This window comes from Lathyrus oleraceus, chromosome 4 (assembly GCF_024323335.1).
Source record: "Lathyrus oleraceus cultivar Zhongwan6 chromosome 4, CAAS_Psat_ZW6_1.0, whole genome shotgun sequence".
Lineage (NCBI taxonomy): Eukaryota > Viridiplantae > Streptophyta > Magnoliopsida > Fabales > Fabaceae > Lathyrus > Lathyrus oleraceus.
This window is the reverse complement of record NC_066582.1, coordinates 218,782,208-218,854,296: the sequence shown is the minus strand read 5'-3', so window position 1 is coordinate 218,854,296 and position 72,089 is coordinate 218,782,208. Positions and strand designations below refer to the sequence as shown.

At 37.7% G+C, this 72,089-nt stretch overlaps 1 protein-coding gene and 1 pseudogene across 1 annotated transcript; one reads left to right on the top strand and one right to left on the bottom strand.

The window, feature by feature from the left end:
* Nucleotides 1-22,633: 22,633 nt before the first annotated feature.
* Nucleotides 22,634-23,155, top strand: LOC127136749 (uncharacterized). Its single transcript, XM_051063273.1, has one exon. The coding sequence runs from the start codon at nucleotides 22,634-22,636 to the stop codon at nucleotides 23,153-23,155; it is 522 nt and encodes a 173-aa protein (XP_050919230.1).
* A 9,854-nt stretch (nucleotides 23,156-33,009) lies between these two features.
* On the bottom strand, nucleotides 33,010-33,813 carry LOC127136748 (3-hydroxyisobutyryl-CoA hydrolase-like protein 2, mitochondrial; annotated as a pseudogene).
* Nucleotides 33,814-72,089: the final 38,276 nt, after the last annotated feature.

Here is a 72,089-nt window from a genome sequence, read left to right as displayed (position 1 = left end):
ATATATTTGTTTTGCATGAGTTTATTAATAGCTTTATTTTTATCAAATATAAATTAACTTAATAATATTATACAAAAGATTATTGAACACTAATTTCTTAATTAAAAATATTTTTTTTTTTGCATTTAAGAAATTTTAATATAAATTGAAAAATATATCCGTTGCAATTATTTGTATTTACTACATACACCAATTTTTTGATTTTTTTTAAATGCGTTCCTTTTTTGCCACAGATCACCCCTCGCTAACCTCAACGATCCAATTTTGTTGAGGGTAGCTGTAACACCCCGATAATAATAAAATAATTATTTAAATTGAGTTAATAATTTATTTATTAATTTAATTAAATAATTGGAAATTTTATTATTATTATTTTTGGATTATTATTATTATTCGGAAAATATATATATGTTGGAAATAAGAGAAAGAATCCCATTTGGTAAAAAGAAAGTTTCACGTGAAAACAGAGAAACGATCGTGAAAGAGGAAAAGGGCAAAGAGACAGAGCAAGGGCTGAAGGTTGAAGAGAGAAAAGCTTGGAGCTCAAAGATTTGCCGGATAAATCAAGTAAGGGGGGTTTATCGTCGATTGATGGGTATTATGGGATAATATGTGATTGGTAGTGATAAGCCGTTAATTTGACCCTAATTGGGATTGTTGATGCTGAAGAATTATGTTGGATAAATTGTATTTAGACTGAAATTGAATCTGTGTTTGGGTTAGTTGTGAAATTCCGAACGTATAGCTTTTTACGGAATCGGAATCGGAGGTCCGGAAGTCCTCCAACGGCGGAAAATGCGGAGAATTCTGCATTCTGCCTTGTGTTAGCGCAGGAACTGCTGTTTTGTCTGCGTTAACCGGTTAACCCAGGGCGTTAACCGGTTAACACTGTTATAATTGGTGAAAATGTGCTGTTTTGCCTGCGTTAACCGGTTAACCCAGGGCGTTAACCGGTTAACGCTGTTGCGTTTTGCCAGAAAATGTGTTTTGCCTGCGTTAACCGGTTAACCCAGGGCGTTAACCGGTTAACACTGTTGCAGAGTGGAAAAATTGGCTTTTTAATGTTGTGTACATAATTGAGAGTTGGCCTATGTTGGCGTATGATGTAATAGGGATTATATCCCGCTGTTTTGAGCAGTATAGGTATTAGTAGAGTGTGTTAATACTGTGTTTAATTGATTTACATGATAATGATGTGTTGATACATGTGTTGATGATGTATGATGATATGCATAATGCTATGAATGTATATATTATGCATGTATTTGTGAATGGACTGTTGTATGGCTTAGAGTGTGAGCTTATGTCCGTTGTGAATTGTTGTTGATGCTGCATTGCTAGATGATTAGCGTGCATAGCATAGCCTTTGGGGCTGTAGCTAATTCCCATGGTGAGGAATTAGTGAGTGAATCATTATGGATTTGTTGTTGATGTTTGCATGCTAGATGATTAGTGTGCATAGCATAGCCTTTGGGGCTGTAGCTAATTCCCATGGTGAGGAATTAGTGAGTGAATCATTATGGATTTGTTGTTGATGTTTGCATGCTAGATGATTAGTGTGCATAGCATAGCCTTTGGGGCTGTAGCTAATTCCCATGGTGAGGAATTAGTGAGTGAGTCATTAGATCTCAAATGAGTGGGACTAGTGAGCTTAGTAGCCGTATCTGGATTTGATCGGTGAGCTTGAACTATATGTTCAAGAATAGTCGGTACCGCATGTGTGGAGTCTCATTGCATAATGTATGTATGGCGTATAATATGAATGGATGTATTCCAATATTATACGTGTGTTTGTGTTGTTGTGGAGTATGATTTGAGATTATACTTGTGTTTTATGTTGGTGTTGAGTATGATGTTGAGCTGATGTGCTGTTACTGATTGTATGTTGTGATTAGGGTGATTAATGTGTTAAATTACTTAACATGACATTATATTCTATAATGCTTATTATATCGATTGAGGAACTCACCCTTACAACTATTTTTCAGGTAACGAGAAATGAGTTGAGTAGAAGCGAATGCTTGGAGTCTAGTGTAGTCTCCTTAGTGGGTCATGCTCTGATAGATGTAACATCGGGAGGGAACCTTTTTAATTATATTGTTAAAGATTGTTGAACCAGTTTACATGTAGTATGTTACATGTTTTGATTAATTTGAATTATATCCGCTGCGATTTATGCAAATGTTTAATTGATTAAATAAAGAGCATGACAGTTATTTTGGAACATGGTGTGAATGATTGTGTGACACCCTTAACTGCATAATTACTCTGATATGTGTTTAGTATTTTAATTAAATATTTGGGGTATTTTAGAAGGGTGTTACATTAGTGGTATCAGAGCATAGTCGGTCGAGTCGAGTCGTAATTATTCTGTTTCCCTGTACGGGATAGGTGTTGTGTAACCCTATCAGTACTCATTGTTTTAGTTTTTTTGGGTTTTCAGAATAGAGATGGCTGGAAGAGGTAGAGATGATGCTGCGATTGCTGAGGCTCTGGGTATGCTAGCTTGAGTACTTGGAGGAAATCCGAATGTTGTGGGAATGGGAGCTGCTCGTCAACTGAGTGAGTTCCAGAAGAACAATCCTCCAATGTTCAAAGGAGCATACGATCCAGATGGCGCTCAGAAGTGGTTGAAGGAGATCGAGAGAATCTTCCGAGTAACTGAGTGTGCCGATAACCAGAAGGTCAGGTTCGGTACGCATATGCTGTCAGAAGAAGCAGATGATTGGTGGGTTGCTACCCGCACTGAGTTGGAAAATGCTGGGAATGCTGAGATCACTTGGGCTGTATTCAGAGAGAGATTTCTGAGGAAGTACTTTCCAGAGGATGTCAGAGGAAAGAAAGAGATAGAGTTCTTGGAATTGAAGCAGGGTAACAAGTCTGTTACTGAGTATGCTGCTAAGTTCACAGAGCTGTCGAAGTATTACACTCCCTATAATGAGGCTGCTGGAGAATTTTCGAAATGTGTGAAGTTTGAGAACGGGTTACGTCCCGAGATCAAGCAGGCTATTGGGTATCAGCGGATTAGAGTGTTTTCTGATTTGGTTGACTGTTGCAGGATTTTTGAACAGGATTCCAAAGCCAGAGCAGAGAGCTATCAGCAAAGGGTTGATAGGAAAGGCAAGAATCAGAATGATCGTGGAAAACCGTATGCAGCTGGCAAAGGTTTCCAGAAGCAGAGTGGGATGAAGAGGCCTAGTGGGGGAGACTCTAGTGCCCCTGCTAAGTGTTATAGATGTGGTCGGGCTGGACATCGTGTCCATGAGTGTACCAGTGCTGAGATGAAGTGTTTCAAGTGTGGCAAAGGTGGTCATTTGGCTGCAGAGTGTCGGTTGAAGACTGTAACTTGTTTCAACTGTGGAGAGTTGGGTCATATCAGTCCACAGTGTCCTAAGCCAAAGAGAGAGAACCAGTCGGGAGGCAAGGTCTTTGCTTTATCGGGTTCTGAGACTTCTGCAGATGATCGGTTGATCCGAGGTACGTGTTATATTAATGGCTTTCCTCTTGTAGCTATTATTGACACCGGTGCTACTCATTCCTTTATATCTTTGGATTGTGCTGTGAAACTTAAGTTAGAGATATCTGAGATGTATGGTAGTATGGTGATTGATACTCCTGCGAAGGGTTCAGTGACTACTACTTCAGTTTGCTTGAGTTGTCCTTTGAGTATTTTTGGTAGAGATTTTGGGATAGACCTTGTGTGTCTTCCACTAGTGCAGATTGATGTTATCTTGGGTATGAACTGGTTGGTGTTTAACCGAGTTTATATCAACTGTTTTGATAAGACTGTGATTTTTCCTGAGATTGAGGAAGGAAAGAGTTTGTTTCTATCAGCGAGGCAGGTGAATGAGGCAGTAGTAGATGGGGCAGAGTTGTTTATGCTGTTAGCGACTTTGGAGGCTAAAGATAAACTGGCGATTTGTGATCTAGCCGTGGTGTGTGATTTTCCTGACGTGTTTCCGGAAGAAGTGAATGAATTACCGCCAGAGCGGGAAGTTGAGTTCTCGATTGATTTGGTGCCTGGTACTAGGCCGATATCGATGGCTCCGTACCGTATGTCTGCTGTTGAGTTAACTGAATTGAAGAGTCAGTTGGAAGATTTGTTGGATAAGAAATTTATTCGTCCGAGTGTGTCACCGTGGGGTGCACCAGTGTTATTAGTTAAAAAGAAAGAAGGTACTATGAGGTTGTGTGTGGACTACAGGCAACTGAATAAAGTGACGATCAAGAATCGGTATCCTTTGCCGAGGATTGATGATTTGATGGATCAGTTGGTTGGTGCGAGTGTGTTCAGCAAAATAGATTTGAGATCTGGGTATCATCAGATACGTGTGAAAACTGAGGATATTCAGAAGACTGCTTTCAGAACAAGGTATGGACATTATGAGTATTCTGTAATGCCTTTTGGTGTGACTAATGCGCCTGGAGTGTTTATGGAGTATATGAATAGGATTTTCCATCCGTACCTAGACAAGTTTGTCGTGGTGTTTATTGATGATATTTTGGTGTATTCGAAATCTGAAGAAGAGCATGCTGAGCATTTGAGAGTGGTTTTAGGAGTTCTACGAGAAAAGAAGTTGTTTGCTAAACTGTCTAAGTGTGAATTTTGGTTAGAAGAGGTTAGTTTTCTTGGTCATGTGATTTCAAGAGGTGGTGTTGCTGTTGATCCTTCTAAGATAGAAGCGGTGTCTAAGTGGGAAGCTCCGAAGTCTGTTGCTGAGATTCGAAGTTTCCTTGGTTTGGCTGGTTATTATAGGAAGTTCATTGAGGGATTTTCTAAGTTGGCGTTACCGTTGACGATGTTGACTAGAAAGGGGCAAGCGTTGTTTGGGACTCGAAATGTGAAGAAGGTTTCCAAGAGTTAAAGAGAAGGTTGACTACTGCTCCTATTCTGATATTACCGAGTCCGTCGGAACCATTTGAGGTTTACTGTGATGCTTCATTGTTGGGTTTGGGTGGTGTGTTGATGCAGAATAAGCAGGTTATAGCTTATGCTTCGAGACAACTGAGGGTTCATGAGAGGAACTATCCGACACATGATTTAGAGTTGGCAGCTGTGGTATTTGTTCTGAAATTATGGAGGCATTACTTGTATGGGTCAAGATTTGAGGTTTTCAGTGACCATAAAAGTTTAAAGTATTTGTTTGATCAGAAAGAGCTGAATATGAGACAGAGGAGATGGTTAGAATTTCTGAAGGATTATGACTTTGGTTTGAATTACCATCCGGGTAAAGCAAACGTAGTGGCTGATGCATTGAGTCGGAAATCATTACATATGTCTATGTTAATGGTTAGAGAATTGGATTTAATTGAGCAGTTTAGAGACTTGAGTTTGGTGTGTGAGAGTACTCACAATAGTGTTAAATTGAGAATGTTGAAGTTAACCAGTGGTATTCTGGATGAGATCAGAGAGGGTCAGAAATCCGATGTGTTTTTGGTTGATAAGTTGACCTTAGTGAATCAAGGCCAAGGTGGTGAATTCAGAGTTGATGAGAATGATGTTTTGAAATTTGGTAATCGGGTGTGTATTCCGGATGTTATCGAACTTAAGAAGAGTATTCTTGAGGAAGGACATCGTAGTGGCCTGAGTATTCATCCTGGGGCTACGAAGATGTACCATGATTTGAAAAAGTTATTTTGGTGGCCGGGAATGAAAAGAGAGATTGCGAGTTTTGTTTATTCCTGTTTGACTTGTCAGAAGTCAAAAATTGAGCATCAGAAGCCGTCTGGGCTAATGCAACCGTTGACTATTCCAGAGTGGAAGTGGGATAGTATCAGTATGGATTTTGTTTCTGGTTTGCCGAGGACAAATAAGAATTTTGAAGCCATTTGGGTGATTGTTGACAGGTTGACAAAATCGGCTCATTTCATTCCGATCAGAATGGATTATCCGTTAGAGAGATTAGCCGAGTTGTATATTGAGAAGGTTGTAAGTTTGCATGGTATTCCGTCGAGTATTGTTTCGGACAGAGATCCTAGATTTACATCGAAGTTCTGGGAAGGTTTGCAGAGGGCTTTGGGAACTAAGCTGAGATTGAGTTCTGCATATCATCCGCAGACTGATGGTCAGACTGAGAGGACGATTCAGTCACTAGAGGATCTTTTGAGGGCTTGTGTCTTGGAAAAAGGAGGTGCTTGGGATGGTTATTTGCCTTTGATTGAGTTTACCTACAACAATAGTTTTCATTCGAGCATTGGTATGGCACCGTTTGAAGCTTTGTATGGTAGGAGATGTCGGACACCTTTATGTTGGTATGAGTCCGGTGAGAGTGTTGTGGTTGGACCGGAGATTGTTCAACAGACTACAGAAAAGATTAAGATGATTCAGGAGAAGATGAGAATTGCTCAGAGTCGTCAGAAGAGTTATCATGATAAGAGGAGGAAGTCACTTGAGTTCCAAGAGGGAGATCATGTGTTTCTTCGTGTTACTCCGATAACTGGTGTTGGTCGAGCTTTGAAGTCGAAAAAGTTGACACCTCGATTTATTGGTCCTTATCAGATTTTGGAGAGGATAGGGGAGGTAGCCTATCGTATCGCTTTACCGCCGTCACTTGCGAATTTGCATGAAGTTTTTCATGTGTCTCAGCTGAGGAGGTACATTCATGATCCGTCGCATGTAGTCCAAGTAGATGATGTACAGGTGAGAGATAACCTGACTGTTGAAACATCACCTATGAGGATCGAGGATCGAGAGTTGAAGCAGTTGCGGGGTAAAGAGATTGCCTTGGTGAAGGTAGCTTGGGGAGGACCAGCAGGTGGCAACGTGACTTGGGAACTGGAGAGTAAGATGAAGGAGTCTTACCCAGAGTTGTTCGCTTGAGGTATGTTTTCGAGGACGAAAACTCTTTTAGTGGGGGAGAGTTGTAACACCCCGATAATAATAAAATAATTATTTAAATTGAGTTAATAATTTATTTATTAATTTAATTAAATAATTGGAAATTTTATTATTATTATTTTTGGATTATTATTATTATTCGGAAAATATATATATGTTGGAAATAAGAGAAAGAATCCCATTTGGTAAAAAGAAAGTTTCACGTGAAAACAGAGAAACGATCGTGAAAGAGGAAAAGGGCAAAGAGACAGAGCAAGGGCTGAAGGTTGAAGAGAGAAAAGCTTGGAGCTCAAAGATTTGCCGGATAAATCAAGTAAGGGGGGTTTATCGTCGATTGATGGGTATTATGGGATAATATGTGATGGGTAGTGATAAGCCGTTAATTTGACCCTAATTGGGATTGTTGATGCTGAAGAATTATGTTGGATAAATTGTATTTAGACTGAAATTGAATCTGTGTTTGGGTTAGTTGTGAAATTCCGAACGTATAGCTTTTTACGGAATCGGAATCGGAGGTCCGGAAGTCCTCCAACGGCGGAAAATACGGAGAATTCTGCATTCTGCCTTGTGTTAGCGCAGGAACTGCTGTTTTGTCTGCGTTAACCGGTTAACCCAGGGCGTTAACCGGTTAACACTGTTATAATTGGTGAAAATGTGCTGTTTTGCCTGCGTTAACCGGTTAACCTAGGGCGTTAACCGGTTAACGCTGTTGCGTTTTGCCAGAAAATGTGTTTTGCCTGCGTTAACCGGCTAACCCAGGGCGTTAACCGGTTAACACTGTTGCAGAGTGGAAAAATTGGCTTTTTAATGTTGTGTACATAATTGAGAGTTGGCCTATGTTGGCGTATGATGTAATAGGGATTATATCCCGCTGTTTTGAGCAGTATAGGTATTAGTAGAGTGTGCTAATACTGTGTTTAATTGATTTACATGATAATGATGTGTTGATACATGTGTTGATGATGTATGATGATATGCATAATGCTATGAATGTATATATTATGCATGTATTTGTGAATGGACTGTTGTATGGCTTAGAGTGTGAGCTTATGTCCGTTGTGAATTGTTGTTGATGCTGCATTGCTAGATGATTAGCGTGCATAGCATAGCCTTTGGGGCTGTAGCTAATTCCCATGGTGAGGAATTAGTGAGTGAATCATTATGGATTTGTTGTTGATGTTTGCATGCTAGATGATTAGTGTGCATAGCATAGCCTTTGGGGCTGTAGCTAATTCCCATGGTGAGGAATTAGTGAGTGAATCATTATGGATTTGTTGTTGATGTTTGCATGCTAGATGATTAGTGTGCATAGCATAGCCTTTGGGGCTGTAGCTAATTCCCATGGTGAGGAATTAGTGAGTGAGTCATTAGATCTCAAATGAGTGGGACTAGTGAGCTTAGTAGCCGTATCTGGATTTGATCGGTGAGCTTGAACTATATGTTCAAGAATAGTCGGTACCGCATGTGTGGAGTCTCATTGCATAATGTATGTATGGCGTATAATATGAATGGATGTATTCCAATATTATACGTGTGTTTGTGTTGTTGTGGAGTATGATTTGAGATTATACTTGTGTTTTATGTTGGTGTTGAGTATGATGTTGAGCTGATGTGCTGTTACTGATTGTATGTTGTGATTAGGGTGATTAATGTGTTAAATTACTTAACATGACATTATATTCTATAATGCTTATTATATCGATTGAGGAACTCACCCTTACAACTATTTTTCAGGTAACGAGAAATGAGTTGAGTAGAAGCGAATGCTTGGAGTCTAGTGTAGTCTCCTTAGTGGGTCATGCTCTGATAGATGTAACATCGGGAGGGAACCTTTTTAATTATATTGTTAAAGATTGTTGAACCAGTTTACATGTAGTATGTTACATGTTTTGATTAATTTGAATTATATCCGCTGCGATTTATGCAAATGTTTAATTGATTAAATAAAGAGCATGACAGTTATTTTGGAACATGGTGTGAATGATTGTGTGACACCCTTAACTGCATAATTACTCTGATATGTGTTTAGTATTTTAATTAAATATTTGGGGTATTTTAGAAGGGTGTTACAGTAGCCATTCACAAAATGTTAAGCGGGTTCTGACCAGATTGCTATTTATTGCACACACACCCTTGCTATTTATTGACAAGGGCCATCGCTCGCTACCCCACTGTCAATTTTTGCTGAGGATATTTTCTCATAAAATGCAAAACGAGTTCTTACCTTCAATATCTTTAACCACTCTAAAAATTTAAATGAGTTTTTTGCTTCCCTCCTAAATATACTTTTTCTCTATTGAGAGGGCAACCCCTTATATATATATATATATATATATATATATATATAATATATATATATATATATATATATATATATATATATTATATATATATATATATATATATATATATATATATATTATATTTTGCATGTGTTTATTAATATCTTTATTTTTATCAAATACAAATTAACTTAATAATATTATATCAAAGATTATTGAACTCTAATTTCTTAACTAATATATATATATATATATATATATATATATATATATATATATATATATATATATATATATATATATATATATATATATATATATTTTGCATTTAAGAAATTTTAATAAAAATTGTAAAATATATCCATTGCAATAATTCACATTTACTACATGCTCGTAAATACGCATTTATCCGCATGCTCGTAAATACGGTTCTATCAAAGGATCGTGTGATACATATTCATGTACACGAAATCGAAATCTCTTTGGGTCCTAACAAAAGATAATTAATAATTAAGTAAGAATAAGTAATAAACAATAATATTAGGGAAGTTAAATAACAACTTTCAAATGTCACAATATTGTCGATTGTTCCTCGATGTTCATCATCCATTGTCTGTAGAGACATTTTGTTGAATGCGTTTGAGTATCTGTTGTTGACAAAATAGATAGGTTGAGTGTTGTAGACAATGTAGATTGGTTAAGTGTTTCAGACAATGTAGATAGGTTGACTATTGTAGACAATGTAGATAGGTTGATTGTTGCAGACAATGTAGATAGGTAGAGTGTGTTTGATGGAAAGGCTGATAAACATCAATATTTATAGAAGGAGACAAGCTTGAGTTATCGACTAGTCATTACCAACTAGTCATGTATATTGTCCACCTACACATGACAAGCTTGAATTTGGGTGCAGATAAACCTTTGTCAGATATATTTCACAATCCTTATATGTAAATTCAAGGATCACTGAAAGAAGGAGACAAATTTCGCACTAAAGAAGATTGTGTCAAAGTCATTAAAAAGTATCACATGGAATTATCAGTTGATTATGGGGTCGATCGAACTAATATAATGAGGTATAAGATATATTTTTGTAATGAGCTATCCTGTTCCGGTTGTCAGCATCTTACTAGAAGAGGAGTGATTCTTGGGAGATAGGTTCTATGGGTCTAGTTCACACTTGCTTAATCACGAATCAGATGCAGGACCATCACAAACTCAGCTCTTAATTAATATGCAATGAAATTTTGTCTCTCATTAGTGACAATCCTTCATTAAAGGCGAGTACAATAATGTCGCATATTGTTACACAATACAATTTTACTCCATCATACAAAAAGCCATGGATAGCTAGGACTAAGGCAGTTGAAAAAGTGTTTGGAAATTGGGAGGAGTCATACAAAGAACTTCAAAAATACTTGGTGGCACTTAAGCATTATGCTCCAGGGATTATTGTCAATTTGAAAATGTTGTCGATGTATACCCCAGATGTAACAACCCGTATAATATATATCTAGAATAATATCATACAAGTGTTAAATTTTGGTACTGTCACAACATAAGTGCCTAATGGCATTAAGATATACACATGTCCAAACTAAAAACATCAATGGAACATGTTATACAATAATGCCTAAACAATAAAAAAGAAATCTAAGAACTATGTACAATATCTTCATTGCACATAACTCCACAGCGGAAGATCATAATGAACAGCAATCCTTGAAACATCCATAATAGTTTCTCTTAGATCCAACCTGTAAAGAATACCTGAAAAATAACAACAATGATGGGATGAGATAATAATCCCGGTGAGTTCTCCTATCCTATGGGTCCACTCGGCTCTACAGGGTTTCTAATCAATATTCAACTCATATCCAACTCAAGTCAACAAGGGAACGAAGACTTGAACGATGGGGAACTAACTCGCAATTGTATGGCAACATGCATCTGAGTTCTCATAACTCAACCACGATCATTATTCAGATTCACGCAACATCGATCCCCAACCGGACCTACGTCTAGGCCAAGGCTTGGTTCACGCATGTCCGTATGATTCGACTTTCGCGGTGGATATCAGGTTCCCCTATGGGACTCTAACCCACTTTTAAGAACCATCACTCGTATGGGACTCTAACCCACTTTGAGTATCTTTCACCGTATGGGACTCTAACCCACTTAGGTGTCCACCTTTCCCCCATGTCCGCCATGGTTGGGGCTCAAACCCATTTGAGGCTCGAATCATTGGTCCCACATCCCAATGCTTACTCATCTAAGCATACCACAAGAGATGTGTACCACCACAGAAAAACACACATTCTGAATACATGATCGGTTCCATAAAACATTGGTTCCACGAACCATAACAAATTCATCAATCATAGGTGACTTCATTCACCATAATACACAAATAATAACATGGCATGTTCCATACAATGCGTCTCATTCTCAATCATGGCAACAATTCGTCCACGACCTCACATAAGCGTCGTACGAATGAATACCGTATTCTCATACATGTATCTCACATGTTCCATAACCTAGATTATCTTTCTAAGTTATTAATCAAATTATTCTTCTAGGTTTCCTCACTCATCTTTGTAAGGTTTTTAATCATGTTATTTCACCTTCCACATAACAACAATATGTAATTTTCATCATGATAAAATTCATGGCATTTATAAATCACATAATATTTTATAACATGGAACAATAATAATAGCCCTTTTACGTTATCTTTCTAACGCATCCGGCCGTGTCCAAAACGGAGGTATAATACTCAATTAATTCATCAATCTATCTTAATCAAGATTTAGGTTAATATTTATTCATTGCATAAGCATTCAACAACAACCTCTCTAGCCTAGTGGTAAGGCATGTACAGTTTCAAGGAGGTCCTAGGTTTGAATCCCCTTGGTGACATATTCTGTACAAACAGGAAATTAAATTTTGTTTCAGTGTTAGCTGCGCATTAACCGGTTACCTCATACCGTTAACCGGTTAACACGGTAAAAAGAGGAAAAATTCCAATTTCAAATTAATTCTCTCAGTAACTTCTTTCCTTAAATAACTCCTCTTTTATTTTCCTTTCCATATACCATTTTTACCTACTATTTCAACATAACATGATTTTTCAACACATATCATGGATAGGGAGTATGCACACAACAACTTTATCCCAATTTACACAAACCCTAACCCCACAAATATAGATTATTTTCCCCCAATGCTAAAACTATCTAAGAACTCACCTAGTAGAAGAAGATGAAGTTGTTGATGATGAAGATGAGATGATGGTGGTTCCATGGCTTCATCTTCTTCTTCTCCCATGAGTCTTCTTCCTCTTTCTCTTTTCCTCTTTTCCTCTTTTTCTCCTCTTCCCTTTCTTTCTTTTCTTTCCTTTCTTTTCTTCTTTCTGATATATCTTCTTTCCTCTTACCTACCACCTCTCTTCTTATCCACTTCTTCTTTTTTCCTTTTCCACCACACGTACCATATAATATATATAATGTATAATATTAAGTAGTAACCAAAATATCCCAATTGATATTTTATCTTCCAGCACCAATTGACCAATTATTAATGTTACCAAAAATGCCCTTTCTTGTACTTATTAATATTGGTATGTCTCTTTATTAATAATCAATCCCTTCAGAGTTCACCATTTACTCTATTGGTCCCAATTGACAACATTTAGAGCACATAGGAGCTTCAATTGTTACAACTAACCAAAGATATAATACATAGGAATTCAATAGGTCTCAACTGACAACTAATTGAGCATTTAAGGGAATATGGGATATTACACCAGACGAGACTTGTGTTAGTGGTAATGGCATATCCATCGACTCTTTTGGGCATATCAACCATGCATCAAAGATTTTTTTTTTATGTAAACCTATTATACAAATTGATAGTACATGGTTGTATGAGAAATATAAAGGAACACTACTCATGGTAGTGGTATAAGAAGGCAGCAACAACATTTTCTAATCTCCGTTGCACTAGTTGAAGGGGAGACTGGTGGGGATGGAGTTTTTAACTAAAAAATCTCCGATTGCACGTTGCTCATAAGCCTAACTTATGTTTGATCTGAGACAGACACCCATCAATTATGAGTGCCTATAAAAACATTGATAATGGCGGGAGATCAAAGACAAAACGCTACGGAAGAAGGTTGTCAACGTATGGTATGCATTAACAGAATCTTCCTTCAAACACTATCGCGGATACATCAGATTGTCAAACGCAGATGCAGTAAGGTGGATTGACAATATTCCATTTGAGAAGTGGACTAGGGCATACGAAAACGGTCAACGATGGGGCCACATGATGACAAATCTTGTGGAATCAATGAACCCTGTCTTCAAAGGCATATGAAACCTACCAATAACTTCTTTATTGCAAGCAACTTACTTTAGGATAGGGGAACTGTTTGAGATCATACATTCCAAATGGAGTTTAGTATTACAATCTGGGCAGATGTTCAATGATGCTTCAATGAAATTCATTAAAGAAGAAGCTGCCAAAGCTAACGCACACGTGGTCACAGTGTTTGACCGTACTAAAGGTTGTTATAGTGTTGCTGAGTCAATGGATCACAATGAAGGTATACCGAGGGGACACTATCGAGTGGAACTAGATAGAGGTTGGTGCGACTATGGAAAGTTCCAAGCCTTTCGCCCGCTCTGCTCCCATGTCATAGAGGCATGTTCAAAGGTTCCACAATATCCTCCCAACTTATTATCCACCATTTACAAAGTCATAAAGCTATGCAATGTTTATAAAATTAGTTTTTTCGGTGGTAGAAAAAGAGGATTATTGGCCTTCATATCAAGGGGACATGCTCTGGCACAATGAAATAATGCAAAGAAAGAAAAAGGGCCGCCCAAACAGTATCCGTATTCGAACCGAAATGGATATGGCGAACAAAATGGATAGATTATGTAGTTCATGTTGCCAAACCGGTCATAATCATACAAACTGTCCCATTGTTGGACCAAGCACAACAACATAATTTTAACTGTAACCCTTTACTTTATATTAAAAACAACATTCATTTCATAAATATCATAAGATTCAGTTACAATAACTTGAAAACAACAATTAAACAACAATTAAACAACAACACAAACAATTAAAACAATAAAATAACATCACAAGCAAATACAATAAATAAACAACATAACTATGCGATTACAACCATTATTTTTTTTTGTGAGAAGTATACATCACCATGTGAACGTCTCTGTCAGTTTTAACATTCACCCAAAAATGAACTTCTCCATTTTGGTTGAACGTGGTATCAAGCCATTGAATTCTTCTAATATTTTCACCCCCTATAATTTCTCCATCTAACCAACAGTTCAAGGTCATGTTAAGATGTTCGAACGTATCTACATTCCAAAGTCGGATCTTCATCGGAGACTGCACTGCTGAAAACAAATTAAATCGACATTTCTCTTGTGAATAAGGACACATATATAAAGACATTTTAAATAAAAATGGAAGGAGATAGTAAGAATATGTGTGAAAAAGTATGGGAGGGTGATGTTGTATTTATAGATGGGTTGTAGGAGCAATAGCCACATGCATTGGCGCCTCCACTGAGTGGACTATGCATGTGCCATTGCATGTGGCGCATAGGACATGCATGCGCCACTCCTAGTGGCGCCATGAACATGCATGCGCCAATGCCAATGACTTATATGTACAAAAGTTTCATTGCATGTGCCAATACAAATGACGTCTGTGTTACTTTTTCTTTGGAAAAGTGGTTATATTGGTAAATATTTAGAAACAATGGTTATTTTGAAAATATATTTGAAAAAACATGGTTATTTCAAAAAAAATTCAAATAAATTAGTTGAAAGTTTATATTTGATGACTGATAGTTGATAATTTATAGTTGATGAATGATAACTGATAGCTGATGACTAATAACTGATAAGTTATTAAAATCTTTGATAAAATAACGATTTCACTCGCTATTACATGTAAAATGACATAAAAGATATTCTTTAATTAATAATTATATTTAGCTTATGTTTTATACATTATTGTTATAATAATAATAATAATAATAATAATAATAATAATAATAATAATAATAATTAAAATTACACATAATAATAATAATAATGTTTTATGCATTATTATTATTATTATTATTAAATTTTATTTAAAATTATACATAATAATAATAATAATAATTAGTATTAACTTTGTTATTAATAGTAATAACTTATCATTATTATTATTATTATTATTAAATTTTTCTTATATAATTTTTATTTAATCTTCCTCCATTCACATTTTCTTTTTCTTTTGTTCTTATCTTTGTTCTCAATTTAAGTTCAATGCAACTTTTTAAATGTAAATTGAAAAATATATTTGTTGCAATAATTCACATTTACTGCTATACACAAACTTTTTTGCTAACCTCAACGGTCAAATTTTGCTGAGGGTATTTTCTCACAATATGCAAAACGTGTTATGACCACCAATACTTTTGATCATTCCACAAATTTAAATGAGATTTTTGCTTCCCTCCTAAATATATTTTTTCTCTATTAAGAGGGCCCTTATATATATATATATATATATATATATATATATATATATATATATATATATATATATATATATATATATATATATATATATATATATATATATATATATATATATATATATATATTATATATATATGTTTTGCATGTGTTTATTAATATCTTTATTTTTATCAAATACAAATTAACTTAATAATATTATATAAAAGATTATTGAACACTAATTTCTTAATTAAAAATCTTTTTTTATATTATTTTGAATTTAAGAAAACTTAATATAAGTTGAAAAATATATCCGTTGCAATAATTCACATTTACTGCATACACCAATTTTTTGATTTTTTTTTAAATGCGTTCCTTTTTTGCCAGAGGTCACCTCTCGCTAACCTCAATGCTCGAATTTTGCTGAGGGTAGCCATTCACAAAATGTTAAGTGTGTTCAGTTTGCTATTTATTGCACACACACCAACTTGCTTCTTTTTTTTTGGAGATAAACATTAATAAGGGTCATCCCTCGCTACACCACTGTTATTTAATGGACACACACCAACTTTCTGCTTTTTTTGAAAATAAATCTTGCCAAGGGTTATCCCTCGCTACCCCACTGTCAATTTTTACTAAGGATATTTTCTCAAAAATGCAAAACGTGTTCTGACCACCCATATCTTTTAACCGCTCCAAAAATTTAAATGAGTTTTTTAATTCTCTCCTAAATATATTTTTTCTCTATTGAGAGGGCAACCCTTTATATATATATATATATATATATATATATATATATATATATATATATATATGTATATATATATGCTTTGTATGTGTTTATTAATATCTTTATTTTTATCAAATACAGATTATCTTAATAATATTATATAAAAGATTATTGAACACTAATTTCTTAATTAAAAATATTTTTTTATATTATTTTGTATTTAAGAAATTTTTATATAAATTGAAAAATATACCTGTTGAAATAATTTGCATTTACTGCATACACCAATTTTTTGATTTTTTTAAAATGTGTTCCTTTTTTGCCACAGATCACCCCTCGCTAACCCCAACGCTCGAATTTTGCTGAGGGTTGCCATTCACAAAATGTTAAGCGTGTCAAGACCAGATTTCTATTTAATGCACATACACCAACTTTCTGCTTTTCTTAGAAATAGACGTTTTGACAAGGGTCATCCCTCGCTACCCCACTGTCATTTTTTGCTGAGGATATTTTCTTACAAAATGCAAAACGTGTTATGACCACCAATACTTTTGACCGTTCCAAAAATTTAAATGAGTTTTTTGCTTCCCTCCTATATAATATGTTTTGCATGTGTTTATAAATATCTTTTTTTTATCAAATACAAATTAACTTAATAATATAATATAAAAGATTATTTGAACACTAATTTATTAATTAAAAATATATAAAATGAAAAATATATCAGTTGAAATAATTTGCATATACATCACCCCTCGCTAACCTCAACGATCCAATTTTGCTGAGGGTAGCCATTCGCAAAATATTAAGCGTGTTCTGACCAGATTGCTATTTATTTCACACACTCCAAGTTTCTGCTTTTTTTGGAAATAAACGTATTTACAAGGGTCATCCCTCGCTACCCCGCTGTCAATTTTTACTGAGGATATTTTTCACAAAATGCAAAACGTGTTATGACCACCAATATCTTTTAACCGCTCCAAAAATTTAAATGTGTTTTTTGCTTCTCTCTATATAAATAATATGTTGTGGATGTCTTTATTAATATCTTTATTTATATCAAATACAAATTGACTTAATAATATTATATAAAAGATTATTGAACACTAATTTCTTAATTAAAAATACTTTTTTATATTATTTTGCATTTAAGAAATTTTAATATAAGTTGAAAAATATATCCGTTGCTATAATTCGCATTTACTGCATACACCAACTTTTTGATTTTTTTGAAATGTGTTCATTTTTTGCCACAGATCATGTAATACCCCGTATTTTCTTAAATACCCAAATTCCTATTAATTGAGATCAATTGAGTTCTTATGTGCTCTAAAAGTTGTCAATTGGGATAAATAGAGTAAATAGTGAGTTCAAGTTGACTTAATTAATATTAATTGGGACTGACATTTTATTAATTGGGACATTTTGGTAACACTAATAATTGGTCAATTGCTCTGGTAGAACATATGTTATGGTTAGTACCACTTAAGATATTTGTTTCTACCACTTATTAACCACACAAATGTTCATGGCCACTTGCTAGTAACCTTTGACTCACTCATCACCACATGTTTGTATCTCATACCACCTACCACATGCCAAATGTTTTCTCAATGTATCAGACAAGTGAGTAGAGAGAAAGAAGAAGCTCAAGAGAAGAAGAAAAACACAAGGCTAGTGGAGAAGAAGAAGAAGAAATCTTGGACTCAAAACCATCATCTTCATCCTCATCTCATCTCCAACAACTTCTCCTCTTCTATTTCTTGAGGTGGGTTCTAGTTAGAAACTCTAGATTTCTAGAGGATTAGGGTTGTAGAGTCGTAGATAAATCATGAAAGTCCATGCTAAATGATATCTCTCTCTCTTTCTCTTGTTGATTTCCATGAACATGTGCTTTGATGTGTTCTTATGATTGTTGTGATAATATGATTATTGTGGTTGTGGGTAAATGATTGGTTGTGGTTATGACCTTGAAATCCTTGTGGTTATGAACTTGTTATATATGTGTATATAAGCTTGTAGTGTGATGGGTTGGTTGGAAGAAGGAGTGGGTGTTTTGTTGGAAATGGTTTAACAGAGGAAATGGTGTTCAGTGAAATGGAAAAGTGAAAATGTGTGACGACCAATCGATTGGTCCCTGCAATCAATAGATTGCACAACCATTTTGTTTTGCAGAAAATGGATTTTTAGCAGGACCACGATTGACATTGCATTACAATCAATTGCACAAACTTTCTATTTTGGAACAATGGAAAATTTTAGTGAGCCAATCGATTGACACTGAGGATCAATCGTTTGATCTTGTGCAAACTTTAAAAAACAGAAATGTGAGAGGATCCAATCGATTGGGCCTCCCCAACCAATCGATTGATTTATGTTAAAAACTTCAAAATCCATTTCTTAATTGTTTCTAAGAGAATTCTTCCAACCATTAATCATTTGTGATGCTATGCTTGTGTTGAATACATGCTAATGGTGAAAATTACTTGATCAATCTAGTAAGTTAACCTAGGATTGGTATTGGGCCATGAGTTAGGTTTATAACTTACATAACGTTGGATGACGATATTCATTCATACGACGCTTATGTGGAGGTCGTGGATGAATGGTTGTTATGATTGAGAGTGAGACACATTGTATGGAACATGCCATTTTATTGGTTATGTATGGTGGTGAATGAAGTCACCTGTGAATGATGGATCTTATTATGATTTGTAGAACTGATGGTTTGTGGAACCGATCATGTATTCATATGTGTGTTTTCTATGATGGTGCACATCTCTATTTGGTATGCTTAGATGAGTAAGCATTGGGATGTGAGACCGATGATCCGAGCCTCAATTGGGTTTGAGTCCCAACCACGACGGACGTGGGGGAAAGGTGGACGCCTAAGTGGGTTAGATTCCCATACGGTGAACGAGACCCTAAGTGGGTTAGATTCCCATACTGGTGACGATCGCTTGAACTAGGGATTAAGCCTCATAGAGGACCCGATATCCACCGCGAAAGTCGAATCATACGAGCATGCAAGAACCGGGTCTGGCTTAGACGTAAGTCCGTTCGAGAATTGATGTTTCATGATCTGAATAATGATTGTGGTTGAGTTGTGAGAACTCAGGTACATGTTGCCATACATTGCGAGTTAGTTTCCCCATCGCTTAAGTCTTCATTCCCTTGTTGACTTGGGTTGATTATTGATTAGAAAAGCCCGTAGAGCCGAGTGGACCCATAAGATAGGGAACCCACTGAGATTATTATCTTACCCCATGTTATTGATTATTTTTCAGGTGGTTCTGAGCAGGCGAAGGGTAAGGGCAAGATAGAATGATGTCTTGCTTACCGGATGACTGGATGGCTTTTCCGTTGTGCAGATATTTTTGGGATCATTGTTTAATGAGCTAGCTCCTAGTAGTTTTCTTTTGGACATTTTTGTGTACATTTTGTGCCATGTTATGTTTATTTTGGACATGTATGTATATGTACACTATGCTGCTAAGCGCTTATATATTTTAGTACCAGTTTTACACTATGTATAATATATATTCTAGACATATATTATATGTGGGTGTTACAGTTGGTATCAGAGAAGGTCGTGTCCTCGACCTAGCCATGAAATATTATAAGTATTTCTTTCTGCCTCATATGTGGGTTGTCATCATTGTCCTTGGTGTTATATTCATAATATTGAGCCTGATCAACTTAATCCCATTTGTATGACATTCAGGATCATGGCTGACCGACACAGAGGTCGTGGTAGACCCAGAACCCAAAATTCAGACTCTGAACCGCCAAGTGGCAGTGAAGGTTTTGAATGGCCTCAGTTTGTGCAACAGATGCAACAGCAATAGAACCAATTCATGCAACAGATGATGCAACAGTGGAATGGTAGTTTGCATCCTCAAGGGTTTCCACAAGAAGCTGCAGGTGGTAGTTCCGAAAATTCTTCCGCATGAATCCTTCTGAATTCCATGGTGGGTTGAATCATGTGAAGGCTCAGGAGTGGATAACCAGCATGGAAAGGATTTTTCAAATAGTGCATTGTAGTGAAGAGAACAATGTTTTGTTTGCTTCTCACATGACGAAGGGTCTGACTGTGAGATGGTGGGAGAGTGCTTCGACTCTTATGACCAATCTGTTGGTGTAAGCCCTAGATGCCAATACTTTTGGTACTTGTATCAAATTATTTATTAATAATAAAAGGCTTTTTCTTTATTATGTTTGTTTAATAAAGTCTCTAGAATAGCTAGTCCGTTTAATGTATCAAGTATGACTTAATCATGAGATCACATTAAACATAAGGACACTATTCTTAAAGTATCCGTAGTCAAGCTTTATTATGAAGTGGGATAACATTAAAGCATGAAGACTATTATGTTTATAGACTAATGATCACATCTCATGGATCATGGATAAAGAGTTATCAAGTCTTAAACATAGGTATGAATATTAAGAGTAATATTTATACTGGATTGACCCGCTATGAGAATACTATATAGAATGTTATGCAAAGTGTCATAAGTTATTCTCATGGTGATAATGGTGTATACCACCCTTCGACCTGAAACCACTATGGACCCTAGATGTAGAGTCGAGTGCCTTATTGCTGATCAAACGTTGTCTGTAATTGGATGACCATAAAGACAGTTAATGGGTACTCCACGAAGCATGCTAACGGACATGAGTGACCTAGATGGAATTTGCCCATCCTGTGTAACAGGATAAATGTCTATGGGCCCAATATTGAACTGGACAAGGATGACACGGTCTATGCCTTGTGTTCAATATAGACATAAGGGCAAAAGGGTAATTATACACATAATTATTATCACAGAAGGATTTGTCAGATCACATGACATTTTCGTGTCTTGGGTAGCAGTGATGTGTTGCTAGATACCGCTCACTGTTTATTATGTTAAATATGTGATTTAATATAATTGCAAATGCCGCGAAAACCTATAAGGTCACACACAAAGGACGGATTGATGAGAGATAGAGTAATTAAGGAATACTGTAATGTACGGTGCCCTTAAGTGAATTATAGAACATCGTAAGGTAAGGTGTACTTAAGTAGAATACGAAATATGGTAAGGTACCACGCGCTTAAGTGATTTTGGCATATTATAAGATATGGGCCATATACACTTGAGTGGGCTTTTTAGCTTGCAGCCCACACAAGTGGTTCTATAAATAGAACCCTTGTGTAGAAGCATTGTTACACTTGCAATTTCGTTTCTCTCTCTCTCACTCAAAGCCTTCATTCGTAGCAGCTAGCACTGAGATTGAAGGAATCCGTTCGTGTGGACTGAGTAGAGGCGTTGTTATCGTTCAACGTTCGTGATCGCCACAAGAGGTAACGATTCTATCACTGATCATGCCCATTCGTAAGGATCATTAAAGGAGAAATTTTAAATTCCGCTGCATTTTGGATCGCCCTTCTCCTTCACAATCAAGGAGTACCTAGGGATTGAGAGCATTTTAAGACTGTTTTCCTGGATAAGTATTTTCCTAGTTCTCTGAGGACTCAGAAAGAGTTTGAGTTTCAACATCTTAGACATGGTACTATGACAGTAGCTGCATATACTGAGAATTCGAATATATGGCTGCTTATTCTAGACAAGCCGCGTACGCACCGGATGAGAGGTGGATGATTGATCAGTTTCTGTTTGGTCTAAGGGGTGAAATTTCTCATAGTGTTTCTCAAAGGGAATTCACTACTTAAGCTGAATTGTTAAGGCAATGTTATGTGGTTGAGAATAATTTGAAGAAAGTTCAAGAAGAAAGGGGTCAATATAGGAGTGGACAGAGAGACCAAGGGAGGCCAGGTAGCCAGTTTAGGCCCAAATCTCAGGCTTTCAAAGGAAAACAGGTGCAACATGCAAGACCTAACCATCCACTTCAATGTCAAGTGTGTAAGAAGTCTCATTTTGGAAGATGTGCTAGAAGTGGAGTTAGGTGTTTTACTTGTCAAAGGGAGGGGCACATGTCTAGGGAATGTCCTCAGAATAAGAATCAGATACAGGGGAGGAGCACTTGTCGAGTTTATACTTTGGATGCAAGGAAGGCTAAGAGAAACAATGCCTTAATTACTGGTACGTGTCTCGTCAATAATCATCCTTGTTTTGTATTGTTTGATTGTGGGGAGACACACTTTTTTGTATCAATTCAGTGCATGAATCGTGTTGGCTTGTAAGCAATCCCTTTGTCTCCTCCTATGGTGGTTACTACCGCCATGGATGATGTGGTTGAGACACCGTTGATTTGTGAAAATTGTTCGCTCTCGGTGAATGGTAGAATTTTCCAGATTGATCTTATTTGTTTACCACTTAAGAAGATTGACGTGGTTTTGGGGATGGATTGGCTTTCTACCAATTCGGTGTTTATTGGATGCGAAAAGAAGTTGATTATCATTCCATATAGTGAAGCTACTCCAAAGGATGTATTAACTACTATCTTGGAAGGTACGGTTGGCATGGTTAATTTCTTATTTGAGAATGAAAAGTCAGTTCTCTTGGTTCTTACCAAGAAATCTAGAGATAATCTGAGTGTTACACAAATACCTGTGATTTGTGAATTTCCGGAAGTTTTCCCTGAGGATGTCACCTCTCTTCCTCCTGAAAGGGAAGTGAAATCATCTATTGATTTGATACTTGGGACGTCTCCAATATCCGTTTCTCCTTATCGCATGGCGCCACTCGAGTTGAGAGAGTTGAAGAATCAATTGGAAAAGTTATTAACGAAGCATTTCACCTGACCTAGTGTCTCACCATGGGGAGCTCCAGTGTTATTAGTAAAGAAGAAGGATGGTAGTATGAGGTTGTGTATTGATTATCTCCAGTTGAATAAAGTTACCATTAAGAACAAGTACCCTCTGCCAAGGATAAACGATTTGCTAGATCAGTTGAAAGGATCCTGTGTGTTCTCGAAGATTGATTTGCGACTGGGCTATCATCAAATAAGAGTTAAGAGTTCGGATGTACCAAAGACTGCATTTAGGACCCGATATGGCCATTATGAGTTCCTTGTAATTCTATTTGGTGTGACGAATGCCCCTGTTGTTTTCATGGACTATATGAATCAGATATTTCAACCTTACTTGGACCAGTTCGTGGTCATCTTTATTGATGACATTCTGATTTATTCTCGTACCCCCAGGAGCACGGAGAACACCTAAGGATTGTTCTATCTGTATTGCAAGAGAAGCAACTTTTTGCCAAGTTAAGCAAGTGTGAATTTTGGATGAACGAAGTGAGGTTTCTTGGTCATGTAATATCACAAGGAGGAGTATCAGTGGATCCATCTAAAGTTGAAGCAGTTATTAATTGGGAAAGACCGAAGAATGCTTCCGAAGTCAGAAGTTTCCTAGGTTTGACAGGTTACTATCGAAGGTTTATAAAGGGGTTTTAGTAGATGGAATTACCAATGACTAGACTTACCCAGAAGGAAATTTCTTTTAAATGGGATTCGAAGTGTGAGCAGAGTTTCATGAGTTTGAAGGAGAAGCTAATGATTGCTCCTGTTTTAGTCATCCCCGACCCTAGTAAGTCTTATGAAGTATTTTGTGATGCCTCTAAGAAAGGATTAGGATGGATGTTAATGCAGAGTGGTCAGGTTGTAGCTTATGCCTCTCGTCAGCCGAAGCTTCATGAAGAGAACTATGCAACTCATGATCTAGAACTAGCTGCTGTTGTTTTTGCCTTGAAGGTGTGGCGACATTACTTGTATGGAGTGCGTTTTGAGATGTTCAACGATCACAAGAGTTTGAAATACTTATTCGACTAGAAAGAGTTAAACATGAGACAGAGGAGATGGATGGAGTATTTGAAGGACCTTGATTTTGAGCTTAAGTATCACCCGAGGAAAGAGAATAAGGTTGCGGATGCCCTAAGTCAGAAAGAGATGCATAAAGCTGAGTTGATGATGTTAGAATACACATTGTTGGAAAAGTTCCAAGATCTTAATCTTCAGTTTGGTTGGACGCAAGATGGTGTGATAATGGGAAATTTGAATGTTATTTCTAGCCTAAGGGAAGATATCCGACAAGGACAAATGATAGATGAGAAGTTGCAAGAGATGTCGACTCAACTAGGTTTCGCTCAGTCACCGGATGGAGTTATTCTGTTTAATAAAAGGATTTGTGTTCCGAATGATGCTGAGCTGAAAAGAAAAGTTTTAGAGAAAGGCCACAAGGGGACGTTTACTATACATCCATGTTCATCGAAGATGTATCAAGACTTGAAGAAGGACTATTGGTGGCCTGGAATGAAGAGGGATATTGCAGAGTATGTGTCGAAATGCATTGTTTTCCAGCAGGTAAAGATCGAGCATCAGAAGCCAGTTGGTTTATTGCGACCTTTAGAGATTCCAGTTTGGAAATGGGATAGTATTTCAATGGATTTTGCAATGGGTTTACCTCGGACACAAGGTGGTTATGATTCAATTTGGGTGATTGTGGATCGGTTAATTAAGTCTGCACACTTCTTGGCCGTGAAGACTACTTACAAGGCAAGTTATCTTGCAGGTTGTTTCTTTCGGAAATTGTTAGGTTGCATGGTGTTCCAACCAGCATTGTGTCCGATAGAGACCCAAAGTTTACTTCATGATTTTGGAAGGCATTCCAACAAGCTATAGGATCGAGATTATGTTTGAGTACTTCTAATCATCCTCAAACGGATGGTCAGACTGAATGAACGATACAGACACTGGAAGATATGTTAAGAGCTTGTGTATTTGAAAGTGGAGGGAATTGGAAGGAGCTTTTACCATTGATTGAGTTTGCATATAACAATAGTTACCATGCAAGTATTGGGATGACTCCTTATGAAGCCTTGTATGGACGGAAATGTAGAACACCTCTATGTTGGACGGAAGTTGGTGATGAAAGGATCATAGGACCGGAGATTATTCAAGAGACTACCGAGAAGATAAGGATGGTCTGTGATAAGATGAAGAAAGCGCAAGATCGCCAAAAGAGCTATGCGGATCACAGGAGAAGACCATTGGAATTTGATGAAGGTGATCATGTATTTTTGAAGGTGACTCTGAGGTTGAGACTGAAAGGGCCGTTTAAGTCACGGAAGCTAAATCCGAGATACATAGGGCCATACCAGATTATAGAGAGGATTGGAGAAGTAGCCTACAAATTAGCTTTACCACCTTTTCTATCAGAAATGCATGATGTTTTTCACGTGTCTCAACTCCAGAAGTTCATTCCAAATTCTCTTCAGCTTATTCTTCCAAATTCAATAGAAATGGAAGCAGATATGACTTTCGAACCTCTACCAAGTCGCATTGCAGGACGAGAAGTTAAGGTATTATGGAATAAGGATATTCCTCTTGTTAAGGTTCAGTGGGATGAATCACATCCGGGCGATGCTACCTAGGAACTAGAGTCAGAAATGCAAAAAGCTTACCCTCATCTCTTCCAGGTAATATTTAAATTCGAGGACAAATTTTTATTTAAGGGGGGGAGGATGTAATACCCCGTATTTCCTTAAATACCCAAATTCCTATTAATTGAGATCATTTGAGTTCCTATGTGCTCTAAACATTGTCAATTGGGATAAATAGAGTAAATAGTGAGTTCAGGTTGACTTAATTAATATTAATTGGGACTGACCTTTTATTAATTGGGACATTTTGGTAACACTAATAATGGGTCAATTTCTCTAGTAGAACAAATATTATGGTTAGTACCACTTAAGATATTTGTTTCTACCACTTATTAACCACACAAATGTTCATGGCCACTTGCTAGTAACCTTTGACTCACTCACCACCACATGTTTGTATCTTATACCACCTACCACATGCCAAATGTTTTCTCAATGTATCGGACAAGTGAATAGAGAGAAAGAAGAAGCTCAAGAGAAGAAGAGAAAGCAAGGCTAGTGGAGAAGAAGAAGAAGAAATCTTGGAACCAACACCATCATCTTCATCCTCATCTCATCTCCAACAACTTCTCCTCTTCTATTTCTTGAGGTGGGTTGTAGTTAGAAACCCTAGATTTCTAGAGGATTAGGGTTGTAGAATCATAGATAAATCATGAAAATTCATGCTATATGATATCTCTCTCTCTTGCTCTTGTTGATTTCCATGAACATGTGCTTTGATGTGTTCTTATGATTGTTGTGATAATATGATTGTTGTGGTTGTGGGTAAATGATTGGTTGTGGTTATGACCTTGAAATCCTTGTGGTTATGAACTTGTTATATATGTGTATATAAGCTTGTAGTGTGATGGGTTGGTTGGAAGAAGGAGTGGGTGTTTTGTTGGAAATGGTTTAATAGAGGAAATGGTGTTCTGCACAATGGAAAAGTGAAAATGTGTGAGGACCAATCCATTGGTCCCTGCAATCAATCGATTGTATAACCATTTTGTTTTGTAGAAAATGGAATTTTAGTAGGACCAATCGATTGACTGTGCATTACAATCGATTGCACAAACTTTCTATTTTGGAACAGTGGAAAATTTCAGTGAGCCAATCGATTGACACTGAGGATCAATCGATTGATCTTGTGCAAACTTTGAAAAATAGAAATGTGAGAGGAACCAATTGATTGGGCCTCCCCAACCAATCGATTGACTTATGTCAAAAACTTCAAAATCCATTTCTTAAGTGATTATAAGAGCATTCTTCCAACCATTAATCATTTGTGATGCTATGCTTGTGTTGAATACATGCTAATGGTGAAAACTACTTAATGAATCTAGGTTAACCTAGGATTGATATTAGGTCATGAGTTAGGTTTATAACTTAGATAATGTTGGATGACGGTATTCATTCGTACGACGCTTATGTGGAGGTCGTGGACGAACGGTTGTTATGATTGAGAATGAGACGCATTGTATGGAACATGCCATGTTATTGGTTATGTATTATGGTGAATGAAGTCACCTATGATCGATGGATCTTGTTATGATTTGTAGAACTGATAGTTTGTGGAACTGATCATGTATTCAGGTGTGTGTTTTCTGTGATGGTGCACATCTCTATTTGGTATGCTTAGATGAGTAAGCATTGGGATGTGAGACCGATGATTCGAGCCTCAATTGGGTTTGAGTCCCAACCACGACGGACATGGGGGAAAGGTGGACGCCTAAGTGGGTTAGATTCCCATACGGTGAAAGATACCCTAAGTGGGTTAGATTCCCATACGGGTGACAGTCACTTGAACTTGGGATTAAGCCTCATAGAGGACCCGATATCCACCACGAAAGTCGAATCATACAAGCATTCAAGAACCAGGCCTGGTTTAGACGTAAGTCCGTTCGAGAATTGATGTTTCGTGATCTGAATAATGATCATGGTTGAGTTGTGAGAATTCAGGTGCATGTTGCCATACATTGCGAGTTAGTTTCCCCATCGCTTAAGTCTTCGTTCCCTTGTTGACTTGAGTTGATTATTGATTAGAAAACCCTGTAGAGCTGAGTGGACCCATAAGATAGGGAACCCACTGAGATTATTATCTCACCCCATGTTGTTGATTATTTTTCAGGTGGTTCTGAGCAGGCGAAGGATAAGGGTAAGATAGAGTGATATCTAGCTTACCTGATGACTCGATGGCTTTTCTGTTGTGTAGATATTTTGGGGATCATTATTTAATGATCTAGATCCTAGTAGTTTTATTTTGGGTACTTTTATGTGCATTTTGTGCCATGTTATCTATCTTTTGGGCATGTATGTATATGTACACTGTGCTTCTAAGAACTTATGTATTTCAGTACCAGTTTTACACTATGTATAATATGTATTCTAGACGTACATTATATGTGGGTGTTACAGATCACCACTCGCTATTTATTGCACACACACCAACTTTCTGCATTTTTTTGAAATAAACGTTAAGACCAGGGTCGTCCCTCGCTACCCCACTGTCAGTTTTTTGCTGAGGATATTTTCTCACAAAATGCAAAACGAGTTCTTACCTTCAATATCTTTTAAACACTCCAAAAATTAAAATGAGTTTTTTGCTTCCCTCTCTCTCTCTCTCTCTCTCTCTCTCTCTCTCTATATATATATATATATATATATATATATATATATATATATATATATATATATATATATATATATATATATATATATATATATATATATACACACACACACACACACACACACACACACATATACAAATCTATATAAATCTATATAAATCTATATCTATCTATCTATATCTATCTATCTATCTATCAATCTATCAATATATATATATATATATATATATATATATATATGTTGTCGCACCTCGAAAAATGAGAACACGACCTAAGCGAAGCGCAATCGCATGCTCGCATGATGGACTGAACAAAGTCGCCACCGAACTTTATTTATTCCTAAAAAGGAAAGGGGAAATATTGATAAAACCCAAGAAAGAACGACAATGGTTATCGTTGTCGCAACCAAATCAGGGTTCGGGAGTCGATTACGCAAGGGGAAGGTATTAGCACCCCTCACGTCCGTTGTACTCAACGGGAACCATTAGGTTAGTTGTGTGCGTTAGTGTTAGTTTAAAATGTTAGGCTTTAAGTTATTAGGTGGGAAAGAAAGAAAGGAAGCGAGGAAAATGTTTTTGGATTTTTGACGAATGACTAAACCTAAGTTTTTCATTAGTGGGCCTGACAATATTTACAAATCCTGCTCCTACGTATCTCAACAGAGAAATCAAGGCTTACGTAGTTTTAGGTAGAAAAATGTTTGTTTGTTGGTCGATTTTAGCGAAAGCTATATTGTATTAATCGACGAAAACATTGTTTTACCCAAAACAGATGAGGAGCGGATGTATACCACACATAGAATGGATTTACAAATCAACATTCGAAAAAACGTCACTTATCTCGACTCAACAATTATGGCCGAAACATTGTTTTGCATCACGTTAAGACAATATATCTTTCGTTTATGAAAAAGGTTTTTCTGATTAATCGCACGGCGACGAGAAAGAGTTTGATTGGTTGGATTTATTTTGAGTAATGGCGAGAACTTGGATGAGCGAGATATCCATCTCGAATCCTAGTTTCAGGAGTGCGCAGTATCCACCACGTTCCATTTCCATCTTATTTGAAAAAAATGTTTAATAAGAATTAAGCATTTTGAGGTTTGATTGAGAAAGGGTTTGAAGAAACCGCATTGATAATTTTAGACGATGGCGAGAGCTAAGATAGGCAAGGCATCCACCTTGAATCTTAATCTCAGGAGTGCACGGTATACACCATGTTCCATTTCCATTTTTATTGAAAAAGTGTTAAGGTAAGAATTAAGTATTTTTTGAGTTTGAAAGACGAGTACTTATGACCGGCAAGCTCTTATAACTTGTGTCTAATACTCGAGACTACATCTGGATATTCCACCCAGGTAATCCTTTTCTTTCAAATTTATTGAGAAAAGACGTTTGAATATTTACAAATATTTTGGAGGGAAGACGAATATTTATGGCTTGCAAGCTCTTACAGCTTGAGCCTAATATTCGGGATTATAACTAGATATTCCATCCAGGTAATCTTTTTCTTCATACTTTCTTATGAAAATAATTAAATCTCAAAATGATTAGTGTACAAAGGTTTGAAATTATTGAGAATTAAGTTGGTATTGCTTAAGAGCTCATTGTGAGAAATCCCAAGAGTAAGCCATGTGACTAGAAACAAACTGAAATCGAAAGCGATTGAATTTCTCCCCAAACTAACTTAGAGTGGATTCACGTAAGAGTCACTCTACAAGAAGCCGGGCAACAAAACTTGTGCGTCTACATAATGTTCGAAAGTCAACTTGAATTTCAACTTCCAAATCGAAACACAATAATAACTGAGAACAACCAAGATCATTTTACGTCCACATATGAATGTGGACACACATGAAAATCCAATAATCAAGTAATCAACATAAACAATAATTAATTGACTAATTGAATTACTAATTTAAACAATAATACATATAAACAAGTAAAAAACAAGGGGGTGTAAACATTTGAAAAAAATAGAGTATAAATGGGCCAAGCCCAAAATACCAATTCCACTTAAAATAATAAATAATGTAAAACATAAAAAAAAAAGATGCAAATCCCGAAAATGGGGCGATGCAATTCTAAAATGGACTAAATCTTTGCTCTCAAAATTTGAGAATAACCTGTGCCAAGACGACATGTGTTACAACCATTAAGAAAAGTAAAGAAATAATAAAAAACAGTGCCATGAAATAATAAAGGAAACGGTGGAATGCATCTTCTCTCTCCTTGTATTACAGTAAGCGAAATAAAGCAAAACAAGTAGTCTCCTTCATTCTCGATTTCTCTCTTTTAAAAAACATTTTTCAATAATACTTTCATGAGCAGTAATCAAACAAGATCAACTTTTCAACCATGGATCAAGGAAAAGAATGAGGTTACCGTAACGCTTCCGGATCTACGAAGATGATGGAAGATTGGATATTCGGCGGTGGTTTGACGGCGTATTGGATCGGTTCTCCGGTGTTTTCGTGGTCGCGATCTAGTGGAGGAGGCGGCTCCCTCTTTTCGGTGGAAGAATGTTAGGGTTTTTTCACTACCCTCTGAACAGTGGCCGCTCAATTTTCTAGGGTTTTTCGCTCTCAGTCGCCGTCCAATCCTCTAGGGTTTTTCTCCTTCACCTCTATCTCACCTTTTTTCTCTCCCCTCAACAGTATCCCCCCCCCCTTTTATACTCACCCTGTTAGGGTTTTTGATTTGGCTATGGAGATCAAAAGGGTATCCCTTTGGAAGTCCTTTAGGGTGCTCATAGTTTGTCTGTCTCATTTGGTGTTTGATCTGGAACAGGTAATACGAACCATGTACTTTCCTCTCTTAACTTTGTCTCAATTCTGTTTTGGGTTGTTTGTTAACATTTACCGCCGGTAAAGGGATATTTACCGCTATGAATTTACCGGAATATTGGTTTGATGTCTGCAGGAGAAAATGTCGAACTTGCGAGCATGGCTTTGGTATAGCTTTATGGAATTTAAATATGGTACCAATTGGTCTTTCTGCAGAACCAACATCACATGAGCTGCTCTCCGCTTCCCACATGAAAAGACTGGAATTAAGAGAAGGAGCAGAAAAGCTGAAAGAAAAGGAGCGTAAGGACTTGGTTGTCGAAATTGAACTAAGCCCCAAATTGTTACTGTTTACTCCTAAACCTGGTACACAACAAGACCGAGGACTAAAGCACTGTTTCGGGATACTTTCAGTCTCCAAAGTTCAGGTACATCTCCATTGCTCGATTTCAATGTGTTTCGCTTGATTGGTCTTTTGTTGCCACTGCCATGTTGTTTTCTTCCTTCTCATATTCTAGGATTTAACGTGTTTGGTGGTTTGAAAATGAACTGTTATTGCAGGATGATATTGCGCCACATTGAGTTTTTTTGGATGATGCCGGCAAGTACAATGTCTCCTTGGCAGCAAGAGCATTGCCTAAAGCAGAATTACAATGAAACGCCGTCTTTCTTTCATTGTATGCCCTCATTCAAAGTTATTCCATAAAGATAGTTTTGATACCTTGTCACTAGCAACTTTTGCATAGTCTTCTGCGCTAGATTTCCCGTAATCACGAAAAGAAAGCCACTGCCCTCCGACAGTAGTTTCAAAACCACAGTGAAGTAGAAGCAATATGGAATGGTTAAAGTATCTGACTTGAAGGAACCTGTGGGAATTCAACTCGTTGGCAGCCATCATATCTGCCACAACACCACCAGCTCGTGTTTCGAGATAAAACTTAAAGAGAACAAGTGTTTGTGTGAGCAGACCTTGAGAAACCCTTCCTTCATAAAGCCTTCTTGAACATCTTGACTTTTGAATCCTCCTTCTTCACCAAAAGAATATTGATCAGTATTAGTGGTAACGTTCATGAAACCATAGTTTCCAATGGGTCTATCGACTTAAAACCAATCGGAGTTTGTGATAAGTGTGGCATTGGCTTTAAATTTGAGTATTCGAAAATTGAAAGTGTGTGATGATGAGAACAAGAGTGTGGGAAGAGGAATAACAACAACAACAACAACCATGCTTTGCTGTTTTTTTTAATCTCCAATTGGCAAATTTCCATGTACTATTGCAAAATGTGCATTGACATCGGTGTTATCTTCATTCTTTTTTTCAGGTACTAGAGCCGGACAAAACTGTTGTTACTGCACCTCATCAGGTATGGCGACCAATGGATGAAGGTGGAGGTCGCCTCAGAGAATGAAATGGATTACGTAGGTCCTAAAACTTAAGGCCTTCATGTCCGAAACAAAGCAGAGGCCTTGTATCATCACATTTAGACGAAGAATTTGTAGAGAATTTCCATAGGGCAACCGTTCCGTCATGGCATCCAGCAAGTAAATAATCATGAGGGGGCGTAGCCAACTACTCCACTGTCAAAGGAATGCTTTTTAAGCTACCACGCTTCAACATTGAACATTTGAAGACAGGCTCCAATCTTAGAAAACAAGGATCGATGCCATCGATATGCATATAAATTGCTCTTTCCGCACATAGCTGTCATGTGATTGATGGATTTCCTCTATGTTTCTGAACTGTTAGTAAAAGAAATTACCGTCGTGGATTTGGCCTAACTTACTAATGCCATATTTTTTGAAATTTCTTGTAGGATTGGCACTACTGGTATGAATCAGCTAGGTGAACCATAACGCAAGCATTAGCGAAGACCACTAGCCACTGGAAACGTGAGATTCCGAATCTGGTTAACAGATTTCCTGGTGTATTACCGCCAATTGCAGCATATCTGGTACATACAACACAGAGGTAAAAGAATTTATCTACAATTTCAAACCTTTGTAGTACATTACTGTTGTCTGGATATGCAAGACCACCATACTGTTCTAAAGTGGTTTCTATGACAGATGGGTCATCAGTAACCAATTTCCCCCACTGTTCTTCAATTAGTGGAAGCCTTACAATTAGTGAATAATACGTAGCAAGCCCACAGGAAACCATCTCTACTCCGTTGAGCTTCTCCCCTGTCAGAGCCAAGTACTCTCCTAAGTGGCCAGGTAGACGTGAAAGGTAACAAAGATGTTGCAGCATCGGGATGGAAACCAATAAGAACTTCAGGGGTAGCAAAAACAGTTTTGTCTGTTGCAACTCGGAATGTTCCAGGGATTGAAATTCCTGCCCACCACCCATGGTAATGCCATTCAGAAGAGCTACACGTGGCCTTAATTATGTACCTAGAAGGTACATAAAACCATATATTATTCTAAAAAATTCTTTGCAGGCTTCCATGTTCCCTTCTTTTAATAAGCGATAAAGCACAACAATATCTCCACCAGCTGCAAATGCCCGGCCACTGCCCTTTACCATGACAAAACCGAAATCAGGGTTATCTTCCCAACTTCTAAGAAGTCTACGCAATCTACTAGCCATGGAGGTGTTGATAGCATTGAGAGCGGAGTTGGCAATTTACTCTTTGTAATTAAAACTTAAGTGCCACCTTTGTAAATCATGTATGTTTTGGACAACTATTGATTTGTAATGAATATGACATTGATATAAATGAAAAATTGGTGTTTCTTGTAGCAAGTCAAAAAAAATCTTTCTTTGCATTTTAGAGACCTTATGTATGATGAATTAGTCATATGTTATGTAAATGGTGGACCATGATTGAATAAATGAATGAAATAAACAAAATATGAATGAGGATATGGAAATTCTTGGATATGAATGAAAAATTTCCAATGTAATGAAGAAATATGAATGAAAATTATGAATATGAAATGTAGAATCTCGAATGTGAAAATGGAGAATATAAATGTGAATGAAGAAATATGTATGGAATTTCTTTGAATTATGAATGAATGAGAAAATGAATATGGATGATGACCTAATGTAATGTTTTGTACTTTACATAGGAATTCATTAAAAGAGTGGGTGAGAACTAAAAAATATGCCAATGAAAAATGAATGGTCACATGGATGAATAATTGTAATAAAAGATGAATAATGTTTTATGAGGGAGACAAAATATGGATTGAAATTGGACATGAGAATGAAAGTCATGACATTCCAACTGATTCTATCAAAATATAACAAACATCTAAAGCCCAAATAGAGAGGTAAAAATCTAATAGTCATGGAATGGCAAGTAGCGGCATTGTCTAAACAATCAGTGTAGGTGGATAGATTCGTGACCAGATGAAATGGTCATGAGGAGGAAAGAAAATGAATGATTGATGGAAAATTTTTCAGGACCAAAATCAGGGTATGACATATATATATATATATATATATATATATATATATATATATATATATATATATATATAGATATAGATATATATATACACACATATACAAATCTATATAAATCTCTCTCTCTCTCTCTCTCTCTCTCTATATATATATATATATATATATATATATATATTTATATATGTGTGTGCAAGCATGTGACCGTTGGAGGGAAAAATGGGGAAAGCTCCTTGAGAGGTTGTCCACTGTTGGATGAGAAGGAATGATACCACATACGTCCTTTCGCCCACATATTCAGTGACAGGTGTGATGAATAGTATAGTCCTTACCCACAAAATGAGGTAGTGGAAAGGTTTATCGATTTGTACTATGTACTATTTATCACGTTCCCATTTGATCTTATCTTCAGATTCATTGGCTTCTGACAAAAGATGATTGAAGCATGAAGTGAAGAAATAGAGAGCTGGATTCAAAAACTTCAGAACCTTGGGTCAAAACCTTGACATCGTCAGTAGTCTGGCTTGAGTTCTTCAGTGTCTTCAGAATCTTCAGAGTCTTCAGAAATCTCAGTCAGAACCTTGATAACTTCAATCGTATGTCTTGAGATCTTCAGAATCTTCAGCTACATAATACAACTTAAGAAGCTTGTTGATCAGAGTCACGTCTAGAAGCAAAACAACTGAGAGAACATTGCAATATCAACCTAATGTCTCCTCAGAAGCTTCTGATGGGTGAGATAACTCCGAATCAGAAAGAACATTTCAGCAACAATATTGACGTCTTTCAGAACTTCTAATTGCAACGCAAAAGCGGATTTAAAACGCAAAGTTCAGAAACTGATGATGTTACACGTCATATGATCAGAATCAGGACTGTTTGTTAAAGCTACACAATAACAAACCATTAGGGTACCAAAATTGTTCTCACATAAATACAACATTGTTATAATCAAAACTCGAGGTATAGATGCATAACCAAATCTTGTTCTAATAAGATCTTGCTTACCCCTTCAATTGCAAGAAGTGCACACATTCATTATAGAGCCAAATTCCCTCTCGAAAAGAAACTTGCCACCAGTTATTAGCATTTGATTCAAATAAATTGAAAATTGCACCTCCATATAATTGGTATTCCATATCGTTAGAATACCCTAGTCTGAAGGGTGAAAAGAAAAAAACCCACCTACTTTAAAACCAACATGACTTCACTTATAACTTGATTTTCTAGATACAAACACTATTATAGAGTTTTTCCTTGATCAATTTCTTAAATTTTGAATGTAAAATGAGATATATTACAAAAACAAAAAAGTTCATACATGATAAATTGAACAAAAAAGCTAATAAAAAATGAAGGCCACCAAACCACGCAACCAAACCCAGACACACTGAACAAAAGAGGAGCAAACCACCTAGAATCACAACTATCAAACCACCACTAAAGCCTCTAAACTAAACCACCCAGAAGACTAAAGAAGAAAAAAAAACAAGGATATCTCCTGAAAACACCAAATTGAAAGAAGAGTAGGAATACATCCAATAGTTTAAGAGAGGTCAGTTGACCATCCTGCACACCCCTATTCACCTAAGTATAATAAATGATCTTTCTCCTAGGCCAAGCGAGAAAGCGGAGGGGGGAGGGGATTTGGAATGTGAGACTGAACCTATTTCTAAAAAAAGACTCATAACGAAAGTAACCTCATGATAAATAGTTAAAATTTTCTTACAAAAGATAACATTATTAAAAGAACTTCAAATGATAGAAATTACCACATGCCAAATCGTAAATAGCTCGTGGGGATGTCAATTTGCATCTATTAACGGGGATCCCTATGGGGATTATCTGTGAGGAGCTCCGAAATCGGGGATTTTTTCCCCGTGGGGATAGGGATGGAGGAAAAAATTCCCCCAATGACACTTTAGTGCGAGGATCGGGGAAGTACCTTCTGCCCCGCAGATTCCCCGACTCTGACCTTATTATTTAACTTTTATATATAATATATTATATAATATATAATTCTATAATTTTTTATGTTTTTATTTATTAAAAAAATAATTAATATATTAGAAAATTAAGAGTTATTAGTGGATCATTTTTTTCATTGTATAATGTATTATTTCTCTACCCAAATACGCAACCCTTAAAAAGTGTGCCCATTACATACACTGTACACACCGTCTCCTCTTCTTATTTTCTCAATTCTTTTTGTCTCCTTCATTTCTCATTTCATCTTCTCGCATCATTATCACAATAACCACACTCATTTGTTAATTGTGTTTATGGTATTTACTCTTCAACTTCACTATACTTCAATTAGTAACTTATTTTTCATTCAATTAGTAAATTAATGATTATGTTTTTGTTACTGCAAGTATTTTTGCATTTTTTATTGTTGATAAAGATGTGTTTTTATTTATAAAAAAATAAAGATGGAAAATATATTTTTTTAAGTAAAAAAATGAAATACTAGTATCATAGTTTTGATAAAAAAAATGAAATACTAGTATCATAGTATCATTGTTAAAATTCAATCTCCGTAGATCTTCGATTCTCCATGGGGATATGTGAGGATGGGGGAAATATTCCTCCATGGCGTGGGTTAGGGACATGGATGAGGTCAATTTCAGACCATACTATTTTTAAATAGAAAAGATCTATACTTTTTTATAAGCATATTTAGTTAAATAGGTTAGACCATAAATCATAAAAATACTCTTTAAGCCTATTAGAGTAGCCTATTTTAATAAATGTGAATAAAATCATTATTATTATATTGTATTTTTTATTTTATATTAAAATAAAAAGTAAAACTTAGTTATCTAGAAGAATTTGTGAAAAAAAGTTGAAAAAACCTTATGAGCAATGTCATAAGTTGTTTTCATAAGTTATCCCAAACAAATAGTCTCACAAAACTTATGCTACTAGATAAGGTTAGATAAATCAATGCAAACAAACATTTAATCTCATTGTTCTTTTGATTTTCTTGTCTATTTAAACATTATTTGAATTGTTTATTTACATATGTTAAAAGGATACATGCTTTGTAAGTAGGCTAATAGATCATTAACATCTTCAAAAAAGTCAAACTCAAGTTTTAAAATAAGCTTATGATAGACTACACATAAGTCTTAGACTTTGATTTTTTTTATTAGATCAATACTTAGACTTGACAAAGCCTTCAATCTACACTACTAGAAAATATAACTTTGGTAACACCACCTTACTACGACTGTTTAAACAACCGTAGTAATATCTCATTTTCGTGCGACTGAATGTTTTATTATTTTATTGAAAGATATTTCACCACGACCCTTAAAAATAACCATTGTGATAGATGAAATGTTACTTGCTTCGATTCCCAACACCAACATTTTTATTTTATTTTATAGTTACAAAAATGGTTTGTCCTTATAGTCTTATAAATATGTTAATATTAAAATACTTATTACCACAGTTATTACCAAAAACTGTGGTAAATAGTGCTTACATTTTATTACGAATTTTGTTAACAGACGTGGTGATAAGTTATATATATATATATATATATATATATATATATATATATATATATATATATATATATATATATATATATATATATATATATATATATATATATATATATATATATATATATATATATATATATATATATATATATAAGCAAAGTTATCAAGTTTTTGCACAGAATAACCGTCACTCTCAAAACAAAACCCTAGCATCTCTCTCTTCCACATCCAATGAACTCGTCCTCATAAGCTTCTTCCTCTCAACATGAATCAAAATTCTGAAGATTTGTCTAACCAATCTAGTGGAAGCGTACCTATCAAAGACATTGAGGTTCCTAAGGATGTTGGTGATATGATGGAGTCTTGGTTAAATAAGGACAATAAAGCAGGAGATGTTAGGAATAACATCACCATTGTTGAACCTTCTAGTGGGACACCTGACACTAAGAAGATAATAATCACCAATTTGAATCCTGAGAAGATAAGAAAGATATAAGTTGTTGTTGAAGAGATAATGGATTCAAGTGACTCCGAGTCAGATGAAGACTGAGATAACTTCTTGGATTCAATAAGGCATGAAGACTGAAGGCTTCAATGTTAAAGGGAGCTTCTGATCCTGAAGATTTAAGTTTTTCTTTCAGTTTGATGACCCTTGTATCTAGGCATATTTTATTTATGTTTGTAAAGGCTTCATAGCCTAATTAAACTTATGTACAATAACATATCTAATGCTTGTGCATTTTCAGATGTTGTTCAAGTTGTTCTTCTCATATTTTGGTTGTGTATGTGCTAACATACTAAGGGCTTAATAACAACCGCCTGAATTTTTTATTATTTTATTGAAAGATATTTCACCGCGGTCCTTAATAACAACCATTGTGATAGGTTCTTATAGTCTAATAAATATATTAATATTAAAGTACTTATTATCATGGTTATTATCAGAAACCGTGGTAATAGTACTTACATTTTATTACGGTCTTTTTAACAGCTGTGGATTTTTACACACACACACACACACACACACACACACACACACACACACATATATATATATATATATATATATATATATATATATATATATATATACAAGTGAAGTTATCAAGCTTTCGCATAGAATAACCGTCACTCTCAAAACAAAACCCTAACATCTCTCTCTTCCATATGCATCAAACTCATCCTCATAAACTTCTTCATACTAAAAGGTGATCAAGTTTATATGCTTTATCATTCTTCTTCTTCATATGTTTTCTTCCATGTTATTCATATGCTTTCTTCCATTTTTCTATGTATAGGTTCTTCCAATTTTTTTTTATTTTTCATACGCTTTCATTTGACATATTTTTCGTGTTTTCATTTGGAGGAAAGCTTAGGGTTTTCATTTGGCATGATTTTCGTGTTTTTTGGGTTATCTCTACTTGAATCTCTGTTTCTGAAATGGATCTCAGTTACCATGTATGTTCCATGTATGACACTGATTCTTCTTAAAAATCTAAAAATATCTGTTCAATAGAGACATCAGTGTATTAGACATTACTTGGGTTTCTGTTTATGTTAAATGCTATTAATGTCATGCCAGTTTATATTTCTAAATCATGTTAACATGTTGTTTGTAGGATTACAATGTCATGCTAGTTTATGTTTCCAAATCAGGTTAACATGATAATATACATTTTGACTTGTAGGTGTGGCTCACAAATGGTTTGTGTTGCAATAAATAAAAAATACAAGGAGGATGAAGCTAATGTGAAAGCTGCATACTTATATGAAAGACCCGGATCAAGAGGCATAAGTTTGCCACTCTCACTTTAGTTTCATCCTTCTTTCATTATGGATTCCATTCTGAGACAAGTAGATTATTTCTTCACCTTCATTCTCCACAAATCTTTTCAATAAAAGGTACGTTTGTGAAACATTTTATGAGTTGATATGTTTTTGTTGTTCAAAATGTTTGCCTCATTTTTTAATTCAAGTTAAGTTTATTGTATTGTATGTAGATTGCTTGTTTCACTACCCCCCTCACAAAATATGCATTCATTTAAATTGATTTAGAAAATGATAATCTGAAAATTAGGTTATATTTGAAAACCAACTTAGATCAATCAATGTTTTTTGAATTGCATGCATCTTGTAATCCATCTCTCGTTCTTTAACATATAGAATTTGATTCAATGCCCCAAGTTCTTCAAAGTAACAATTCACTTTCTTCTATTTTATATTGCAAAACATCAAATTTCTTGAGAAATTTTGAATCATCTTCATCAATGTCATCATAATAATCATCATCGATTAAAATTATGATGATGATTCAAAATTAGTCAACAAATTGATGCATTGCAAAATAAACTATAAGAGAATGAATCGTTGCTTTGAAGACCTTGGGGCATTGAACCAAATTTTATATGTTAAAAAACGTGAGATAAATTACAAGATGCATGCAATTTGACAGTTAAACGTCTAAGTTGTTTTTCAAGAATAATTTGATTTTTCACATTATTATCTTCTAAATTATTTTGAATGGTTATATATATTTATTGAGGGGAAAAGAAAAATAAGCAATCAACATATTTTATAATAAACTCATATATACCACCACTATTGGAATATATAACCGTAGTTAAATGTTAATTTTATTCGCGCTTTAATTAAATTGATGCTGCTGAGTTTCGAACCCATGACTTATATATATCACAATGATTATTTGATTATTTGAGACATCCATGATAAAAAAAAACATATTTATCACCACACCATATCTTACAACGATTAATCAATCGTAACAGTATCTATTTTTCGTGAAAGAAATTTTCCTCAGTAATGTTATTTTCACCCATATCCATATTTCAAAATATCTCAATCACTAATTATATTCCTTATTTAAGCCCATTAATATAAGATTTGAATTAAGAAAACCATTTTTTTGGGGGATTTTCTAAAGGTTGTTTCCATCAAAGGTAATAATCATATTGATGGGAGGAGGAACAGGAAAGACGCCGGTGTCATGATCCCCTCATTCTAGAGTTAGATAATCAATTAATTTATGCTCCACGGGTAATTAATTTCTAATTATTTTTTCCATAAAATAATACTACTCTAAACTCAGTTATAAGTATAACAAAATACATATTTATTATTCTTATTTAAAAAATATCTTTATATATTTTTTTAATCTTGTAAGAAAATGATCATTATTATTTGCTTCTAATCGAACAAAATAGTCTCACCGAAACTAAAAATAGTTTATCTATAACATTTATATACTTTAATTAGAGTTCTTACACTCAAAATAAACAACACTTTATGACATAATATTGACACGTATATAAGAATTTGAAGTTTCTATTATATATATATCTTCAAGTCAATACGACCATTATTAAAAGCAGGCTTGTAAATTTTCTATTTTATATGATAAATTTTCTTAGAAGCAATTAACTAATATCAGAGGTATAGGCATGCGTTATTCAGCATTGTCCGTTATAAATGGCTTTTAAACCTATGGTTTGATAAAATAAGCTAGTTCTTGTTCCCTAATTCAAAACAAATTAATGCATTTTGGAAATTAAAATTAAGTTCATATTATCCCCACATGGAGGACCAGTCTAAGCAAAGAAATCAAGTGAATTAAATCAGCTATACCATTATTAGGCAAAATTGTGGTCCTACTTTGTTTATTTAGTTTGACTTAATAATTTGCAACTTGCCATTTAATCAAAAGAGATGAATACTTGTTGAATATATATATTTTATTTGAAACATGCACAACTTTCTCACTTTTATTTGATTTTTTTAATTCCTCCATTTTGTTAATATTGTAACTAATAATACACATTTTAGAAAAAATATTATTCTATTGTTTCTTTGTTTATTTTTTGACTTGATTCTCCACCAAGTTTGTAGCTAAAACATCTTTAACTTGTGATAATACACATGAGGGATTTTGTTGGTGATATTTGGTAATACTACTTTCTCATGAGCGTCTTCAATTTATGGATTATTACTAATATGATGTCTAGGTGATTCTGGTTGAGTATCATCCTCCATAATCTCTAGGGATTTGGGAATAAATTTCTTAAGGATATATTTGCAATAAATTTATGCCCAATATATTTTGGTGTTGTGTTTTCTCCCATACAAAACAATTTTCCAAAAAATGATAAATTATTTAACAACATTTGTAAAACAATAAGAATTTTTCATAGTCTATATCAATATTAAATGTGTATCTTTCTCTTTTTAACAAAAGAAAATTAGGAAATTCAAAAGGTGAATCCATATATATTATAGTAAAATACCGAAGTATTTTGCTACTAGTGGTTTCACCTAAATCTAGAGTAATTCTAACAACTCTTACGATAGCAAAAATAATTTTAGACTTCCAATATTTAAGAGAAAGATCATGAATACTAACTTAATATTGAGTTTTAGTGTTTTGAAACATGTATAGGTTAAAAGTTGGTGTCTGTATCAATATAATTTTATTGGATCCTAAGAAGAAATAGTCCATTGAAATAAGGCAAGAAACACGGACAGGGAGCGAGTTGCCCTACGAAGCCATAGGTTGGCCGAATAGGCCATGGGTCCGTCTGGATTTTAGTAGCCGGTTTGGGCTTAGTCCACCTGAATTCACTCCAATTGCCACTTTCTTAATGAACGTGGGAGATGACGTGTCCCATCATAACATTGTAGAAAATAATGTTAAAGAGGATAAATGTCTTCTCCATGATCTAAGGAAGTATACCTCCCTCCCTATCCACGTTTCTGATAGAGGACCAAAGATAACCACTCTCTAACCCAGGCCCAAGGATCCTCTATAAATACCCCAACCTTAGGGTTGAGAAGAAATAAAATCATTCACCCTGAAAATACATATACAAAGCTTCATATCATTATGAGAAGAAATAACACCATCAACAAACTTAAACATCATAGACAACCCTTCGAATGCATGGCTACCCTCATTGTACTTCTTTAGCAAGTACAAATAGAGCCCAAAGTGGGGCCCTTGCAAAACTGATATCGACCACCCTATCGTTTAATGATTAACTCATGACCTCCTCATTGATCTTTTTCATTATGGTGAACATGAGATCAACTACTTCAGATGGAAACAACTCTGACGGTGACCATGAGGCTATAGCGGAGATGCATGCTGCTATGGAAGACATGCGTCATCACAACCAGAATTTAGAGGACAACATCCTTAACCTTCGCCAGCGCCAACAGAAGGCAGAACCGATTGAGGATACAAAAGTTTTGGAACCCTAACCTCTTTTTGACGATATTTGGGCCCATAGTGTCAAAAAGTTTCAAGTCACATTCGCTCGCAAAATTAGATGGTATAAGTGATCCCCGGAAGCATGTCGCCTCCATTAAGATGCATATGGCGATTATCAAAGCTTTAAAGTCTTTAAAATGCAAGCTCCTCTCCAACACCTTCAGGGACACCAAACTAAGGTGGTATATGACCCGATATGACTCTCAATCACTAGCTACTAAGACCTAGTAAATAAGTCGGTCCACCAATTCTTAGCAAGTTGTCACATGAGGATGTAAACTACCAGTTTGTTCAATATTCACCAAGGCCCATCATAATCCTTAAGAGAGTATCTCGCCAGACTTAATGAGGCGACCATCAAATTCATCCTCATTAACCAAGAGATGCCCGTGAGAGCCTTCTAGATTGGACTGAGGGCCATAAATTTTAATGAATCTCTCACCCAAAGACTTTCCGTTTTCATGGAGGAATTGTTGATACGGGTCGAATGTTACATAAAAGTTGAGGAGAGAAATTCAGAAAAGAAGGCTAGGGATGCCAAGGAATGGACATCTGAAAATCCTGAGTCTTTGCAGCAACAGTTTATAAGCCATTGTACCTTGCACATCAGGGACAAGGCAACCTTCAAGAGAAGATGGAGGCATGCATAGAACTTCACACCTCTGAATACTTGTTGTGAACAAATATGGCGAAAAAGTTTCCATACACATGATATTCCTCTTCCGCCAACCCTCAAATCAGATACCATGGGGCCTGAACCAAGAAGATGGTTTAAATTTCATAGGGTCAAGGGCCACCATACAAAATACTGCTACCATCTCAAAAGTAAGTTTCAGCGCCTCATCCAAAAAGGTCAATTGAAGAAATACGTATGAGGTGGCTCTAGATCTCAAGGGTGGGATGCCTCTGGAAGCTCCAGATCAAAAAAGGGCAAGGATCTAAGCAGAGGAGATAAACACATGCCTGTACCTCATACCTTCAACACCATAGTATATGGGTTCGTCGGGGGAGGAGAGACTAGCTATTCCCGTAGAATATATGTGCATAAAGTTTTTATCGTAAAAGGATCACCTATCAGCTCTGATTTGAGCGAGAATAAAGATTTAAAGTGTGAGACCACCTTCTCTGAGAAAGATGCCACTGGTATCGATACCTGTGAAAACAATCACATGGTCATAACTGTGAAGTGTGATGATTGGGAAATTAAGCAGGTGCTAATTGATTAAGGGAGTTTTACATATATCCTTAACTAGGACACCTTCAGGAGACTCTGCCTGGATCTAGACGACCAAAAAGCCTCCTAAGGCTTGATAGTGGGATTCTTCGATGAGCAAGTGTAAGTAAAGGGTTACATCATCCTGAAGACCATATTTTGGACTCGGGAAAGTGCAAGTACGATTAAGGTGATATTCTTCATCATAGACACCCCTTCCTCATATAACACGATTATAGGGTGGCCTACTTTCAACCTATTGGGAGCCGCCTTGTCTAAACTATACCTGTGTATGTAGAAACTGCTACCCAATGGGCAGGTCAAGCTTATCCTAAGTGATATGGAGATGCCAATAGATGTTGTGTAGATAGTTTAAAACCAAGGAGGGAAACTATGGTTTTAGCCCACGCCCAATAGCTAGATGCGCAAAAAATGTTGTGGATCTAAAGTCAAGAGTAGAGCCATGTGGAGAAAATATGACACCTCTAGAATATAAGAGTTTGACTGCACTATTCTATAGGAGCGTGAGAGTATCAAGTAAAGAAGTTAGGAAGAGTTGAGATACTTCATTAGGCTTAATATCATGTTTGGTTTGGTTATCAGTTGGATTAGTTAAGGCGAGGAATCACCTTTTCCAATTGTATAATTAATTTCAAAAACATTATTTAATGGGGAGACACTCTTTTCCCCTATAAGAGCAGGGTTTTTAATGAGGCGCATCACATTTATTTATAAGTGTTGGTAGACCTTTGTTCTAATTTTGCAGGATGCGATGATTGAAGATGGGACTCTTAATAAACCTGCCCTGTCACGATGCGAAAAATACCCACGAGCGCTTTCATGCTCGAGAGGATAACAGAGTTGTCACCGAACTTTATTTATTCCAAAAGGAAAGGAAAATATCGATCAAACCCTTGAAGAAAAATAAAATGGTCGTTGCAACCAAATTCGGGTTCAGGAGTAGATTATGCAAGGGGAGAGTATTATTATCCCTCACATCCATTATACTCAATGGGAACCATTTAGTTAGCTTCTAATAGAATGTTAGATTTTGTTTGTTTCTTCTTTATTATTAAAAGTTTGAAAAGAGAAAAGGACTAAAATAAGTTTTTTGTTAGGGTGCCTAACAAGACGTTGAATTTTACTCCTACATATCCCCAGGTGTGATGGGGAACTCAAGGCTACATATTTTTAGGTAGAAAATGTTTGTGGATTGGTATATTTTAACGAAAGGTACTTAGTCGCATTCGAGCGTGAAACATTGCTTGCTACCCAAAACATGGAGAAGTGAACATTATCATAGTGTCATAATAGACAACATAACTTGGAATATCAAGAGTTATATTCTTATTGGATTAGAGCAGAAAGCATTCTAACTTCTTGCGCATGGTAGGAACGAAGTGTTGTTTGCATTGTCTCAGAATGGACGAAGCATCTTTTGTTTGTAAAAAGGTTTTGACACCGCACTAAGGCGGAAAAGATTTGATTGGTTGAGTTTATTTTAGGAGGATGTCGAACGTTCGGTAATACCAAGACATGTGCCTCGGGCTAATTATTCGAGGTTCAAGGAGTGTGTATGCTAATGTACCTTTTTCATCCAAAGTGATAATGAAACTTATTTGCAGAAGATGAACTTTTGGTAAGACCAAAATGTGTGCCTCGGGGACGATTGTTCAGGGTTTCAAGGAGTGTAAACACCTATGTCCTTTTTCATCCATGTTGGATTAGGTGTTTTACAACGAAAGAAGAATGCTCCGTAAGACTGAGACATGTGCCTCGGGGTCGATTATTCAAGGTTTCATGGAGTGTATACTGTGAGGGCAAAGATTCCTAGTCCTTATTTTAATGATGTCAAACCTTTTTAGTTGCTCTTAATGTGTGCTTTGAACGGTGTTATCATATCATAGAATGCATTCATCCTCTAACATGTTCAAAGTATAAGTGAAATGTATCCATGCATATAGGAGCATCTCATTGACTTGAATAATGGACTTGAATAATGGACTTGATCATCGTTGGTACCTTAGGTTCATAAAATAATGGTTTCAAGTGATCAAAATACGTCTCAAAAACAATTTTTTAACAGTCTAAGAACTTTGAGTCGACTCACACCTTGGAGCGGTCGACTCATTCATACATACACCTTGCAAAATTATTCTGTTATGTTTATTACTTTTTCCATGCATCATATATATATATATATATATATATATATATATATATATATATATATATATATATATATATATATATATATATATTCTAGAGTCTCTTCATAAAAAAAATAAGAAAAGTGAAAGATATACACTAAAGTTCCTCTTCATCTTCATTCTTCATTGCATTTCTCAACAACTACACATAACAAGTTTTGTTGATTATTGTGCATTGCTGTGGTGATAACGTCCAAATAGGATTGTGTAATCGTAGTTTGGATAGAGGCTTTGAGTGGGTTTTTCTTGAATAAAATCATTGGGGTTTTGTCCTCCAAGAATTGGGGTTTTTTGCACTAATCTTTGCTTCATAGATATAGCGGAGTTAAAGGTTTGAATAACGGTGGGTTCGTTCAAACAAGTAACGGTAACCGGAGGATTGTGAAGAAAGATTAGGGTCCAAGCATCTTGCGATTGAAGTCAGCCGAGCTAGAATTTTGGACAACATGGAGTTCTTACAATGAGGTAGCTACAACTGGAGGCTTCATGCAGATTCGATCGAAATCAACCGAGCTAGAGTTTTGGAGAACATGGAGTTCTTGCAATAAGGTAGCTACAACCGGAGGTTTATTCAGAACGCTTGAAGGACTTGGTTCGACTCGAATCAATGGGAGAGAAGTGAATAGGATCTGCAACAACACTTAGGGTTGGTTGGTGGTGATCATTTATTCTCTTGTATAAACTTTGCAACTTGTTAATAAATATCTCAATTCTAGATTTAGAATTGGGGGAAGATGTATCCTAAGCGAGGACGAAAGGGGAACTGCCTAAACCAATCTAGTGTTGTTCTCTCTTTCTCTTAACTCTTTAAATTTTGCAGAAATTGAGTCTTGTGTGAAATTAGTAGTAAAATTAATCTCGCTTAATTGTTGTTGTTGCATCCGCGAAAAACAACCGGCGGGCAAAACAAAACAAAACAGAGCCGCCACCGTGCGTTATTTATCCCAAAGAGGGAAAGGAAACGCTCGAAGTAAACTTGGAAAAGACATGGTCTCGCGACCAAAGAGAGATGGGATCGGGAGTCGGTTACGCAAGGGGAAGGTATTAGCACCCCTCACGTCCATCGTACTCGATGGGATCCACGCTCAAAAGAAATAGAATAAGGATGCTTAACATTGCTCAAAAGAATGCACACACACACTGGAATAAGACACGGGTGGGAGAAGAGGGGAACGGGCTCGCTAGGACATCGCATCCTATGCCTACGTATCTCATCTGGAATGAGAATCAGAGCTACCGTAGTTCGGCTAACGCACGCCGAAACAAAACACACGCAAGAAACCGACTGCCAATCGCTGGGCTTACGTCAGACTCCACACAAACAGGCAAACGTGGAAACCGAATGCCAATCACTGGGCTTACATCAGACTCCGAACCAACAAACACACACAGGAAACCAACTGCCAATCGCTGGACTTACGTCAAACTCCACGCAAACAAACACCAATAGGATACGGAAGGCCAATCGCTGGTCTTACATCCATATCCTAACACACACAAGAAGATTAACAAACCAACAAGTTAATAGGGAGTCTGGCACTCGAACCTAATAACTGTCAAGCAAACACACAAAAAAAAGAAAGAAAAAGGATGCCCGGAGAGATCTCGTACGATCTCCTGCCTACGTACCTCATCTGGTATGAGGATCAGGGCAACGTAGTTCCCCTTAACAGGGGAGAAACTTTCTCCTAACCAGAGACTGGGTAATGACAAACTAGAAGGGAGACTGACTCGAGCCTAATAGTTATCATGCAAATCCACCATGGTCCTAGGTTGAGGTTTCTATCTAACTTGCATAGGAAGCAAGCTATCCTAAACAGCACAAGCAAAGTCATACAAGCACAAAAAGCAAGCACACACACTATATGCAAACAATTGGGCTCATACAAGGTTAGGCTATGAAACACAAGCCAACTGGAATCGGGTGTAGTTAGCTCTTAACCCTAACATTGAGAGTTAGGGTGAAGCAGATGAAATGGGGAAGTGAGGGTAAGACCTCACAGCTCTTATCCCTGGCCTGGGAGAGCTTCAGACAAACAAAGGTGTGGGAGTTCAGAAAGTTGGAACTCTTCTCCACATATGACTGACACAACAAAGATCTTGGGTTAATATCCACAATGCATCAACACAAGGTGTGAGCAAAGTGGATAACACACTGAATAGCAGGAGATGGATTACACATCTCTTTTATCTGCCAATTGCCTTATCAAAGGACTTTTCCTGCTTGGCACAAAAATAAACATTCACAAGCATTGCCTCTTAAGGAGGGCTTCAGACAGGTGCCTGCCCACATAACAGGACAGGTCTTCCAGACTACATGAAGTCAGAGATATTATACCTAAGTGGTTAAGCAACCAAGCAAAAGTAAGTTCAATATGAACTTAAGCAACTTATGTACCTGTTGAAACATCAAACAAATCAGTTCAACTATACAGACAAACAGACAATCATGAATATCAACAGTCAAACCCAATGAGCAAAGGCATAAGCCAACAAGCCAAACTCAAATGAGTTAACAACCCTACAAAACACACAATGTTAGTAGTCAAAAGTAAACATCAAAGGCTCAAGTGATAGAGCACCAACAACTATGGAACTTGAATGCTCCACCTGAAATCAAAGCTTAAACATAAGCAACCAACTGCTAGGTCAAAGCCTAGGGTCAAAGATGGAGAAAAAATTCAAAACAGAATATGAAATTTAACATGAATCAACTTCATTCAATCAAGAACACAATCCAAAAGGTCTCACATCAATATCAATTACCAAATCCATTTCATGAACCAAACATGGCAAGGTATGCAAATTGTGACCACATTGTGACATCAGAATGAACCAATGCACATTAAATAAAAAATGATTCAAATAATCTTGGCAAAATTCATGAGTAAACAGGACATACAACATGATCATCACACAAAATATTAGAGGCATTGGACATCATTAGGCATGGCAACCTCATGGCATAAGTCAAGACAAACACAACAAGCACATGTGTGACACCAATTGTCACACCAACTTAGCATAGTCATAAAACAGAAATGAATTATGGTAAAAACCTCAAACCAAAGCCAAAACACCATTCAACATGTCTAGAAATAGTGTGCCAAATTTCACATTCATTGGATAGATAACAAGCATTTCAAAATCAAATGAAGTTCAAGGCAATTTAAAAGCTCAAATATGACCATCCAGAATGAAAAATCTCAATTAAATCAAAAATGATCCCAAAAATTCCAACAAAAATCATGAGCAATCACAACATCCATATCAAGCATCACACAAAAAATCAAGGCATTTGGAGATCATTTGGCATGGCAAATACATCAATCAAGTTGATCATCACAAGGTGTGACACAAATTGTCACACCTACCTTAACATGATCATAAAACAGCAATGGCACATGATAAAAATACCAACTCAACACCAAAATGTCAAGCAAAGAGTCTAGTTATAGCATGCAAAATTTCATGAGCATTGGATAAAATCTCAGCATTTCACAAAATATATGGCAAGGCAATGTCAAGAATGGACATGTATTCAATCTCCTTAGGCAAAATAATTTTCTAGCCATGCACAATTTTGGAATTAATCATCAAAAAAAACTAGACAGGAAATGTGACACAATGCAAAAAACCACATATTTTTTGGAGCAATATTCAATTTGTTGTGAATTTTTAAAGTTGAAGAAAAAATGAAAAATGCATGTGAAGCAAGTATGGAAAGGCATGGAGGGAAATAGAAAACAATATGAAGCATTTGAATAATGGCTACAGCGGGGAATCGAACCCGGAGCCAATTTGAAATGAATTGGCGCCAGCAGCGAAACGCTGCGTTTCACTTATGTGCTGGCCCAATCAGAAACATGCATGGCAATTCTCATGAACCAATCGCGTGCGAGCCCTAGGACAAACATAAGAGAACGCTTTAGCACGGCAAAAACGCATCAGAAACCGTGGCCTTAGACCTGGAAATCATCTTCTTCACGCGTTCATGCATGAACAGTAGATGTTCATCAACACTCAAGAACAAACTTCCCAGTTTTCAAAATTAAGCATAGCAATAGGTAGATCTTTCATCATAGATCACGAATCAAGGCATGGCTAAGTCTAAATCACCACATACAAAGAGAATCGAAGCCATGAACATTTGCACATGAAACTTTAAATCGACCTAACTCACTCAATATTGCATGGATTTCAATGATTTAAAGCTCAGAACACTCAGCATTGCAAGATCTACAACATTAGCATGATAATTTTAAGAATTAGAGAGATCGAAATTGTGACCTCTTGATGAGCAGCTTTGAAATTCAATGGATTCAGGCCTTGCAATGCTCCAATGCTTCTCTATGATGCTTGTACAGTTGATTGGAAGAGAAATTGAGGATTAATTGCGCACGATTTCAACAAATTTTGGATTCACCATTAATGCTTCATGCTTTGAATGTGCTTCAATTCAGCTCTGTTTCAACCAGTTACACGTGCAAATCTCCTTGATAATACTCCAGGATGATGAATCAAGCAAGAGAAATGCAAGTTGTTTGAAGAAAATTAAAGAAATTTTTGAGAGAAAATTTGAGAGTTCTAGATCTAGATCTGAAATTATGAGTTGTTAATCTCAAAAATAGTTAGGGTTATGGTATATATAGCTCCTCCTAATCATGTTTAATTAATCTTAAGCCACATGCTAATGGAATGGATGAATTAGGGAGTGTAAGTGCAAAAATGAGTTTTCACCCTATGCATGAAAATGCATGGTGAATAGTGCACGAATTTCCCTTCAAATTCACTTCAAATGATGTTTTGGAGTCAAATGCAATGGTAGAATGTTCAAACAATGCCCAAATTTTAAATTCCATATTTTCCCTCCAAAAATCAAGTGAAATGCAAATGATTATGTGATGACAATTGGTGTAATGCAATGTATGTTTTGGAAACTAGAGGTTAAAAGGAGAATTTAGCAAAAAGAACCACTTGAATTGGAGTTTTGGTTGAGAAGTTATGCCCATTTGAAGTTCAATGTTCACTTGGCCAAGTTTTGATCATATCTCCTTAACCACACATGAGAAATTGATGATCTTGGACTTTTTGGAAATGGGAGAGAAATATATACAACTTTCATGTTCAACAAAATTTCATTTGAAGCTTTCTTGATGATGTAATCTTGAGTTGAAAACCTTTCCATTTTTGGCAAATTCAAATTATAGGTCACTTTCTATTTTTGGAAAGTTTTGACCTGACTTTATTTTCTTCAATGTTGATGTTTGAAATGTCAAATGAGACTTGTTTGAACATGAATGAAGTATTTCTACTCACTTCTCATCTCCAAACCCAACAGTTGACTTGATAGTTGACTTTTGCAATTGATAGATGACTTGGCCATGCACAGATGATTTTGAGCCTCAACCACATGATGAAATAACTCCAAAATGAAACCCTAGCTTATACAAGCTCAATAAAATCATATGATGATCTCCATCTCAATAAAAACCTCATCTCCTTGAAAAACCCTGATTGGCATAAAGCAACTGATTAGGGTTGACCAGAGGTCAAAACCCTAATCCCAAGGAATCTGAGCAGAAATAATGAATCATGATGATGATGGTGTACCATTTCAACCAAGGTAATACTCAACCTCCTTGAGGAACCAAGAAACCCTAATTGAAGCACAAATCTCAGATGATTAGTGATCAATTCATGAAACCCTCAAGCTTGAATTTTTTAACCTCTCTATCCTCTGATAAAGACCTAGGAGGATGACTTGCTTATTTCTCATGGTATGCAATATGCAATGACTAATGTCCTAAAAATGAGATGCAATATGCTAAGCTAGTCCCAAGAGAGGAGGGCAAATTTTGAGGTGTTACAGCTGCCCTTATTCAATCCACTGTGAACCTGTCGATATGAACAGCCTCGGCTTTCAGATGATCAGGGTGAAAAGTGATTGAATACCAAGAACAGACGAACAATTTGCACTCTGATGGGAAAATAATTAACAATGCTTGTCAGAATCGGCAAAGACGCAATCTCAAAAGAAAAATCCGTCTGGCACGGAGAAAGTCGGCTTGAATACCGAACAAAAATTTGACCTGTATACCAAAATAAAGGGTAACACAGGAATAACCATGGCCTGAACGCCGCTCATCAGTCTGACTACTGAACGTCATAGTATGAGAGTATTAACGTCGGTCTGAATACCGGGAGATTGGCCTGAATGCCCAACAACTGGCCTGAACGCCACTTCGGTCTGAATACCGGAAAGCTGGCCTGAGTGCCGCAAGCTGCATCGATCTGAAATTCGGAAGCTTCTTCGATCTGAAAATCGGAAAGCTGGCCTGAGTGCCACAAGTACTTCGACCTGAACGTCGGAAACTTCTTCGATCTGAATATCCGAAACTGGTCTGGATACCACAAGTGCCTCGACCTGAACGTCGAAAACTCCTTCGATATGAAAATCGGAAACTGGCCTGAATACCACAAGTTACATCGACCTGAGCGTCGGAAACTTCTTCGATCTGAAAATCGGAAACTGGTCTGAATACCACCTCGGCCTAAACACCGGAAAACTTGTCGTGCCTGCCAGCATCGGCAGAGATAAGGGATATTGATAAATGAGGCGGCACGCGTGCCAATAACCCACGTTGGGGATAACAAGCCATGAGCCGGCTATTCTCTATTCAACCCTAGCCAACAAACACTTTGCGTTTAGCTGGGGATTATGTCCTTCTCTTTTCTTTACTTTTTGGACCCCGAAACTCCTCGGATTATCATTTCTATCTCCGCCCAACAGAAATCCTTCCTCCAACATCGCACTACTGGGGAATACTGCTGATTCAAAATCATGATGCCAAACTCCTCGGAGTAACACCTTCACCTTCTGGCGAAACCACCTCTCAAACAATAACCACGGCTTGAGACTAGCTTATGCTTGCAATGCTGATGCATGATATTTTTTAGCGTAATGCTCCATAACCATGGAAATGCTACTCAATTAATTATGCAATATGCTATGCTTATCTACATGATGAATGCATAAAAAGTATCCCCCTCAAGGGGCTCTCCTAGGGAGCCCGAGGCACTCTGCTGAGGAACTCGATAGCACTCCAATCTCCACCCTGCTGGGGAATAGCGCTGCTGCTAGGGAAAGGATCACCCTTACCAAGGATGACCTCTTCTACACCCGATTCACTTGGGGACTTCGTTGGGGAAGAAACCAACAACGCACTCTGTGGGGACACAACGGCCTTTGACTTGCTGGGGAACTAACAAGCTCCGCCGGGCTAGGAGAAACAACTACCAATAAACACCTCCGCTGGGAAATAGCAACCTTCAGGCCTGACTGCTGAGGAAACATCGATCTCAAACCTGCTGGGGAGACAACCATCCCGACCCTGCTAGGGAAAACTCGGACCTTGAATCTGCTGGGGAGGTAACAATCCCAACTCCGCTTGGGGAAACAAGGAAAGTCCGGCACAGAACACCCATCGACTCGTCGAACCCTGGTATTCCACATCCAAATCCAGTGTCAGCTTTCCACTTTTGAGAGCTCCCAGACTCGTCTGGACTTTTCTGATTCATCACCTTGTATTCCCGACTTCTCCGTACTCTACGGCGATCAAACTCCTTGGATTCATACAGACTTTCCAATCTCAGACTTTGAAGAGTCTTCTTGGTTAATCTTCCAGGATCTTCGTACGTCTTTCGCCACCTCTCCATCATTCTTCAATCTCTTGTCCCTGATTGGACTCCACGGGGATCTTTTATCAAAAGCTCCACATCACGACCTGCAAGTGAGTGAAAATATCTAACAACACCTGCAAAAGAGATCATTAGATAAAAACATGCCCCGGGTATGCCAAGATTTCAACACTTGGGTCACTCAACCTTCCGAATAAGATTTCAAGTTTCAATCTTATAAGCATGTATTGGAAGGGACCTGTATGTCTTAAAATGCAAAGATTCTTTATCACAATAAACAGATGTTTTTGCAATCAAAGCGGTAATGAAAACAAAAACAAAAGTATTTGACTTAATATGCATTTTATTGATGGGAAAAAGTGCGGCTCAAACTGAGCAATACACAGGAAGCAATTCCTGAAAAGAGGTAATTGCGCACAAAAGGAAAAATCTATCCTAATGGCAATGAGAAACCGTGATCTCATCGAGTTCCAACTCGGTTACACCCCATATGTCCTCAGACTCTCCTTGCTTTCTGCCTTCTGAACAAGACGCTTCAGACCGATCCCTGCCGGGGATTATCCATGTCATATCCAAAGTAAACGATCATGCTAGACGCAGTTGTTCGTTTCAATCCCTCTTTTGCCTGGACCGCCCTTTCGGGTTTTCAATCCGCCGGGATACCCTTTTTTGCCCAAGCCGCCTTTTCAGGTTTTCGACTTGCCGGGTGTACAGTTTTTTCTTTTTATCCTTAATTTTTGCCCGAACCTTTTTATCATTTTTTTTTGGTTCGCCGGGATGCCCATTTTTTCCTGGACTATTTTATTCTTTTCGTCCAGCGGGTCTCTTATACGAAGTATTTTTTAACTGCGTCCGCATTCACAGGGGATGGAAAATCTTCGCCATCCATGGTCGTTATCAACAAGGCTCCGCCAGAGAAAACCTTCTTGACCACGAATGGACCTTCATAATTGGGTGTCCATTTGCCCCTTCGATCGCTTTGAGGAGGAAGGATCCTTTTCAGCACCATATCACCTACGTGATACACACGAGGTCGCACCTTCCGGTCAAAAGCACGCTTCATCCGCTGCTGGTACAACTGCCCATGACAAATGGCCGCCAACCTCTTTTCCTCGATCAGGCTCAACTCTTCATACCGAGTCCTTACCCACTCAGCCTCTTGCAGTTTCACGTCCATCAGGACTCTCAAAGAGGGAATTTGAACCTCAACCGGTAGCACCGCTTCCATCCCATATACCAAAGAGAAAGGCGTTGCCCCAGTAGAAGTACGCACTGAGGTTCGATACCCATGCAATGCAAACGACAACATCTCGTGCCAATCCTTATAGGTCACGACCATCTTCTGCACAATCTTCTTAATATTCTTATTGGCCGCCTCAACCGCCCCATTCATCTTCGGACGATAAGGAGAAGAATTGTGATGCTCGATCTTGAATTCCCGGCACAGTTCTGCCATCATCTTATTGTTCAAATTAGAACCATTATCAGTAATGATTCTCTCGGGAACCCCATATCTGCAAATGATGTCTCTCTTGAGGAATCTGGCGACGACCTGCTTCTTCACGTTTGCTTAAGAGGCTGCTTCCACCCACTTGGTGAAGTAATCAATAGCCACTAATATGAACTGGTGCCCATTCGAAGCCGTAGGCTCAATCTTCCCAATCATATCGATGCCCCACATAGCGAACGGCCACGGAGATGACATCAAACTCAACGGATTTGGAGGCACGTGCACCTTGTCAGCATAAATCTGGCATTTATGACACTTCCGCACGAAATTGAAACATTGGGCCTCCATTGTCATCCAATAATAACCTGCCCTTAGCAGCTTCTTCACCATTGCATTCCCACTGGCATGGATACTGAACGACCCCTCGTGAACCTCTTTCATCAACTGGCTTGCTTCTTTATCATCAACGCATCTGAGCAAGACCCAATCAAAATTTCTCTTGTACAAAACCCTGTCCTTATTCAAGTAGAACACCATGGCCAACCTCCGCAGAGTCTTTCGGTCCTTCTTGGATGCTCCCTTAGGATACTCTTGGGTCTCCAGATATCACTTGATATCGTAGTACCACGGCTTCTCATCGTCAGGCGCTGTGTCAACAGCAAACACATAAGCCGGTCTATCCAGACGTCCCACCTCAACACTGGGGAACTGATTCCACCACTGCACCTTAATCAAGGCAGCCAGAGTAGCCAAAGCATCTGCCAACGGATTCTCTTCTCTGGGCACATGATGCATTACCACCTTGGTGAAAAATGTCAACAATCTCCTCGTATAATCCCGCTATGGAATTAAATGAGATTGATGCGTATACCATTTTCCGTTAACCTGATTCACAACCAAAGCTGAATCTCCGTATATAACAAGGTTCTTGATCCTCAAATCAATCACCTCTTCAATCCCCAGGATACAAGCTTCGTATTCAGCCACGTTGTTGGTGCACTCAAATGTTAGCCGGGCAGCAAAAGGAATATGGGATCCTTTCGGCGTAACCAAAATAGCACCAACTCCGCTACCATTCACGTTAACGGCCCCATCAAACATCAGAATCCATTCGGATTCAGGGTCAGGCCCCTCCTCCGGGATTGGTTCCTCGCAATCTTTCGATTTGAGAAACATGATGTCCTCATCAGGGAATTCAAACTTCATCGGTTGATAATCCTCAATAGGTTGCTGGGCGAGGTAATCAGACAATACACTCCCCTTGATTGCTTTCTGAGAGGTGTACTGGATATCATATTCAGTCAAAATCATTTGCCACCTCGCAACCCGTCCGGTCAATGCTGGCTTTTCAAAAATGTACTTGATTGGATCCATCTTGGAAATCAATAAAGTGGTATGAACCAGCATATACTGCCTCAGTCGGCGAGCAGCCCAGACCAAAGCACAACAAGTTTTCTCGAGCAGTGAATATCTTGTTTCACAGTCGGTAAACTTTTTGCTAAGGTAGTATATGGCATACTCTTTTCGACCAGACTCGTCATACTGCCCCAATACACACCCCATAGACCCCTCGAGGACAGTCAAGTACAGGATTAACGGTCGTCCCTCCATAGGAGGCATCAGAATCGGAGGCTCATGCAAATACTCTTTTATCTTTTCAAATGCCGCTTGGCAATCATTATTCCACCTGACCGTTTGATCTTTTCTCAATAACTTGAATATCGGTTCACACGTGGCTGTTAGATGAGATATGAACCGTGAAATGTAGTTCAATCTACCTAAGAAACCACGAACCTCCTTCTCCGTTCTCGGTTCAGGCATTTCTCGTATTGCTTTTACTTTAGCAGGATCAACCTCGATTCCTTTTTCACTTACAATGAACCCCAACAATTTACCGGACCGCACTCCGAAAGTGCACTTATTCGGATTCAACCTCAGTCTAAACTGTCTCAGCCGGTCAAACAACTTGGCCAGATCTACCAAATGCCCCTCTTCTGTCTGGGACTTTGCTATCATGTCATCAACATAGCATTCAATTTCATGATGAATCATATCATGAAACAAAGTCACCATAGCTCTCTGGTAAGTAGCACCGGCGTTCTTGAGACCGAATGGCATCACCTTATAACAAAAAGTGCCCCACGGTGTGATGAACGTTGTTTTCTCCATATCCTCTGGCGACATTTTGATTTGATTATAGCCAGAAAAGCCATCCATGAAGGAAAACACCGAGAATTGAGCTGTATTATCTACCAACACATCAATGTGAGGTAATGGGAAATCATCCTTCGGGCTAGCTCTGTTCAGATCCCGGTAGTCCACACACATTCTCACCTTCCCATCCTTCTTCGGGACTGGCACAATGTTCGCGACCCAAGGCGGATAGTTAGTGACAGCTAGGAAACCAGCATCCCACTGCTTCTGCACTTCCTCCTTAATTTTCATGGCCATCTCGGGTCGAGTTCTGCGCAACTTCTGCTTCACTAGAGGACAATCTGCTCTCAACGGTAGCTTGTGCACAACGATATCGGTATCCAACCCTGGCATATCTTGATAAGACCAAGCAAAGATGTCGACATACTCTTTCAACAATGCTACCATTCTGCTCTTAACACTCGCCTCCAAAGCAGCCCCGATCTTCACTTCCTTTCTGACCTCTTCGGTACCCAGATTCACTATCTCAACTTGCTCCTCGTGCGGCTGAATCACCTTCTCCTCTTGTTTCAACAACCTGGCTAATTCCTCCGGCAGTTCACAATCTTCTTCGCCTTCTTCTTCGGCATGATAGATCGGATTGTCGAAGTCATATGAGGGTGTAACAGGATTGTTATCAATGAGATCCGGCAAGAAATCGCATCTGCATGAATGTTGATTCATGCATTGCTTTAGAACCGGAGCGAGACAAATTGAAAAGGGAAAATGAAAACATTGCCATTTTTATTTTATTTTAAACTGCAAAAATAAATGAAAAACAGGGAACACCGCTTTTAATTGAAAAACATCCATTTATTTATGATGCAAGAAATTGCAAAATGAAACATGAGGTGGCCCTTACAATGAACCATTACGTTTCGGGCAAAACGTATGGTTTTCATGCAGATAAAATTGAAAACAGAAAATATTACTCTTCAAGTAGAGTGACAGTGATGATCTTTTCAGCCTTCCAGTTATGGACTTCCATCCCTGGTACGCACGGCTTTATCCATTGATCCATCTCACAGTCGCTGTCAACCTCTTCACCCACCATACAGATGTGATCTGGATCCAGCATTCCAGCACTGGTGAATGTGAATGACGGACGACGTCCTCTACCTTGTCCAGACGAGCCTCGGCCCGGCTGATAACCCACTCCGAATCGATCTTTCTTAGCGGCAATGTCCATCATCTTCCCCCAACCAGGAGCTTCTCCACTCTTCACCACCTCAGCGGCCTGCTTATACGAAGAAATGGACGGCTTCTCCTCTTCTTTGGCAAAAAGAGCATTCTCTACCTTGACGGTTTCGAATGCTTGACTTGGTGTTTCCCATATCTCACCATCCATCTCCACGTATTTGAACGATGATAGGTGGCTGACAAAGATGTCCTCCTCTCCGCAGACTGTGACGACCTGCCCGTCCCAGATATACTTCAATTTTTGGTGCAAAGTCGAAGTCACTGCCCCTGCAGGATGGATCCATGGGCGACCCAACAAGCAACTGTATGCCGGCTGAATATCCATGACATAAAATACCGACTTGAACACCTCGGGCCCAATCTTCATCGGGAGCTCCACTTCCCCGAACACAGCCCGCTTCGAACCATCGAAAGCTCTCACTATCAGGTCAGTGGGCGTCAAAATCAAACCTTCGCAGTCCAGCTTCGCCAGGGCTTTCTTTGGCAACACATTTAAAGAGGAGCCGGTATCAACCAACACATGTGAAAGCACAACCCCTTTACATTCCATAGCAATGTGTAAAGCCCGATTATGATTCCTCCCATCCACAGTCAGATCAAGAGCAGTGAAACCCAGCCCATGACTGGCATTGACATTTGACACCACCGTCTCCAACTGATTGATTGTTATCTTCTGAGGAACATAGGCTCTCTTCAGGATTTTCAATAAAGCCTCTCTATGCCCCTCTGAACTTAGCAACAACGACAAGATTGAGATCTTGAATGGAGTCTGCTGCAGATGGTCAACAAGTTTGTACTCTGACTTCTTGATGATCCTCAAAAATTCTTCAGCTTCATCATCAAGTTCTTTCTCCGACCCACCAGGCGCCGGTGTCACCACAGGAGTACCTTCATTCACCACTTGTTTTCCTCTCGCCCTGGCTAAAGCCTCGGCCTTATCTTTCTTTTCTTTTTCTCCTTCCCCACTTCTCAAAGCGTCCGATGCAAACAACCTTCCACTGCGAGTGAAACCACTAGGTCCGGCATTATCCATCTTTGAAACGGTGGTTTCACTTGCAGCCTGATCCTCCAACTTCTCCCCATTACAATACACCTCCCCACCATAATGCCACGGCACGACATCATCTTTGTCCTAAGGAATTGGCCCAGGTACCGTGATAGTAACTGGAGCCGCATCTGCCAGGATCGACAAATCAACCGGGTCGAAGTAAATGGTTATGATGGAGACATCTTCCTTCCCCAAATCAGTCTTCTCAAACTTGAGGCTTCCCTCATTCATCAGCCTCTGGACAACCTCCCTCAATGATATACACCCATTGACAGCAATAGTGCATGCAGCACAGCAATCATCACAACCCGGGAAGACCCCATTCTTCAACAACTGGCGCTTGACCTCAGCCAACGGAGTCTTCAACTGACCAACATTCATCAGCCCGATTCGGCCCTCTTCAGAAATTGCATTCACCCCCATTTGACCATGCGCAGGCATGGGATTAGCATTCACATTTGGAGATGGAGCAAAGTTGATAGCTTTAGAATCCACCAAGTCCTGGACAACATGCTTAAAAGCTTTGCAATTTTCTATGTCGTGTCCAGGAGCACCAGAGTGGAATTCACATTTAGCATTCTCATCAAAACTGGCTGGCCTCTGATCAGGTCTCAACGGAGCCAACGTTCTCAGCTGAACTAAACCCAAGTCCTTCAACTTCTTCAACAAGAATGAATAGGTCACAGGTGGTCTATCGAATTGACGATCATTCATTCGTCCTCTTACTTGATACCCGGCCCTCTGCGGTCTCTGTTGAAATGGCTGCTGTTGCTGTTGCGGTTGTTGTTGCTGTTGTTGTGCAGGCTGATTATCAGCAGGAATGGTTACCGCAGCAGTGTGCTGGTAGTAACGATCCCTACTCTATCCTCTCTGGGTATACACTGCACTAGCATCACCCTCCAGAAACTGTTCCATCAAAGCACTCAGACGAGCGACCTCTTCCTTCAATTCACGGTTCTCTTGTTCCAATTGATCCATTACTCTTGCAGAATTGGCTCTTGTATAGTACCGGTGAGTCAGCTTGTCTTCAAAATAAATGAAGAGCACAGAGTTAGGCCACAGACAAGAAGACCAAGAACGACACCTGCTCATGCAAAATGATGCATGCAATGCTCGTGCATATGCTTTGTTTTTATTTCAAGGAACTTTTAGGGTTCTATTTGCAAATTTTAATTTTTAAGCATTTAATCGCATATGGAAAATATCTCATCAAATATATTTGGAACAAAGAAGTACATCATTTTCGATCATTACAAAGAGAAAAGGAAAATAAACATCCTATGGATCCCTAGAAGCTCGGGATGCTGGAAAACGAGATGCACACAACTTCTTGATCTCTCTCTCATAGGCTGCTTCCATATCCGCCTTCTCCTTTGCAAGTCGATCATACTTCCTCTTCCAGAACATGGAAGACTGAGGAAGCAGAGAAGTCCATGTATCATTCGGATCATCGATCACCTGATGCTCGAGAAACTCAATCAGAGCGTCCTTCTCCTTAAGCTGATGAAGCAATTCTTCTCTTTCACGGATCCAAGCACGTGAAAGGTCTTCTTCTCTCAACTCCTCTACATCTTGGGTGGAGAGGGTTGAAGGCCCAGCCACATCCAATGGTGTAGGTCTCGGATGATCATATGACATAAGGTATACAACAGCTCTCTGTCTGACCCAAGAGGTATATGGCTCCAAAGCAATGCAGTTCTTCGGACCCAACTCATTCCTGGTCTTCTTGAAGATCTTGCGCCAAGAGCGGACAAATCTGGCTTTCAGGCCTTGGGGATCTTTACCCTCCTGAAAGAATACACCTTCTAACAGAATGTTATAAGGTTTATCCTTTAGGGGGAACCCAAGCTGACGACGTGCTAGAATAGGATTGTAGCTGATCCCACCACATGTACCAAGAAGAGGCACATTAGGGAATTCACCACAATAATCAATGATCTGCACAGTATCATACACGCGATCATACCAAGAGATATCATCATTAGTGAGAGACATAAGTCTCTGAGACCACCGTAGACATCCCTTGTTCTCCTTGAAAGCAATAGTCTGCGGCAAGTGCGAAATAAACCACTTATACAGCAGGGGCAGACATCACACAATGACTCCTCCACCCTTCGCATTCCTCAGATGTAAAGAAACATAGGCATCACCCAATAGAGTCGAAACGGGATTAAGAACAGAAAAGATCCTAATGGCGTTCACATCCACGAATTTGTCGATGTTGGGGAACAACACCAACCCATAGATGAGCAACACAAATAAAGCCTCAAAGGCATCCTCACTCCTGGCCTTCCCATAAACGGTAGCTTGAGCGATGAGGAAATCGGAAGGAAGACCCTGAATTCCACCTTTGGTAGTCAGATTAGCTTTAATCAATGCTTCATTTATGTGCAATAAGTTCGCAATCTCTCGAGCGGTCGGAATACTCTCCAAGCCACTGAACGACACCTGATCCAGAATCGGGATCCCAATAAGATGAGAATACTCTTCGAGCGTAGGCAGCAACTGGAAATCCGGAAATGAGAAGCAGTGATACAGAGGATCATAAAACTGAGCCAAGGTACTCATCAAACCCTCATCAACCTGAGTAGTCAACAGAGGCAGAAGCTTCCCATAACGAGCTTTGAAACCCAAGGGATCTAATACATAGGATGTCAGATTCCTTAACTCTTTCACATCAGGCTGTCTAAAGCTGTACTTCTTTGTATGCCTTTTTGGTCTTTCCATGTCTGAAAAATTTGCAAATAAACCCTTTAAGTTCCTTGAAATTTTTTCTTTTTCTGATGACATGAATGCAGATGAATGCATGAATGCATGAATGCAACAATCACACTCAAGGATCAAGCAAGTCACACCAAACAAAGGTCATGGGAAAGCTCATTGCATCCCTAATATCAATCATCCATTTTGGTGGATTATGGTTTTCACCTTATCAACGCCCAAGTTCCATTGATATTAACGGTACATGAACCGACTCAATCATCCTTAATATCAACCATCCATTTTGGTGGATTTAGGTTTACACCTTATCAACACCCAAGTTCCATTGATATTAAGGGTGTCTGAACGACTCAACCATGAATCACGGGTTTGCTGAGAGTCACGAGCATGGAGTCTCGGTTAAGAACCACCCAAAGGGAGTGTACTAGGGTTTAAACCTGCCGAACATGTTCTACCAGAGGTTCCCATAATCATCGTCCCATCTTTCGGATATTATCGGAGGAACGAATACTCGTATTCCAAAAATATTCTCAAGAGAGACTCTTATGAGTGTAGTATCGCGTAACAATCGCATCAGATCTGACATCTGAACGACCTCCGCACTACGTCCTAGAAAAATAGGCCAAGATGGGCTTGGTAAACTAAGGCCCTTGGCTTCTAAGGCACATGATTGAAAGAATAATGCCTAACCACAAATAACTTGTGTGACATTATTAATCCAACATGACCTCCACCAAGTGAATGGACTCGCAAGTCAACTGGCTAAGGAATACTCCACACCAGTCAACAAGACTGCGTCATTCTCCTATCCTAGAGTGCACTCGAGTTTGGGTATAGAACTCATCTCACAGAGATCACCAAAGCAAACAACAATTGTATATCAAGCAATTCAAACATTACAATCAATACAGTTATCCCAAATTGTACAAAAATATGTCACATAACAGATAAACAAATATCATACAACAAAGGTGAAAAGTAGGCAAAACCACCAAGGAACATTGTCCCCAGCAGAGTCGCCACTTTTCTGTAGCGGTGTATTCGTCACTTTATGATTTATTGACTAAATCAAAAGCAAAGTATACAAAGAAATCGAGTCGCCACCGCACTTTTATTTATCCAAAGGATTGGCTAAAAAGCGAACAAAAGCCTAAGAAGTTTTACACATAGAAAACTAATGAAAAGATCAGAGAATCTGGGTAAGGGGTAAATTACGCAATGGGAAGGTGTTAGGCACCCAAAACGTCCTAGGTACTCCTAGGGAGCCCTTTTCACACTTGTTGTATAAAAAGTTTATTTGTTTATGACATATTGTGCAAACATGATTGGGAAGATGAGAAAAGAATATACAATTTATTATTTTTGTGTTTGAACGGATGAACTCGTTGCCTACGTACCTTCCATGAAAGGTAAGGATCAAAACACCGTAGTTCGGCTAAAAGATTTCCAAAATATGAATGGGTTCATTTTAAAACAAGAGCACTAAGGCTTTTCATTATCAACGGGAGAAAACTCAACCAAGACCAACAATCCACCATGCAAGGATAGCTTCAACATACTAGTGAGGGGTTAACCCTATAATAAGTATGGAAGACTTACAATCAACTCACTAAGGATGTGGTGAGATTTACATCAACCACTATGAGAATTGAAACCTATGGCTAATGTATGAAAACATATCAACAATGGACAAAGCCACCAAAACAATTGAATGGGTGAAGTTAATTGATTATGAGTATTCACAAAAGGATGGTCAAAGTATGATTAAGATTCGATTCAAAGAAGTGTTACGAAATTGAAGTTTGAAAATCAAGGACTTAAGGTCCAGGTTTCTAATTTGAAAAGACATGAAAATGTTTGCACATTATGTATTTACAAGTTTTAAAAGTCAACAAGTGAAAAGGGGTTTTGAAACAGAAAGGATGTGGATGAAGGAGTGTAAAACTTCCTAGAAGTTCACCTCTTGAGATCATATAAAAGATGATTCAAGTGTGTCCTTTGGAATGAGGCAACAATGCAAATAAACAAATAAAAAGCAAGGTGATACCGGATGCCAATCAATGGACTTACACCAATCTCACAAACAAAAGCAGATACCGGATACCAATCAATGGATTTACACCAATCTCCTAAAACAAAACAATGATACCGGATGCCAATAAATGGACTTATACCAATCTCACAAAACAAACACGGATACCGGATACCAATCAATGGATTTACACCAATCTCCTAAAACAAAACAATGATACCGGATGCCAATAAATGGACTTATACCAATCTCACAAACAAAACAAAACATGGATATCAGATGCCAATCTATCTGGACTTATTCCAATCTCCACAGGATGATCATAGCAATACAAATGCCAACAACATGGACTTACAATTGCATCCTCACATACAACAGACAAAATGAAGCACTAAGCAAAGAGGACATAAGTGGCCAATGAAATGGTCTTACACTCAATCCCTTCCAAATCATAGGAACAATGGCCAATGAATGGACTTACAGTTGATTCCTCAATGGACAAACAAAGATGTGTCACAAAGATATGAAATGATGATCATGCAATGATGAACAATTAATGATGATAAATGCACAAAGGCAAACAAGCAAACATGTACAGGTGAACCAATAAGCAATCAATGATTCAGTTAGCACACACTATATACAAGCAATTTGACTCAAGCAAGGGTTAGACTTTAAAGTCAACTGGAATGGGGTAAGTGGTGCTCTTAACCTTAACATTGAGAGTTAAGGTGAAGCAGATGAAAGGATATGAGGGGTGTGCCTCATGGCTCTTATCCCTGGTCAGGGAGAGCTTCAAAATATCAGAAGGTGTGGGAGTTCAGAAAGTTGGAACTCTCTCCACAAGTTAATGACTCTATAGATCTTGGGGTAAGATCCACAATGCTTCAACATGTAATGTGAGCAAAGGGATGACACACAGAATAGTAGGAGATGGACTACACATCTCTTTTATCTACCAATTGCCTTATCAAAAGGTCTTTTCCTGCTTGGGGACAAAGATAAACAATCACAATCATTGCCTCTTAAGGAGGACTTCAGACAGGTGCCTGGCCACATAACAAACCAGGTCTTCCAGACTACATGAAGAAGAGAAATTATACCTAATTGGTTAAGCAACCAAGCAAAATCAAGTTCAAAATGAACTTAAGCAACTAATGTACCTGAAAACAATCCAACTCAATCAATACTCAATTCAAAAAGTCAAACAGATAATCCAACAGTCAACAGACAATATACAATCAAACAAGTAAGGCCACAATATGCAAGGCACAAGCTCAACTCAAATGAGCTAAAAGCATCCTACAAAACAAATCAAAGTTAGTCAATAACAATCAAATAAACCAACTCAAACAATGTGAATTAATCTCCTTAAGGCCATGGACTTCTTAACCTGAAAACAAACTCAAACATGAGAAGCAAACCACTAGGACAAGGCCTAGGGTCAAAGGAGGAGAAATAAACCAAAACAGAACATCAAAATTGACAAGAATCAAGCTTAATCAATCAAGAACAAAATCCAAGTGGTCTCATGTCAATAGCATCAACCAATTTCATTTCATAAACAAATCATGTCAAAGCATGCAAGTTGAAAGCTCAATGAAGCAAACAGAATGAACAAAGGCATATTAATTCAACAATGGCTCAATAAATTCCAAGAAAAATCAAGGCTAAACAGCACACATCAAATGATCAACACACAAAAAATCAAGGCATTTGGACAAGTATAAGCATGGCAAAGAAATTCACTAAGTCAATGTAAGCATGAACAAGCTCAAAGGAGGCACAAATTGATACATCAACTTAACGCAATCCTAAAACAGAAATGACAAGTGATAAATGACACAAACCAAAGCCAAGACAAACTTCAAGGTGTCTAGAAAACATGTGTAAAATTTCAAGTTCATATGATAAGGCATAAGCATTTCACAAATCATTTAAGTTCAACACTCATCAAAAGTCCAAACATGACTAAACAACAAGAAAAATCTCAAACAAATCAGAAATGGATCCAACAATTCCACAAAAATTCATGATCAATCTCAACATACAGAAGAAGCATCATGCAAAAATCCAGATCATTTGGCATTTATTTGGCATGGTAAATAAAATCAGCAAATAAAGCAAGCAAAGGTGTGACACACATTGTCACACCTACATTAATCACATCATATCTCAACAACCAGAAAAGCAAAAAATGCAAACTCTATACCTAAATGACCATTAGGATGTCTAGTTTATGCATGTCAATTTTCACATCCATTGGATTAACCATCATCATTTCACAAAGAAAATGGCAAACAAGGTACAAGATAGCATATGCATGAACAAACCCTAGGCAAATTTAAAATCCAACCGAGCACAAATTCTGGAAAAATCATCATAAAATAGAAGACATCATAAGGAACATTGTGCAAAAAATTTCATGTGAATTGGATAAGTATTTATGGAGTTATGATTTTTCAATGAAGAGAAAAAAATAAAAATGAATGAATGAGCATACATGAACATGGAAGGCATAAGTGGATAAAATGCAAAAGCCAATTATTGGAAATGCCTTTACTCAGATTCGAACCGTGTATAAATTTGAACGAAGCGCGCTGCCACCAAAACGCAGCGCTTCATTAAATCACGTGGCAAAGGCAATCGTTTGTAGCCAATCAAATGGCCACTCAGTGTACACGGTGGACCATTGCATGAGCTATAACATCAAATTACATGCAAACACGACCAGGCAAGATCAAAAGAAATCTGGAAACAGAAAACCTAGAACATTCATCCAGTTCATCGTGTTCTTCATCACCAAGAACAAACATGCACAGAAATTCATGAAACGCATACCAATGGATTCCTCTTACATTATACATCAACAATCCAGCATTAATTTGACCTAATTCTACATGATATGAATGGATCGAGCAAAAGAAGTTCAACATGTCAAAATTAAAATCAACATAACTACTTCAATATTGCATGAAATTAATGGATCTAAAGTTCAACATGATCAGCATTAAAGGCTCTACAAGATGCATATCATAATTTCATGAATTATAAGATTCGAATTTTGACCTTGCTGGAGAAACAGAAGTGAAATCGTGCAATCTAGGCTTGGAAAAGCTGAAACAGATCCTCCTCAACACTTGAATGAATGAATGGATGCAAAAGAATAGCTCAACAATGCTTGATATCTCCTGAATCTTCAACTGCAATGGATATGCACAAGCTTCAACAGTCCACAATTCTTGCTGAATGCTTCAAGATCTTGCTTCAACAATCTTCAATAATGCTTATAGATGATGAACAAATCACGAACCGAGCAAAGGAGATGAAGAAAATTGATGAAAAAGTTGAGAGAATTTTGAGAGAAAATTTTTAGATCTGAAATTATGAAGTTGTTGTCGTGATTTTCTGTTATGATTATGAATATATACCATCTGTTAATCATGTTCACTAATCACAATTAAGCAATGCAATTAGATTAAGTGGAATGGAAGTGTTTATGCAAATGGCCAAAACACCCTTATGCAATGCAAGGCAATGGAACAATACTCGTGGCTGCATGATTTTCACTTCAAATGTCATTTGGAAACAAATGCAATTGATTGGAAATGAAGGCAATGTATAATTTTCAAATTGGTAATTTCCCTCCAAAATTCAAATGAAATTCAAGTGAAAAATCCAATATTTTTATGATGAGAATTGATGAAATGTAATGCATGATTTGGATAGAGCATATCAAGACGGAAATGTTGCAAAAAGAACCACTTCATTTGGCCATTTGGTTCAAAAGTTATGCCTTCTTGAAGTTCAAATTTGCTTGACAATGATTGATCCATAATTCTTTAACCACAAATGAGAAATGGATGATCTTGGACTTTTTGGAAAGGTGAGAGCAAGATCTTCAACTTTCATGTTGGACAAAATTTCATTTGAAGCTTTCTTGATGATGTAAACTTGAGGAGAAGACCTTTCCATTTTTGGCAGTTTGAAATTACAGGTCACTTACTATTTTTGGAAACTTTTCATCTGACCTCAAATTCTTCAATGTTGATTTTTGACATATCAAATGAGACTTGTATGGGCATGAATGAGGTATCTCTAACCATCTCCCACCTTCAAATCCATGACTGAATGCACAGTTGACTTGTGTTGACTTTTCTAGGGTTTCAGTTGACCTGGCTGTGATCAGATGAAATCCAAGCCTCTACCACTTGGGATCTTGATTCAAAATGATGTCAAAGCTCACATGAACTCTTATGAAAATAACAATAATGAGACAAATTTTGGTCCCTAAGAGACCTCATGATGCAAATGTATGCATGTAAAAGACACAAACTCTATGGGGATATGATTCACACAGAAAAGACGATCCATCAGAGTAATACACTCACCAGGAACAGAGACTCTAACAGGACTCTTGTGGGGATAATAAAAAGAAATGCGTAAGCAGGACACGACTCCGAATTAGGGGGAAAACTGACACTGCGTGAACAAAACACGATTGGACTAGAGACCTCACTAGGGGGTGAAAGACTCAAACTGGGGATCAGAATATTTCCAAAGGAAGACACATCCATTGGAAAGACACAAGCTGACTCAAACTATCCACAAAGGATACTTCGGATAAAAATCCGGACTCGGACCAAGGAATGATTCACAAAGAACCTCCCTGCCGGGAAAATGCATATATTGGGGAACACGCCAATACAGCAAAGGGGAAAAAACCACAAGAAATTCCACCGGGAAAGGTCTAACAAAGAGACTCTCCTGGGGAAAAGCAACAAGATGAGGTGTTACCGGTATAAGGGTAACAACTCAGGAAGAATGAATATCTAAAACCGGTATAAGGGTGAGAGATATCAATCAACCAAACATCTGAGAGAAACTTGAAAAAGGTACATCAACTCAGGAAAATCTGACTCCACAGGGGACCAAGGTCATAATAGGGAGTAGAAAGGAAGGAACACCAGGGATACCGAAGTATATAATAGGTGACCGACCGAAGCGTGAATTGGTATATATGCCAAAACACTCATCATCCGAAAGAGGGCTTGAAAAAGCAAATCGACTTACAGGATGGACATTCGAATCCACAACAGGAAAACGAATCTTACTCAACTGGGGACACAAACCCAAAGAGCGCATGAGATATAGTATCCATTACCGTCAGAACGTGGATAGAATACTCGCATGAGATATATTATCTATTACCGTCAGAACGTAGATAATACACTCGCATGGTAAGAAACACCAAGGATACTGGTTACTGGGTATATAATAGGTGATCTACCGAAAACGTGGATTGGTTTTTACTGCCAAAACACTCATCATCCAAAACACAAACTGGTTAAAGGATGGATATTCGATTCTACAAAGAATACGAATCTCACTCTACTGGGGAAGATTAACAAAAGACTCCAACCAAATAGTGAAAGAGATATATCATTCATTACCGTCAGAACGTGAATAATACACTCGAAAAGGAAGAGATACCAGAGATACCGGTTGGGGCATATAATAGGTGATCAACCAAAAAGAGAGACAATCGATACCATGCATACGGGTAAACGAAAGACAACTCAAAGGGATAAATTGCAAGCATCCGGCAATTATCCAACAAACAACAAATATTCGACTCCACAAAGGGAAAACGAATCTTACTCGACTGGGGAAACACACAGGTTTCGACTGAAGAGTGCATGAGATATATTATCCATTACCGTCAGAACGTGGATAGTATACTCGCATGGAAGATTATCCACGACCGGTTACTGGGTTAACAAAGGATAAATCGACCGAAAAGAAGGCATCGGGATACCTAACTAGGTATATAAAGATGACCGATCAAAAGGAGCAACAATCATTACCAAGCAAACGGGTAAATGAAAGAAGACTCGCTGGGGATGCATTGATACAAAAATCAATGGTCCGGGGATAGATTGCATAAACAACAATTACCCGGGCACTAACTGGCGACTTCAAAGGGAATAACATTGCAAGAAATACGGCAATGATCCAGAAGACGACTTGTTGGGGATACAATTGCTAGCAACCGACAATCGTCCACAAGCAAGGAAAGAATATCGACATCGAATAACGAATGAAGATAACCACAAAGAGTAACCGTCATTGGTTAGGATGAACACCAAGGTTAACTCTGCAAAAAGGAGAAATTAGGGTTTACAACTACCGAATACGGGGTAGAATACCAAAACTCTGGCTGGAGATAAAATTGCTAGCAACCGGCAATTATCCACAAACAGCACAGACTCCGTTGGGAATAAAACCACAACAGCACAAAATCCACCATCAACCAGACTGAACCACAAAGGTTACCTCTGCTAGGGGAAAAGAGATAGGACTTACGACTACCAAATACAGGGTAGTAGCCATCAACTCTGATGAGGATAAAAGAATTAGGGTTTACATCTACCGAATGCGGGGTAGAAAACCAACAACTCCACGTGGGGATGAAAGAATCACAAATCCGCACGGGAAACCAAATAGGGTTTATAACCAACCACAAACTGCTGGAGAGCAGGAAAACTAGGATTTACTACTACCGAAAATTGGGTAGAAAACCAAATCAACTCTTTGCTGAGGAATAAAAGGTATATAACCACAAATTCCGCCAAGAAGAGGGAACATAGGACTTACAACTACCGGTATGAGGGTAGAGGCCCAAAAAGATTCCGCTAGGGATAAAAGAATTAATGCCGGTTACTGGGCAATTCATTCATTTATTCCACAAGGAAGCACGAGAAACAATCGACAAATGCCAATTCGGGACCAAACCGAAAAGACAGATTAAATCAAAACTCGTCCTATGAGGATATAACTCAATAGGAAAATCCATCCCAATATATATGTTGGGAGGAAACGGAAGAAACCGTCATCCACGAGGATATATCTCAGTGGGGAACTGTAGA

Coding starts and splice junctions, on each gene's coding strand:
- LOC127136749 (XM_051063273.1), top strand. CDS start 22,634: ATGGATGATGTGGTTGAGACACCGTTGATTTGTGAAAATTGTTCGCTC.